This window comes from Xenopus laevis, chromosome 1S, assembly GCF_017654675.1.
Source record: "Xenopus laevis strain J_2021 chromosome 1S, Xenopus_laevis_v10.1, whole genome shotgun sequence".
Lineage (NCBI taxonomy): Eukaryota > Metazoa > Chordata > Amphibia > Anura > Pipidae > Xenopus > Xenopus laevis.
This window is the reverse complement of record NC_054372.1, coordinates 199,601,649-199,663,303: the sequence shown is the minus strand read 5'-3', so window position 1 is coordinate 199,663,303 and position 61,655 is coordinate 199,601,649. Positions and strand designations below refer to the sequence as shown.

The 61,655-nt window shown below is 43.4% G+C and overlaps 2 protein-coding genes across 2 annotated transcripts; one reads left to right on the top strand and one right to left on the bottom strand.

The window, feature by feature from the left end:
• Positions 1-4,453: 4,453 nt before the first annotated feature.
• Positions 4,454-13,925, bottom strand: LOC108705545. Its single transcript, XM_018242443.2, has 6 exons — positions 13,606-13,925; positions 8,353-8,817; positions 7,334-7,477; positions 6,892-6,963; positions 6,057-6,147; positions 4,454-5,797 (listed from the first exon to the last, which is right to left on the bottom strand). The coding sequence occupies exons 1-6, from the start codon at positions 13,658-13,660 to the stop codon at positions 5,587-5,589; spliced, it is 1,038 nt and encodes a 345-aa protein (XP_018097932.2). The 5' UTR covers positions 13,661-13,925; the 3' UTR covers positions 4,454-5,586.
• Positions 13,926-18,051: 4,126 nt separating this feature from the next.
• On the top strand, positions 18,052-30,033 carry fam166b.S (family with sequence similarity 166 member B S homeolog). The gene is given in 6 exon segments (NM_001112874.1): positions 18,052-18,162; positions 21,877-22,121; positions 26,043-26,215; positions 28,240-28,378; positions 28,839-29,060; positions 29,578-30,033. Coding segments are annotated over 6 exon segments (936 nt in total). The 5' UTR covers positions 18,052-18,094; the 3' UTR covers positions 29,667-30,033.
• The last annotated feature ends 31,622 nt before the right edge of the window (positions 30,034-61,655 follow it).

Sequence of the window (61,655 nt, the reverse complement as noted above, 5' to 3'; positions counted from 1 at the left end):
ATGTGAACTGCAGATATGGAGATACAACCTGCTCAATGGGAGGATTCACTGCTCTGGTTCTTCTCAAAGAGGGGAAGGGGCGGGGCAGGAAGTGATCAGGCAGGTTCTTCTCACAGAGGGAAGGGGTGGGACAGGAACTGATCAGGTAGGTTCTTCTCATAGAGGGAAGGGGCGGGGCAGGAAGTGATCAGGCAGGTTCTTCTCACAGAGGGAAGGGGCGGGGCAGGAAGTGATCAGGCAGGTGCTATTTCATTTCTGCAGGGGTGGTAATTGCAAGGCTTAACCAAATTAATTCCACACTTTTCTTTACAGTGATGTAGGGAATCAGACATGTATTTTGCATGTTTCTCTGTCTGTGACATCATCCAGCCCTGTTACAGGCTGTAGAGTAATCTGATTGGCTGCAGCCCCAGTGCATCTCTGGGAGAGGAGGAGGAGCCAGGGGAGGGCCTTGCTTTGTAGCCCAGGGTTGCCATGTCGGCAGTTTTCCAGACAAATGTGGCTACTAATTTAAAGCCCAAGCAGGTTTTGAAAGTACAAACTAGCCAAGGTACAGATTTGGGCTACTTTTGGGACCTTTGGCTGGTTTGTCTGGAAACCAGCCAAATTTATATCTTGCCCTAATGTGCCGAGCCTGCGTCTCCCAATGCATGTTGGGTAATGTCGTTTTTGTTTCACCATTCGTCAACTGGCAAGTTGAATGTAAGATTACAATACCCAGCATGCACTGGGACTGACTTGTGTAAAAGTCGAGAGTTACCATATTCTCACTTTTTCCGATGATTTTCCTCAATTTCAGACAATTTTGGAGTAAAAATCTGCTGGCCACCACAATGTCTAAAGGTTGAGCTGTTTTACCAATATTTATTGAAATTGTATATGAATCAGGCCTTATTGGACCCCTATACCCCCTGGCGACGGGCAAATATGTCCCATTTTACTTAAATTTGAGAAAAAAACATTTTCATTTAAATTTATTTATTTTTTTAAGAGTTTTTCACTGCACAAATTGTGCTATTTTTGGGCTACTTGTGAAGTGCCTCTTGGCTAGTTTGGGGCTGGTTGTGCAGCCGAATTTGGCTGGTTTTGAAAATTAGACCTGGCAACCCTGATGTAGCCAAATGCTGGTGTGAGGACAAGTCTTGCTCATGTACCTGCCACGTGGGAGCGGCTACCAAATCCAAAGGGAAAGGTTCCTTGGGGCAGGAAACGTTACCTGGGGACATAAGAGCTTTTGGGGAATTGAACTGATCTGTGTTAATGTGCATTTATCCATCTGGAGTTGAGTGTGGGACTGTGACAATGAGAGACTGTGCCAAGGGTTGATAGTCCACACAGGTTCCCCAGGGCAGAGTTAATTGTATTATCGCATTCACTTTTATATCAGGTTACATTAATTTTACTGCAACTGTGTGTTTTATTGTCCTAGTGGAATTCCCAGAAAATGTGATCCTCAGTCTCACTAGGTGGAGCCACTGTGCTGTAAATCCCAGTTCTCAGTATCTTTCATGCGCAAAGAGAACTCAGGGCCCTGGATTGCGAAGGGTTAATTGCCGTTTAAAATCTTGTGATCCGATTCTACAAGAAGTGGGGTAAGGAAAGGGTTACACTCATTTAAAAGAATGTGCAGATGTTTTTAAAGGCATGCACATATACACACAGAGCCACAGACTGTCAGAGCCACAGACTGTACAGGAAGCACCAGTATAATCCCCACAAATTAATCAGGGACAATCTTAGGAGGACAAATGCTATTAAGAAGAGAGGTAAGATACCTATTTTACTATGATTAAAGATAAATAAGTTAGGGACCACCGTATGGGGTTTATCTTGACGTGGTATGGTGGCTTATCAATTTTATGATCATAACTTTGTAACTAAAAAACCCTGTTTCAAAACTATATGCACTAGCATTTTTACTTGAATCATTGAGACAGGGAATTAGACTTTTTGAAATTGGCCTCAGGTGTGCACCCACAACCATTCTTTTTTTTACAATCTTAGGAGGACCCCAATCCAATCTCCAATTCTCCTTCCATCATAGATTCACCATATGTTACCCAATCACCTATTACCCAATCACATATTATCCAATCACCTATTGCCCAAGCCAGTGTTCCAATGAACATGATGACACAAGGGGCCCTGTACTTTATACCTGCAATTGACCCGGCTCTCAGTATCTCTTTGCATTGTGTAAACCTCAAAAACAGGTGAATTACACTCGGGACTACACTTTGTTGTGTGTATGATAACTGGCAAATTGTGCTGATTTTCTGAACTTTACAATGTGGGTTGTCATCTGCCCAGTAAAATACCAGCCAAGGCTGGGGCCAGTATTACAAATTTACCCTTGGCTGCCTCAGATCCACCCCAATCTCATCTTCCTACTCTTAGCATCAGACTGAGGTCTTATTGGCCCACCGGGGCTGCAATGGGAAGAGCCCCCATTGCTGCCTCAGTGCCCATCCTCCTGCTGTCCATCTCCCCTCCTCCCTGTAGTACAAAGCTACATACTTATACCTCATTCCTGCTCTTTAACTGCTGCTCATGATGTAAATAGGTCAAGGAGTGCCAGCAGCATAAATGGGTAAATTTGTATGTACATCCTGCCCGTTGCATCCCCTGTGTAACCGCTCCCCTCCAGCTCTCAGGTAGGAGAACTGTTGAGAAGGTGGGATTTCTATAGAGGAAGCAGACCCCAACCCTCCTGGGCTCCCCCATAGCTCCTGCTTCCTCTATAGTTATGCCACTGATACAGTGCAATAAGGTTCCTATTAATAAGTACATATGGCCCAACTGAGCAGGAGGCAGTTCTGTTATGTATATGGGTTCATACTCCCCCTAGTGGCACCACCTTGTACAGCAAGAGCAACACAATTTATTCACCGTGAGCTAGCACTTATGTGTATTTATGTAGCGTTATGTATTTACTTGGCCCTGTACAGCACCGGAATAAGCACTAACCCACATGCTGCAAAGGCTCTGAGTTTACCGCTGATGAAAGAATCAAGTACATGGTATCTGAACATAATATTCAACCCTTTATCTAGTGTGGCCCCCCCGAATAATATGTAAGAGGAGCGGTGAGAGAGTAGTTATGGTATGGAAAGATAATGGAAGGGACATGGTGATAGTAAAGGAGAAAGATGGCAGTAGGGCAAGATGGAGACAGTAGGAGAAGATGGAGACAGCAGGGCAAGATGGAGACAGTAGGACAAGATGGAGACAGTAGGGCAAGATGGGGACAGTAGGACAAGATTGTTGTAGTAGGGCAAGATAATGGCGGAAAGTAGTGGAGGAAGATGACAGTAGGGCCGTACAGAGACAGTAGAAGAAGATGGTCACAGCGGGCCAAATAGATTAAGAAGGTGAAGACAGTAGGGCAATATGAAGACAGTAGGAAAGATGGAGACAGTAGGAAATATGTAGACAGTAGGGCAAGATGCAGACAGTATGGCAAGATGCAAACAGTAGAGCAAGATGGAAATAGTAGTGCAAGATGGAGCTAGTAGGACTAAATAGAGACAGTAGGACTAGATGGAGACAGTAGGGAAAGATGGAGACAGCAGGAAGAGATGGAGACAGTTGGGCAAGATTGAGACAGTAAGGCAAAATGGAGACAGTTGGTCAAGATGGAGACAGTAGGGTAAGATGGAGACAGTAGGCCAAGGTGAAGATAGTAGGGCAAGATGGAAACAATGGAGCAAGATGGAGACAGTAGGCCAAGATGGAGACAGAACAAGATTGTAAGAGTAAGGCAAGATAATGACAGGAAGAGAAGATGGTGATAGTAACAGAGGAAGATAACAGAAGGGCCATACAGACAGAGTAGAGCAAGATGGGGACAGTAGGAAAAGATAAATAGAGTAAGGCAAGATGGAGACAGTAGGACAATCAGTAGGGTAAAATTGGACACCCTTTGGCATTTCTTACTGTCTCTTACTTGCACTGCCTTGTGACATATCTTCCATATCTGATACATCCTATTGCTCTTGTAGACTCTTCAGGGAGCAGCTGGCTTCCAAGCCAAAATTTCTCTCAGCCATGAGTTGATATCAGTGCACTTTCTCACCTCGAAACATGTCTCTCGGGAGATGGGCAAGTATGTGGTATTTGTTGGCAAAACCAGTTTTAATCATTTCAGCCACTTCCCTCTGAGACATTGTGTAAATCATAAAGCACACGTCCTTGGGCTGTGACTCTTTCATTAGCTGCTTCTCCTACAACCAACATCGAATCCATCAGCATCTGCCCCCATTGCCCCCCTCAGTTTCAGGGTTGGGGATTTGACCTGGGCCCCAAAAGTAGGTTCCATGAGAATGGGAGCAAATATCGGGGATATGCAGCCCCCTCATCTGTGCCCACCAGCCCCCAAACCAATCATCTAATGATCAGCACCCCCTGTCATACTGAGGCTGGAAATGATAAGAATACGAGACAGAACAATGGCCCAGGACCAGTAACACATTTATGGCAATTAAAGGAGCTCTGCAACAGGAATATCATTGTGCAATTTAATGTCTGACAACCACAAAGGAAAAAAATTTAAAAAATTGGTTTAGTTTCCCTTTTGTAGGAATCCTCAAAACAAATTAACATCCAATTTCTCTGATTGCTCTTGTGAGCATTTTGCTGTTTGTTTTCTATTTTCAAGCAGTTTTTTGAAACTTCTAATGTAATAGGGATCACTAGTTTTGACTAGTTCTAATTCTGTCCAGAGGGCAGGTGTGCCAAACTGGGGTGTCCAGGACCCATCTGCCTGTCACCTCAGGGGGCCCTCGCCCCAGTTGTGAACCCTGTCACCTACCCCTCCACTCATTTTCAACTTTTATTTCTTCTTTGCTGCTGCAATGAGGGGATTTGCCACAATTTACAGGTGTAGAGTGGGCACTGGGTATTTTCCCAGTGTCCCACCAGCCCAGTGCGACCCTGGTACCTGTAGCTGCGGGTTCCCACTGCCTCCATCACTATAACACGCAGCAAAATTGCCAAAACAGCCAGCAAGTGGCACTTTATCATTTAGAACTGCTAATATCTTGAAAAATAGAAAAAAACATACTGCAGAAGGGCAAATGAATTTGTTCTGAGGATTCTATTTCTTTTTATTTCTTGGATAACGTTCTCCATTCATTTTATTCTTGGTGCTGTGTCGTTGGCCTCAGTAGCTTTGGATCCCACTCATTAATTTTAGATGTTTGGGAAAAAGGACTCAGTAGACAAACAAGTGAAGAATTCTAGAGCAGAGTTTTCCATCTAATCCCAGTACATGTGTAGTGCCTCAGTTCCCCGGCTGCAGAATGGGGCATAACCGCTGATATTCTGTGGGAGCAGCCACATGGCTAGAGTAGTGTCAGTCTGCTATCAGATAAAACAGAAGCCTATTGGGCCAAATGCTTCCAATCATTCGTATAATAATGTGATTATTTCTAGGGTCTGCCAAGACCACCACAATCTCCTAGAAGATGCTATCAATTAAAACTCACTAAGGCTCCTAATATTCTGTGTTTGTTGGAAGCTGCGATTAATAATGCTGCACAAGCGAGGAATGGGCGAAGTTAGCTTTTGCTCCTGAGGAGCATCCAATCAGTTTGCTTGCTGGTCAAACAGTGGGGTGATGGTACCATCCTTCCATTCAATCAGGATCTCCCCGTGTTTCATGGTTGGAGAGTGGGGACCCTGTCCTGAGCACCCTGTTGTATCTCCTGACTCTGTGAGGGGGCGCTGCTCGTGAGCAGAACCCAATTTATGGATGGGTTTGGGTTGATGAGACATAGAAGACTGGAGTTTCCTCTTCCTGCAATGGGAAAGCCAAATCTTGTTATTCATTTGTATTTAAAGATCAACTACACCTAAAGTTAACTTTTTGCCGTAAGGAAAGACACTCAGAGAGGCACACATTACTCTGAAGGAGACAAATACATTTTGCGTTGCCCCCCTAAAAATCTCACAAGTTGCATTCCTACTTGCTGTGATATCACAAAAGGCCTTGAGATGGGCTTAAATCTCATTCGACTGAACTGTCCATGCACCCCTATATCCCAAGCCTGACTTACTTGTTCATACGGACATTCATTGCCAGAATAATCATCCCCAGGATGAAGGTCAGCGGGCTCAGGACCAGCATGGCCGCCTTCCAGCTGTTATCTGCAAGGGGAGGAGACTGACTGTTAGGGTTGGGCTTTCTCTGGGCAGCACGTTCACTATAACTGTCTCATTGTTACATTGTATCCTCATTTTTGGCAGAAGGAAATTGTTAATCTGGAGTTTGTACAATTATTAAAAAAGTTCCACCTGTCAGAACTACCAGGAAGGTGGCAACTAGGTGTTGCTGGAGCTATTGAACATTGATCCAGCGTTGGACTGGGATGGCAGGACATCCATGCAGACCTGCTCCCTACTCTGGGTGCTGCACCCTTACCTCATACGGCATATGAATCTCTGATGTGCTTGATGGAAGGGTATGCTCTGCTGTTCATAGTCCTGCTCTTTGTTTGTACTGATTACTCTAAGAATGTGGATTGTTTTAAATAAATAAATTCTGGCTAATATTCCGAGAACCACTTGTGCCCAAGTATTACAGATTGATAGTAATAGGTCTCATCTGGAGCAGATATATACTGTAGGTAAAGATGATAAGAAGCGGCTACATTTAGTAATAGTTTTACATGGGCATCAGGGCACAAAGCATGGAAGCATTTTGCACTGAACCTCTGCTCGGATCTCCCATAACCTTTTTTTCCTTTGGGACTATACAGAAATACTGACACCAATCTAGGTCAGGTACAGATTTTGGGTTGCTTTGCGTGTGGGCCCCAGTCAGCCTCAGTGGGCTTCATGTTTTCTTTTGAGAACATTGAGTGGATCTGAATGAGACTTTGAGGCACTTACTTCCCTGTCTGTACTGATACTGAGTTTCCACCAAGTTTTCTTTGGCACTGATAAACTGCTGCCCAACTTCATCTGAAAGATAAAAGAACAATCATGGAGGCATCTCGGCTGTTGAGGTAGGCTGGGTAATATAGTTTGAGCCAAGGTTCACATGTTAGAAATGCTGGTCTATCTGAAATAGAGCAAGTAGCATTTGTCAGGTGAATGCAGAAGCCTGGTGCACTTTTTTTGTGCCAATTACATCACAAGAGGCTCTTCAATATTATGAGGTGATAGACAATTTACAGACATTTGGTTTCTAAGCAAATCTATCATTGTTTAATGTAACATCTCAGCATTGGCTAGCCAAGCATACTGGAAGTTGCTCTCTAAAATAGATGATCCACAAGTCTGACATGGTGGAAGGATCTCTTGACATACGTTGCTTTGGGAGATGACCTACCATTGTGTCTTGGAGAGAACTTGCCAGTGTCTGTAGAATTCAATGTGATAGTATCCCCAAGAAACCGAGTGGTGTAACTGGTCTGGATTAGGTCAGGGCTGGAAGGGAACCTTCTTACTTCTGCTCCGGTGCTGTCATCATTAACTTGGAAGAACAAAAAATAATAATATGTATTACAAAAATGTTAATATATGTATTACAAAAATGTGAAAATACTGCAACTTCAGCCTTTTGCATTCAGTAGTATATCATTCACAGCTGGAGGGTAACACATATTCATACTCAACAGGAAGCTGGTTACAGCAGTTACAACTTCAAGTCCAACTTAAGGTGGAGATTGGAGGAAGCCAAGTATAAGCCAAGATTGAAACTAATAAAAATGTGGGCACAATGGCAAGTACACTTTAAGGCCATGACTGGAGATGGAAACATGTGAAGACTAATATTGATGATGGCATAATGGAAGTCAACTTAAAGTCCACTTTAAGACCATGACTGGAGGTGGTAATGTACCAAGTCAATATTGATGATGATGGCACAATGGCAAGTCAACTTCAAGTCCAAATAATGGCTGAGATGGGAGGAGGTCATGTATGAGTCATGGGATTGACTCCCTAAACACGTAAGGCAATGGACATCTGTAGGACACTGCAATAAACCTGTCTTTTTTTACCAGAGTGCCGTCCTTTCCTTTGGTTTCTGAAGTCACGTATGAGTCAAGACAGAAATTTATGTCAGAATGGCAAGTCAACTTCAAGACAACTGAAAAGTTTGACAAGCTGTCAAACTTGAAAATTTGACTTGTCTGGGGAACAAATCAGTGGGTCTGAGTCCACAACATAACCATCTGTAGCAGTACACAAGACTGAAACAAGACCAGGGTCATCGAAACTTTTGATTGCTTTTAAAGACCAAGACTAGTCAATGCTCTAGAACATTGATTGTGTCTATCCCACGTTACATGGAAATATGGGTGGAGAGAAGGCATAAGAAGAACAGACCATGCAGTTTTTCCTTACATTTGTGTGCAAGTTGTGTGATAGTGTCAATTTTTTGAGTCTTGCTTGGTTCAGTGGGCTCAGAAAGTTTGACAAAACCCTTGCAGACTGGAGCATCCAATGGCGTCTTCCATATGCTGAATTTATCCTTCCCCTTGGATACAAATACCTTCTTGGACTTTGCAGTTAGATAGAGTCCATGGGGTTGGAGAATCAAGTGGCCTATTTTATCACAGGTCCAGGCTTGTAGCTCTTTGCTTTCGCAAGGCCCCATCTTTAGGGAGGAGAACTCTTGCATCTCCACGACAGTTAGACACTGGTTACTTTTCACGTTTAATATGAAGTTTTTCTCAGGGTCCCAAAACCATTGTTGGTGTAGTGAGTGAAGCTTGCACTTTGCTACAGAAACTCCTCCGCTGTCCTGATTCACGTGAATGCATTTCTCCAGCTGGACATTCTTTATCATGAAGCCCTGGGCCTCTGTAACTATAGGAATGGAAAGAAGGTGATCAGAACTGGACATAAAACTATTAAGGAACTACTCATGGACCCGCTAATAGCACAGACTGAAGTCTATAATGGACAATGTGGCTAAGGGAGGTGGGCTGAGAGCAGCACAGGTGTAACAGTTCAGACAGGGGGTAACAGGCAACATTCATATAAAGCAGGGAAACTACCCCATTGCACCAAACACAATCCAGCAGGAATATTATAGTGACTGATACAATGGCCCAACAAAGAAATAAAGCGCAAGCTGATGGAGACAATGGAATTTCATGCACAAGGGTCTCTCTCTGTCCGACTCTTTCATCTCATTGGTGCCTACCCCTGTAGAGAGCAAGTAAGAGGTTAAACTCAAGTTTCAGAATTAGAATAAGCAACAGTGCAGACCCACAGGCAGTTACAGCCAATCACCAGACAGGAAAGGAAATGCATTGTCTGAACTTCTACAATAGGAAACTGACAGAGAAACGATTTTTGTGGAAAATAAACACAAGGAAACTACAAAGAGTTTGTACAGGGCCAGATACATCAGCAGCAGCTTCCCAAATACAATCATAGGGACGTTATGGGGGTTCTACTGCCTGAATAAATAGCTCCTAATAATGTCTGTCTATCCCCCCCATCACATAGCAGGGTGACTGGTACCCCAATGTTTCTATATATCTGAAACCTTGTTATGAGCTAAGGGGGCCCAGTCTGAAGGTCAGTTAGGGGGAGATTTGGGGTGAGTGTTTATTTGTACCCTGGGTACCCCTGGAACTATAGCAGGGTGACTGGTACCTCAATGTTTCTATATATCTGTAACCTTGTTATGAGATAAGGGGGCCCAGCCTGAAGGTCAGTTAGGGGGAGATTTGGGGTGAGTGCTTATTTGTGTCCTGGGTACCCCTGGAACTATAGCAGGGTGACACCCCAATGTTTCTATATATCTGTAACCTTGTTATGAGCTAAGGGGGCCCAGTCTGAAGGTCAGTTAGGGGGAGATTTGGGGTGAGTGTTTATTTGTGTCCTGGGTACCCCTGGAACTATAGCAGGGTGACACCCCAATGTTTCTATATATCTGTAACCTTGTTATGAGCTAAGGGGGCCCAGTCTGAAGGTCAGTTAGGGGGAGATTTGGGGTGAGTGCTTATTTGTGTCCTGGGTACCCCTGGAACTATAGCAGGGTGACACCCCAATGTTTCTATATATTTGTAACCATGTTATGAGCTAAGGGGGCCCAGCCTGAAGGCCAGTTAGGGGGAGATTTGGGGTGAGTGCTTATTTGTGCTCTGGGTACCCCTGGAACTATAGCAGGGTGACACCCCAATGTTTCTATATATCTGTAACCTTGTTATGAGCTAAGGGGGCCAAGTCTGAAGGTCAGTTAGGGGGAGATTTGGGGTGAGTGCTTATTTGTACCCTGGGTACCCCTGGAACTATAGCAGGGTGACTGTTACCCCAATGTTTCTATATATCTGTAACCTTGTTATGAGCTAAGGGGGCCAAGTCTGAAGGTCAGTTAGGGGGAGATTTGGGGTGAGTGATTATTTGTGCCCTGGGTACCCCTGGAACTATAGCAGGGTGACACCCCAATGTTTCTATATATCTGTAACCTTGTTATGAACTAAGGGGGCCCAGTCTGAAGGTCAGTTAGTGGGAGATTTGGGGTGAATGTTTATTTGTACCCTGGGTACCCCTGGAACTACAGCAGGGTGACTGTTACCCCAATGTTTCTATACATCTGTAACCTTGTTATGAGCTAAGGGGGCCCAGTCTGAAGGTCAGTTAGGGGGAGATTTGGGCTGAGTGTTTATTTGTACCCTGGGTACCCCTGGAACTATAGCAGGGTGACACCCCAATGTTTCTATATATCTGTAACCTTGTTATGAGCTAAGGGGGTCCAGTCTGAAGGTCAGTTAGGGGGAGATTTGGGGTGAGTGCTTATTTGTACCCTGGGTACCCCTGGAACTATAGCAGGGTGACTGTTACCCCAATGTTTCTATATATCTGTAACCTTGTTATGAGCTAAGGGGGCCCAGTCTGAAGGCCAGTTAGGGGGAGATTTGGGGTGAGTGCTTATTTGTACCCTGGGTACCCCTGGAACTATAGCAGGGTGACACCCCAATGTTTCTATATATCTGTAACCTTGTTATGAGCTAAGGGGGCCCAGTCTGAAGGTCAGTTAGGGGGAGATTTGGGGTGAGTGCTTATTTGTGCCCTGGGTACCCCTGGAACTATAGCAGGGTGACACCCCAATGTTTCTATATATCTGTAACCTTGTTATGAGCTAAGGGGGTCCAGTCTGAAGGTCAGTTAGGGGGAGATTTGGGGTGAGTGCTTATTTGTACCCTGGGTACCCCTGGAACTATAGCAGGGTGACTGTTACCCCAATGTTTCTATATATCTGTAACCTTGTTATGAGCTAAGGGGGCCCAGTCTGAAGGCCAGTTAGGGGGAGATTTGGGGTGAGTGCTTATTTGTACCCTGGGTACCCCTGGAACTATAGCAGGGTGACACCCCAATGTTTCTATATATCTGTAACCTTGTTATGAGCTAAGGGGGCCCAGTCTGAAGGTCAGTTAGGGGGAGATTTGGGGTGAGTGCTTATTTGTGCCCTGGGTACCCCTGGAACTATAGCAGGGTGACACCCCAATGTTTCTATATATCTGTAACCTTGTTATGAGCTAAGGGGGCCCAGTCTGAAGACCAGTTAGGGGGAGATTTGGGGTGAGTGTTTATTTGTGCCCTTGCTCTCTGGGCAGAGTTTCTATTCGGTTATAAAACCACAATAAAAGAAGATATTTATCCCTAAAGATTCTGGTTGAGCAGCAGCGTCCCAGACAAGTTAAAACAAGCAGAATCACAGAATGTCTCTAACAGCAGCTGCAGGATCACAGATCACCTTGCAGTCCTCCAGCATGTTGCAGAACTACACCATGGTTATAATATTGCTATCCCCCTAACCAATCTGAATTGAATGGGAAATGGCCAATATATAACTCGTTAACTGCTAGGGTTGCTAGGGATAACTGCAGCACATACAGCTTCACCCCAATAAACTGGGTGAAGCTGTATATAATTATATAATTATATAAAATATATATAATTATATCATTTCCACCCTTTAGATTTGGTGCAGCCATTCTATGCGCCCCGAGTGAAAGAGGCAGGGAGTGGTACTGCAGGTGACAATGATATAAAGCAGCTCCTCTTGGTCTCAGTGGCTGAATTAGAACAAGAAGTAGAAATAGACCGAAAAACAAATATTAGATTAAAAGAATGATTAGGAGGAAAGAGCTGGTCTGACTTGTGGTCGTCAGCTTATAAACGGTAAATCCTCATTAATTGCTGGGTTGATTGTTACAGTTAAACTAGTCACTGTTACATCAATTGTACGACCAGGTGGGGGCAGACGGCGTGTTGAACAATATTAGTATATATAATAATATAATAATATTTATTGTTGGTGTATAATAAATCTGTGCTCAGTCAGAGTCTCAATCCACAAGACCGAATTAGCTAGGCTTTCACCGCTGATTGAAAGTAACTCTTAATACACCGATTAAGTGATCGCTGGTAGGATATCACTAGCAGCACTAGTAGCAATCACAAATGTGCTGTTATTTACACCAACAATAAATATTCAAGTATACAAATATTGTGACGACCACAAGTCAGACCAGCTCTTTCCTCCTAATCATTCTTTTAATCCAATATTTGTTTTTCGGTCTATTTCTATTTCATTTTAAGTGCTAACAAGTAAAAGTTAAGTTTTATTTGATGTGGGAGTCTCAGATTTAGTCTGTGGGAAGGTGCAACCAATGGGTCATACTTTTTCTCTCCTATTTATCTATATTCTCTGTGACCCTGCACACCACTAACTTGTTTCTATATCTCAAACAGTGCAAGGTGCTACCCATTATCTTCTCTTAGAACAAGAAGTCACTAGTTGTCCCATAGAATATAATAGAATAATAATGCAAAATGTAATAGAATAATAATAGAAAATGTAATAGAAAAATAATAGAATATGTAATAGAAAAATAATAGAATATGCAATAGAATATTAATAGAATATAATAATAGAATAACAATAGAATATAATAATAGAATAAAAATAGAATATGTAATAGAATAATAATAGAATATGTAATAGAATAATAATAGAATAGAATAATAGAATAATAATAGAATAATAGATTAATAATAGAATATGTGATAGAATAATAATAGAATAATAGAATAATAATAGAATATGTAATAAAATAATAATAGAATAATAGAATAATAATAGAATATGTAATAGAATAAAAATAGAATATGTAATAGAATAATAATAGAATAGAATAAAAGAATAATAATAGAATAATAATAGAATAATAATAGAATAATAATAGAATATGTAATAAATAATAATAGAATAATAGAATAATAATAGAATATGTAATAGAATAAAATAGAATATGTAATAGAATAATAATAGAATAATAGAATAATAATAGAATATGCAATTGAATAATAAAAGAATATGTAATAGAATAATAATATAATATAATAATATAATAATAATAGAATATGCAATTGAATAATAAAAGAATATGTAATAGAATAATAATATAATATAATAATATAATAATAATAGAATATGTAATAGAATAATAATAGAATAATAATAGAATATGCAATTGAATAATAAAAGAATATGTAATAGAATAATAATAGAATATAATAATAGAATAATAATATATTTTATATATTTATAATGTTTATTTACAGAGAGAAACTCACCCTCCAGCAGAAAGTAGAAGCACAAGCCGCCAAGACAGAACTTGCCCAGGTCCATGTTGTCAGTATCTGGGACTCACATTCAGGGGGTGGGACGTAGAATCTGAAATTCTATAAAATTCCTCAAAATTCAAAAACAAGTAATAAGTAAGAATAGGGGAAATATAAAGTTTTTTTCTGCAAATCCTGAGGAAGGAGGGGGGGGGGTGTAACTGCTGCAGCCGGAGGGGAAAGTGGGACACAGGGGCTGGAAGGGAAAGTTTAGCAGGGGGGCCCCTATTGTAGTGAGAGGAGCTGCAGTGACTCCCTGACTCTGAGAGGAGAATAATAATGAGGGGCTTCCCACTAACTATACACGCCCCCCCCTGGAACCAACCTATGGGCTGTGTATCACTAATCCCCCCCCCCACTATGGAACGGGAGGGGGAGTCAGACCTGCTATGGGGGTACAACCTGCTCACTCTTAAAGGGACACTAACCTCATCAATAGAAAAACAAGATGAATATTTAGCGTCTTTGTAAAATAAATAAATAGCACGCAGGGGGGGGGAGTCCATTGTTCCTTGGGTGCCCCCATCTGTTCCTGTAGGAAAGTCCCTCCCTTTACTCCAAACAATCAGACTGTGTATTATTAGCAACACAATATATTTATAGCCCTCTTTACTTTCTCACTGCAGAGATACCAGCGATTCTCTCCCCTATATAATACTGCCTTTATTATTATTATTATTATTATTATATATGACTATAGAGGAAGCCGACCCTGTGACTGCAGGGGGGACCCAGGAGGTAAAGGGGTCCCATGAGGCCAAAATAATGAACAGTTTCAACATTTATTGGTTAAAACAATCTCCGGATATGTTGGGGGCCCTAAAACTAATTTGCTGTGGGGCCCAGTAACATATAATTACTCCACTGGTAGAACCCCAATATTATATCCTCTTCCCAGAATAAATAACATTTTTTTTCGTGGCTCTAAGCCGGCAAACGCCATTTTGCTTTTTCCTGCCTTGACCCTATCAGTTCTCTAAAACCCCCCCAGGCTGACTTTATTTTAGTCTGTGACTTCACGAGGGGGCGGGGCAGCTAAGTCAGGTGCTTTCAGATCAGTTCAGAGAACCAATAAGGCTTGTGATACAAGAGGGTCAGTGGTCCCTGCAGGTGTTTCCCATTGAAGTGAATAGTGAATGTGTTCCAGGCAGGGACCACTTAGTCGGGCTCACTTAGGCCCTTTTCACTGACCTGCCTGAAGTTGAAATGGATCTGTTGCCCTAAATCCCCTTTAGTCACCGGGCCCCATTCTTAGAAAACCCTGGAGTGTGTCAGGAAGGTTAACTTTTCCTTTAACACAATCAGAGGCAGTGCAGCCTGGGAAGTTGCTCTATTTCAGTAATTCTCCGTTTGTCTGGGGACGGTGCTGCTAAGTGAGGCCACAATATCCGGAGCGGCATAGCAGGGAGTTGTAGGCGGCGGCAGGAAAATTGCAGGAAACAGATGGACGTGGCCCCTGAGTGCAGAAATGCTCAGGTAACGGCCCTTAGATATTTCCTTTCTTACTGAATAACAGAAAAGCTTAGCTGGAGGAACATTCCGTTACTATGGGAACATACAGTAGATATACACCATTTTTACCCATTGTACCTCACTTATAGAGGTTATGGGATGCCAGGCAAAGGCTGCCACTCATTCCATGAGATAAAGGGGTTCCTGATCAAAGATTTAACCTTCAAAAGGGGCTTTGGCCAAAGACTGGACCTTTAAGTTGAGACTTAAATGGTCAACTTTGACCACCATAGCAACTGGGCAAGTAGCCCCCCATTAGCATTCTCCCCAGGGAGTCATAAATCATCTTGCGTCACAGCTTCTCTTATTGGTTCTCTGAACAGATCCAAACACTTGTCTTCCATAAAGTCGCTATTTTGTCCTACAACGACTGTCTTGCTGAACTATAAATGCTAATCCTCATGCTTCTTGCCTCCAAATGCTGTTTGTGGGGCCCTGTATTCTCTGTGTCCCCCTTATACACACGTGTAGAACTGCTGTACAGGAGTAACAGGGGCACAGAAAAGCCACATCACTTGCTATTGGTATTTTTAGGTAACAAAGAAAAATAATACGGATTTCATTCCTTTTAGGCACAGAACCCCACCCAAAAAAATTAAATAGATTCTTTTTTAGAGGGAAACCAGTGGGTGTGGGGGTCTCAGAATTAGAGGCGGATGTTCTTCTGCTTAGGAATAAAATTAGAAACCTTTCTCACATCTTTCCTAAGCAGAAGAACATCAGCCTCTTTCTTTCTCCTGACAACTTCCTTGACTACTTGCTGGTCAGACTGGTGGGAAAATGACCAGCAGGTGGCGCTGTTGTAACACAATTCATTCATATTAAAGGACAAGGAAAGGCAAAACAATAAAATCCCATTTTTACATTCTTTCATGAAAAATAAATCTTTCTCCAATATACTTTAATTAAAAAAATGTGTACAGTTTTTAAAAGAAACCTGACTGTATGCAGTGAAATTCTCCCTTCATTTACTGCTGTGGATAGGAATTGTCAGACGGTCCCTAACTGCTCTGCAGGGAAACAATCATACTTATGTACAGCAGGGGGAGCCCCCGCCTTACTTCCCAGCCATGCAGAACTCAAGCAGCTTTGTTTATGACGATCCCTAAGCAGCCCAGACCACACTGAGCATGTGCAGGGTCAGGGTCAGGCCAAGATGTATAACAAAGTTACAAGATGGTGACACCCAGTGGCCAACTTTGAAAGCATAAATCATTTGTTTGATTAGGCTTGTGGTGCAGTAAGTTCATGTTTATGTTTAGTATACAAAATACAGCATTTCTAGCCTTATTCTATTTTACACTTTCCTTGTCCTTTAACAGTACATGTATCCCTTAATATCTTGGAATAAAAACAAAATAAATAATGAATGCATACCTCCCAACTATCCCTTTTTCGGAGGGACAGTCCCTCTTTTGACAGCTCAACCCGCAGTCCCTCATTTGTACTGGAAAGTCCCTCTTTTCTCTGCACTAAACAGCCAGAAAAAGAAACAAAGTTTCTCACTTAATTGGCTTTTAGCATGTAAGAAGGTGATTGGTTTGTGTGCATGAAAAAGTGTAAAGTGAATGTGAGTGCTGTAAAAATGTTGAAGTGATTCAAAGTGTTAAATGTAAGTGATTGGAAGTGTTAAATGTTTTGGAGACTGTAATGTGTAAAATGCACCACAAGGTGGCAGTGTTGTCATGCAAAGGATATAATTTACAAGATATTCATGGCTTTTGTGTATTATAAAGGGGTGAAACACATTAATGGGTGGTTCAGTGGAGGCTTCTGAAGAAAAGTAGAAAGTGGTAGGGCTACAGTAAAGTACTAGGTATTATAGATAGTGAGTGGACTACTAGAATGGGTAGCCAAGACCCCAACGAGGAGTGAGTGGCTTAGGAGCCAAGGCTTTGCCAGTGAGGGCCGGAGTGTTAGGGGGGAACACGAATATCCTGAAGGAGGGGCAAGAGAAATCCTATGTGGAGTTGCCAGAGGGACATAGGACGTATGCCGGACTGGTAGGACCAGAAGGTGGAAGAAAAGTCCTCCCCTAAAAGGTCAGTGTTGCACTGCTGGGGTGTCAGCCCGACTGAAGTAGGGAGGTGGTAAGTCGCCTTGGAAAGGGGTGTTCCTGTGTCTCCAGTGACTTCATGTGAGGGGTTCGTTATACGAGAAGTTATTGCTCTGCAAGGAAGGGAGTAAGTGACACCCATGGGACTGTGTTTGGACTGTACAAAGTTAATGGATATCGGAAAGTTTTGCCAATAAAAGTTCTTCATTTTTGTGATTTTACATCGGTGTGGATATCCATCTGTCCTGTGAAAGTTGGTTGCCATGGTGATGGCGGGGCATTAACCCTTAACCCCCCTTACAAGCAGAGAGCCCAGAACAGCTAACAGGTGCAAATAAGATACTTTGTAACAATTTTGAGACACAAAAACACAGATAAGGAGAAATATTTTCAAACTTTCATAACCTGCCAAATTTTGTAAAACAAACATGGTAATTAGGGGTGTGGCCACAGAGAGGGGTGTGGTCAAAAAAATTGCTGGGCTACGTGCGGGAAACATTTTTTTGTCCCTCTTTTTACTTCCAAAATGTTGGGAGGTATGTGAATGTAAATGACAAAAGTGCTTAGAATAGCCCCCTCATCAGTTTTACATTCACTTATTTTTAAGGTTTACTTATCCTTTATTATATATTGTCCTTCCACTTCCCAGAGTGCAGAATGAATCACATGACATTACCTGCGCCTCACCTGAGACTTCCCAGAATACCTGGAGGCAGTTGCCCAGCTGTGTGTATTGTGTGTATGGGATCACGTTGGATACAATGTAACACTGCTCCTCCTCTGTGTTTCCTCCCTCCCCTGACAACAGACAAACACACAGGGACAGTCTGACAGACACGGAGCTGGGGAAGAGATAGAGGGGAGCTCGCTATCATGGCCGTCACATTCCCCCCCAAAATAAGCCCCACGCTAATGACACCAGACCCCCATTTCATCCCTGGGTAAGTTCAGTGTTATTGGGTTAAGTTATCGAGGTGAGTCGTCTCTGCTGGCTCTGAAAGGGTTAATATTAGCAGGGGCAGACTGGTACTGAATGGGTTAATGGAGCTGTGGGCCAAAGTAAAGATGATTATGTCGGGGGGCCCTTTTTATATAATCTGTGGCCCCCGGCTATCTCAGCAGCCGCCCAGTTGCTCTCAGGCTACATTTTTAAACATTTTTTAAAAATTTTTTATGCTTTTGGAATATTTACAATTTCAGTTTTCACAGCTCTATGGCTTGAGGTTTCAGGTGCTAGGTGGTTGCTAGGGCATAATTACCTTAAAAACCAGGCAGTAGCTGGGGTGTCAGAAAAGAAGATCAACAGGAAAAGGTCAGAAAAGAAAGAGAAGCAGCAAGAAATGAACACGACCCTCATAGTGAATTAGATCTTTTGGCTGCTAGGGTCAGTGACCCCCCACAACCAGAGACCATTACCATTTGCACTGTAATAGGTGACCGAATAGTTAAAACCCTTACAGAATAAATGATGAAGTTTCTTAGACTGGGTCCATCTATTAGATACAGGGCTGCCATCAGGGGGGAGTCCAGTCAGGGGTCAGAATGGGGCGGGGGCACTGTTTTTGGAACTGTTCCTATACTAATTGTTTGGCAAGGGGCTCAGTTGGGGAGGGTCTGAGACCCCAGGTAATAGTCCCCCGTGTGCCTTTCTGCTCGCATTTAAATACAATGTCACCTTCATATTTCTTAAAGGAGTTGTTCCCCTTTAAATTAACTGTTAGTATGATATAGAGAGATATATATTCTGAGACGATTTGCAATTGGTCTTCAATTTTTTATTATAGTGGTTTTTGACTTATTTGGCTTTTTATTCAGCAGCTCTCCAGTTTGCAATTTCAACCATCTGGTTGCTAGGGTCCAAATTCCCCTAGCAACCATGCACTGATTTTAATAAGAGACTGGAAAATGATTAGGAGAGGGACTGAATAGAAAGGAATACAAAGTAGCAAAAACAGAGCATTTGGTTTTTTTAGGTGGGGTCAGTGACCCCCATTTGAAAGCTGGAGAGAGTCATTAGAAAAAGGCAATTTGTCAAAAACTATAAAATATTAATAATGAAGGACAACTGAAAAGTTGCTTAGAATTGGCCATTCTATAACGTCCTAAAAGTTAACCCTTTAAACTTTTATCTTTCCACCCCCCAACTGCACTTTTCCTTTGAGGCCCGTGGATCAGACTATAGAGACCTATAACTATATTATCCAACATACCACGGCTGTTGAACTACATTTCCCAGCATCCTCCACATAACTCCCCCACATTCCTGCCCCACTGTTCCCCTTACACAGCACAGTAAGAGGGTGTCGTTTATCTGGAAGATTTGGACATTCTCAGGGGCCACAAACAGCCGCGGGCTCCCATTGGTTAATAATTTGCCCCAGGCAGGAGTCACTAGTGAAGGCTGTGTGTCCCTGTGTACTCGTCTCCATGGAAATCACGCACACACCCATAAGCAATACTGTAGGTGCTAAATACACTGCACAGACATATAAAAAGGAAAGACCAGTTCATATTCATATATAAAGTGGCATTTATCCTTAAAGGTATTGTTCCCCTTTAAATTATTATTTTTTGGTGTGATGTAGAAAGTGATATTCTGCGGCTATCTGCAGTTGGTCTTTATTTTTATGGTTTTTCACTTATTTAACTTTTTGTTCAGCAGCTCTTCAGTTTGCTATTCTGGCAGCTATCTGGTTGCTAGGGTCTTATTTTTTCCTTAGCAACAAGGCAGTGGTTTGAATAGGAGATTGGAATATGAATAGGTAGATAAGTAAGAATATGTAATAGTAATTGTAGCATCAGAGAGTAGTAGCTGGACAGAGGCAAAAGAGGACAACAAATAACTCGAAAACTATAAAAAAATAAATAAAGACCAATTGCAAAGTTGTTCTATAACACTCCTTTAAAGGGATATAAATGATTGATAATAGATAGGGAAACCCACCTACCACTTCACCTTCTTCCATTCCTGGCTGTATGTGAAGCCAAATTCCCAGATTAGCCTCATAGTCATTTACCTCAAACACTTATCAAATAGTTGGCCTATCGAGTGTAGCAATTTTATTTCAGCCCTCCAGCGAGGTTAGCCCTCCAGCAGCTGGTTGAGGATAGTACAAGCTGAAAACTAAGGTGAAGACTAGTCCTGCTTTGTTTCAATAATATGATTATGTGAGCACAGGCAGGAGAGGGTTAATTTATCTTGTACAGTAATTAGCGGGATCAGGCAGCAACTTTTTGTATGTTATAAAATTCTCAGCAACATTTCAATTGGCCTTCAATTTTTGCTTCTTCTTCTGACTCTTTCCAGCTTTCAAACGGGGGGTCACTGACCCCATTTAAACAAGAAATGCTCTGTAAGGCTACAAATGTATTGTTATTGTTACTTTTTATTCCTCCTCTTTCTATTCAGGCCTCTCTTATTCATATTCCAGCCTCTTATTCAAATCAATGCATGGTTGCTAGGGGAATTTGGACCCTAGCAACCAGATGGCTGAAATTGCAAAGCTGCTGATAAAAAGTGAAATAACTCAAAAGTCACAAATAATAAAAAATGAAAACGAAATGCAAATTGTTTTAGAATATCCATCTCTATATCTCTCTATTAAATCATACTGATATTATTCGTATTATTAATTTAAAGGTGTACAACCCCTTTAAAGGGATACTGTCATGGGAAAAAAATGTTTTTTTCAAAATGAATCAGTTATTAGTGCTGCTCCAGTAGAATTCTGAACTGAAATCCATTTCTCAAAAGAGCAAACAGATTTTTTTTATATTCAATTTTGAAATCTGACATGGGGCTAGACATTTTGTTAATTTCCCAGCTGCCCCAAGTCATGTGACTTGTGCTCTGATAAACTTCAATCACTCTTTACTGCTGTACTGCAAAATAGAGTGATATCACCCCCTCCCTTTCCCCCAGCAGCCAAACAAAAGAACAATGGGAAGATCTAAGAACAACACTCAATAGTAAAAACCCATGTCCCACTGAAACACATTCAGTTACATTGAGAAGGAAAAACAGCAGCCTGCCAGAAAGCATTTCTCTCCTAAAGTGCAGGCACAAGTCACATGACCAGGGGCAGCTGGGAAATTGACAATATGTCTAGCCCCATGTCAGATTTCAAAACTGAATATAAAAAAAATCTGAAAATGGATTTCAGTACAGAATTCTGCTGGAGTAGCACTATTAACTGATGTGTTTTGAAAAAAACATTTTCCGATCACAGGATCCCTTTAACTAAAGCTTTGCTCTTATGGTTTCTTGCAGATGCACCAGTTTAAACCAGGGATGCGCCAATTCCAGGATTCAGTTCGCAATCCGGCCAAGACTCAGCCTTTTTCTGCAGGATTCAGAAATTCAGAAATTCAGGCAAATCCACTATTTTCGGATTCGGCCGAATCCTTTGTGAAGTATTTGGATTGGGATTTGGTTCAGCCAGACATGTGCCTGGCTGAACCGAATGAAAATCCAATTCTTCACAAAGGATTCGGCCAAATCCTAAAATAGTGGATTTGGTGCATCCCTAGTTTAACCAATACAATTCAGATAAGGTCTGTGACTTCTGTGACCTGTTGCTACTGTTATAAAGACCTCAGCCATAAAGCAGGGCAGGAGTGCTGTAAGAAGTTCTGATTATCTCTTCCCTCCCCAGGTACAGTGGCTTCTGCCCTCAGTACAGGTACAGTTTGGGTAAGACATACGGACAACTCACGTCTCATCTCCTGACCAATCCAGACATCAGACGCTCAGGACACCTGGTGCTTCAGTCCAACCCGTTCCCCCCAGCACCCCGGGGCCACAGCTACAATGAAGCATCTCAGGAACTTGGGGGGCGGAGGAGGAGACAGCGTCTGGGAGACCCTAAGCTGACAATCAGTATGATCCCAGGATACACCGGTACTGCAGGGTCTCCATTACTTTCTGGTGCTGCTGCAAAGCAATCTGTCCTCTTGGTATTCCGGGTTGTCCAGCTCCCAATATACATGAGACAGGCCAATATACATGCTAGGCCAATAGGTCCCCTCTAGACACACTACATATAATTAAAGGGATACTGTCATGGGAAAATATGTTTTTTTCAAAACACATCAGTTAATAGTGCTGCTCCAACAGATTTTTTTATATTCAATTTTGAAATCTGACATGGGGCTAGACATATTGTCAGTTTCCCAGCTGCCCCCAATCATGTGACTTGTGCCTACACTTTAGGATGGAACTGCTTTCTGGCAGGCTGTTATTTCTCCTACTCAATGTAACTGAATCAGTTGCTATCTGGTTACCTTCCAATTGTTCTTTTGTTAGGCTGTTGGGGGGGGGGGGTAATATCACTCCAACTTGCAGTACAGCAGTAAAGAGTGACTGAAGTTTATCAGAGCACAAGTCACATGACTGGGGCAGCTGGGAAACTGACAATATGTCTAGCCCCATGTCAGATTTCAAAATTGAATATAAAAAAAATCTGTTTGCTCTTTTGAGAAATGGATTTCAGTGCAGAATTCTGCTGGAGCAGCGCTATTAACTGATGTGTTTTGAAAAAAAACATGTTTTCCCATGACAGTATCCCTTTTATGGCCTCAATTTAATGTGCATCTAAACAGCAAGTTCTTTACAACAATGCAGTAAATAATCACCCTCACATGGTGAGACTCACTTAGAAATGAGTCTGAAAATGAGTGATGTCTTGGTTTCACCATCTTTGCTGGAGTGTGAGGGGCACTAGGAGTAGGTGTGAATGTGAGGGGGCACTAGGAGTAGGTGTGAGTGTGAGGGGGCACTAGGAGTAGGTGTGAGGGGGCACTAGGAGTAGGTGTGAGTGTGAGGGGCACTAGGAGTAGGTGTGAGGGGCACTAGGAGTAGGTGTGAGTGTGAGGGGCACTAGGAGTAGGTGTGAGGGGGCACTAGGAGTAGGTGTGAGTGTGAGGGGACACTAGGAGTAGGTGTGAGGGGCACTAGGAGTAGGTGTGAGTGTGAGGGGCACTAGGAGTAGGTGTGAGGGGGCACTAGGAGTAGGTGTGAGTGTGAGGGGCACTAGGAGTAGGTGTGAGGGGCACTAGGAGTAGGTGTGAAGTGTGAGGGGGGCACTAGGAGTAGGTGTGCTAGGAGTAGGTGTGAGTGTGAGGGGCACTAGGAGTTGTGAGGGGCACTAGGATAGGTTGTGAGTGTGAGGGGCAACTAGGAGTAGGTGTGAGGGGGCACTAGGAGTAGGTGTGAGTGTGAGGGGACACTAGGAGTAGGTGTGAGGGGCACTAGGAGTAGGTGTGAGTGTGAGAGTTGCTAGGAGTAGGTGTGAGTGTGAGGGGACACTAGGAGTAGGTGTGAGTGTGAGGGGCACTAGGAGTAGGTGTGAGTGTGAGGGGGCACTAGGAGTAGGTGTGAGTGTGAGGGGCACTGAGGGGCACTAGGAGTAGGTGTGAGTGTGAGAGTTGCTAGGAGTAGGTTGAGTGTAGGGGAGGGGCACAGGTGTGAGTGTGAGGGGCACTAGGAGTAGTGTGAGTGTGAGGGGCACTAGGAGTAGGTGTGAGTGTGAGGGGCACTAGGAGTAGGTGTGAGTGTGAGGGGGCACCAGGTGTGAGTGTGAGGGGCACTAGGAGTAGGTGTGAGTGTGAGGGGGCACTAGGAGTAGGTGTGAGTGGTGGAGGGGGCACTAGGAGTAGGTGTGAGTGTGAGGGCACTAGGAGTAGGTGTGAGTGTGAGGGGCACTAGGAGTAGGTGTGAGTGTGAGGGGCACTAGAGTAGGTGTGAGTGTGAGGGGCACTAGGAGTAGGTGTGAGTGTGAGGGGCACTAGGAGTAGGTGTGAGTGTAGGGGCACTAGGAGTAGGTGTGAGTGTGAGGGCACTAGGAGTAGGTGTGAGTGTGAGGGGCACTAGGAGTAGGTGTGAGTGTGAGGGGCACTAGGAAGTTAGGTGTGAGGGCACTGGTAGGTAAGGTGTGAGGGCACTAAGGCAGTAGGTGTGAGTGTGAGGGGCACTAGGAGTAGGTGTGAGTGTGAGGGGCACTAGGAGTAGGTTGTGAGGGGCACTAGGAGTAGGTGTGAGGGGCACTAGGGTAGAGGGCACTAGGAGTAGGTGTGAGTGTGAGGGGGTAGGAGTGTTGAGGGGCACTAGGAGTAGGTGTGAGGGGCACTAGGAGTAGGTGTGAGTGTGAGGGGCACTAGGAGTAGGTGTGAGTGTGAGGGGCACTAGGAGTAGGTGTGAGGGGCACTAGGAGTAGGTGTGAGTGAGGGGCACTAGGAGTAGGTGTGAGGGGCACTAGGAGTAGGTGTGAGTGTGAGGGGCACTAGGAGTAGGTGTGAGTGTGAGGGGCACTAGGAGTAGGTGTGAGTGTGAGGGGGCACTAGGAGTAGGTGTGAGGGGGCACTAGGAGTAGGTTGAGTGTGAGGGGCACTAGGAGTAGGTGTGAGGGGCACTAGAGTAGGTGTGAGTGTGAGGGGCACTAGGAGTAGGTGTGGGGGGCACTAGGAGTAGGTGTGAGTGTGGGGACACTAGGAGTAGGTGTGAGGGGCACTAGGAGTAGGTGTGAGTGTGAGGGGCACTAGGAGTAGGTGTGGGGGGCACTAGAGTAGGTGTGAGTGTGAGGGGACTAGGAGTAGGTGTAGTGTGAGGGCACTAGGAGTAGGTGTGAGGGGCACTGAGTGAGTGTGAGGGGCACTAGGAGTGTGTGAGGGGCACTAGGAGTAGGTGTGAGTGTGAGGGGCACTAGAGTAGGTGTAGTGTAGGAGTGTGAGGGGCACACTGTCGTGAGGGGCACTAGGAGTAGGTGTGAGGAGTAGGTGTGAGTGTGAGGGGACTAGGAGTAGGTGTGTAGGAGTAGGTGTGAGTGTGAGGGGCACTAGGAGTAGGTGTGAGTGTGAGGGGCACTAGGAGTAGGTGTGAGTGTGAGAGTTGCTAGGAGTAGGTGTGAGTGTAAGGGGACACTAGGAGTAGGTGTGAGTGTGAGGGGCACTAGGAGTAGGTGTGAGTGTGAGGGGCACTAGGAGTAGGTGTGAGTGTGAGGGGCACGTGTGAGTGTGAGGGGCACTAGGAGTAGGTGTGAGTGTGAGTGTGAGGGCACTAGGAGTAGGTGTGAGTGTGAGGGGGCACTAGGAGTAGGTGTGAGTGTGAGGGGAGGTGTGAGGAGGTAGAGTAGTGTGAGTGTGAGGGGCACTAGGAGTAGGTGTGAGTGTGAGGGGCACAGGAGTAGGTGTGAGTGTGAGGGGCACTAGGAGTAGGTGTGAGTGTGAGGGGCACTAGGAGTAGGTGTGAGTGTGAGGGGCACTAGGAGTAGGTGTGAGTGTGAGGGGCACTAGGAGTAGGTGTGAGTGTGAGGGGCACTAGGAGTAGGTGTGAGTGTGAGGGGCACTAGGAGTAGGTGTGAGTGTGAGGGCACTATAAGTGTGAGGGGCACTGTAGTGTGAGGGGCACTAGAGTAGGTGTGAGGGGCACTAGGAGTAGGTGTGAGTGTGAGGGGCACTAGGAGTAGGTGTGAGTGTGAGGGGCACTAGGAGTAGGTGTGAGGGGCACTAGGAGTAGGTGAGGCACTGTGTGAGTGTGAGGGCACTAGGAGTAGGTGTGAGTGTGGAGGGGCACTAGGAGTAGGTGTGAGGGGCACTAGGAGTAGGTGTGAGTGTGAGGGGCACTAGGAGTAGGTGTGAGTGTGAGGGGCACTAGGAGTAGGTGTGAGTGCTCTTATTGGGTCAAGTCTCAAGGATAGACCCTTAGTAATGTCAGGGGTAGACAGAAAGTCTGAGCAGCTTGTGAGATAGTGAGACTGATATAATATACTGATTGCTCTGATGTAACTGAGGGAATATGTGGGTTTACTTCCCCTTGTGCTATCAGGGTTCATCCCCAGATCCCAGAAATTCTTTGCCAAAACCTACGCAGAGACCAGCCGGGACGCACTGAGCGACTTTCACAACGAGCAGCAGACGCAGGAGTCACAGAGGCAGGAGATGCTTCTCACGTCCAAACTGCAGGAGGGCCGACAGCCCCAGACTGAGCATGAGAAGCAGGTGGGTCACAGAGCCCCAATTATACTGAACCCCTGTACAGGTGCTGCTCCATTACAGGCGGGGGTTGGGTGTGTGATGTCAGACTGGAGGAAGGTTCGGATATACTTAATTGCAACTGTCATCTGGGCGGTGGTTACAAGGTGGGCGGTGATTACAGGGTTCCCTTTGTAGGGAGGTTACAAATCCTTCATTAATTCCAGCAACCAGGGCCGCCATTAGAAATCACGGGGCCCCGTACAGCGAAATTTTTGGGGCCCCCTGGGCCCCGCCCACACTGACGACCAAGCTCCGCCCCATATCCCGCCCACATTGCAGTTAAAAGACCACACAGACATCAGCGCTAAAAAAGTAACCCCCCCCCACACAAATTGTAAAAAGCTATTGATGGTCAGGGCCCCCTTATAAAAAAAATTGGGGCCCCAAAAAAAAAAATTTACATTTTTTTTTTTTTTTAAAAACATTGGTGGCAGGGGCCCCCTTATAAGTTAAAAAAAACTTGGGGCCCCAACAAAAATAAATGTAAAAAAAACTAAAAAATAAACAAACATTGGTGGCAGGGGCCCCCTTATAAGTTAAAAAAACTTGGGGCCCCAACAAAAAAAAATGTAAAAAAAAACTAAAAAATAAACAAACATTGGTGGCAGGGGCCCCCTTATAAGTTAAAAACAAATTGGGGCCCCAAAAAAAAATTGGAAAAAAAATTAATTTTTTTTTGAAAAAAAAAAAAAACATTGGCGGCAGGGGCCCCCTTATAAGTTAAAAAAAACTTGGGGCCCCAACAAAAATAAATGTAAAAAAAACTAAAAAATAAACAAACATTGGTGGCAGGGGCCCCCTTATAAGTTAAAAAAAACTTGGGGCCCCAACAAAAAAAAATGTAAAAAAAACTAAAAAATAAACAAACATTGGTGGCAGGGGCCCCCTTATAAGTTAAAAACAAATTGGGGCCCCAAAAAAAAAATTGGAAAAAAATTAATTTTTTTTTGAAAAAAAAAAAACATTGGCGGCAGGGGCCCCCTTATAAGTTAAAAACAAATTGGGGCCCCAAAAAAAAAATTTGGAAAAAAAAAAATTTTTTTGAAAAAAAAAATGGTGGCAGGGGCCCCCTTACAAGTTAAAAACAAATTGGGGCCCCAAAAACAAAAGTTTTAAAAAAAAGATTGGTGGCAGGGGCCTATAGAATATTAAAATAATACATTGGTGGCCAGGGGATTAAAAAAAAAAAAAAACACAAACTGGTGTTCAGTAGAATTGAACTCATGGCTTCAGTACTTCAACTTCGCCTCCTTTCGTGACTTCGGGTCTTTGCGCTGCTTCAGGACTTCGGCTTCGGCTGTTTTCGTGACTTCGGGTCTTTTCGGCGCTTCGTGACTTCGGGACTTCGGCTTTTTCCGTGACTTCGGGTCTTTTCGGCGCATCGGCTTCGGCTTTTCGGCACTTCCGCATTCGGCACTGAAGAGGCAAGACGTACGGCTCGGGCGCTCGTAAGGGGGGCCCGGATCTTCAAAAAAATGCAGCGCTGCCGGGCCCCCCTTCATGCCCGGGCCCGGTACGCTTGTCCCCCCTGTCCCCCCCTGATGGCGGCCCTGCCAGCAACTCTCCATATATAGTGAATCAAATACCCCCTGTTGTAAATTATAAGGATATTATAAGTCACCGAGGAGTTCCATGACCATATAAGCACAGGGTTACTTTACTAATTATATAATACACAAGTTTTAGAGTCATGTGACAAAAATGACATCACTACTCATCGTTTTTAACTGATGACATCACCGTTCATAAGGATATAATTTACAAGATATTCATGGCTTTTGTGTATTATGTAGTGAATAAAGTACCCCCTCTTGTTAAATATAAGGATATTATAAGTTACCGAGGAGTTTCATGACCATATATAAAAACACGAGGCCGAAATGAGATCAGAACTCACCGTTTATAACTGATGACATCAGAACTCACCGTTTATAAGGATATAATTTACAAGATATTCATTGCTTTTGTGTATTATATATATATATCAGCTGCTGACGGCCAGGCACCGCACTCCCCTGCCCGCCTTGTCTAAGGAGCCGGCCCCCTTTATGTCCCTCCGAGGATTCCAGCCGCAGGGATCCCCATATTACATGGAGGAGGAGAACCCCAATAAATACTTCATCTCAGGTAGGTCACATGGCTGGTGGGTATCTGGTAGGGATGCACCAAATCCACTATTTGGGATTCGGCTGAATTCTAGGTGAAAGATTCAGCCAAATACCGAACAGAGTCATAATTTGCATATGCAAATTAGGGGAGGAAAAGGAAAAAGTGGAAAACAATTTCTTACTTCCTTGTTCTGTGACGAAAAGTCACGGGATTTCCCTTCCTGCCCTTAATTTACATATGCAAATTAGGATCTGGATTCAGTTCGGCCAGGCGCAAGGATTCGCCCAAACCCGAAACCTGCTGAAAAAGCCCAAATCCTGGTTGAATCCTGAACCGTTATCCTGGATTTGGTGCATCCCTGGTATCTGGTGCCATCCAGTAGATGTGTATCTTGTGAGCTCACGGGTCCATAAAAGAATAGGTGCCACCATCTAAATCTCACCCCTTTCACATGAGGAACCCTAATGTTTTCTTTCAGGCTACACAGGGTATGTACCCCGGTCCCGTTTCCTTATTGGCAATGGGTACCCCATAACCACAAACAGAGCGATGGTGGAGTTTGCCCATATGAACCAGAAGAAAGGGGTGCGATTCAGTGATCAGCAGGGCCACAACGAAGGGGACAATCTGCACACGGAACAGGGGCAAATCTATCTGGAAGAGCTCGGCTTGTTGCCCCGTTACACTGGTTATGTCCCAGGTAATAACCTGCACCGGGTGCCTCACCTGAACCCTCCTGACCTTATCTAGGCCCCGTGCCCTTAAAGGATAAATAAACCTTTAAAATAAGTGAATGTAAAACTGATGAGGGGTCTATTCTAAGCACATTTATCATTTACATTCATTATTTATTTTGTTTTTATTCCAAGATATTAAGGGATACATGTACTGTTAATATGAATGAATTGTGTTACAACAGCGCCACCTGCTGGTCAGTTTCCCACCAGTCTGACCAGCAAGTAGTCAAGGAAGTTGTCAGGAGAAAGAAAGAGGCTGATGTTCTTCTGCTTAGGAATAAAATTAGAAATCTTTCTCACATCTTTCCTGTTACAAAAGTGCTTAGAATAGCCCCCTCATCAGTTTTACATTCACTTATTTTAAAGGTTTATTTATCCTTTAACAATACTTTCCCCTAGACTCTTGCACCCCTAGTTCCTCCTGATATTCTGCACTTCAAACTAAATACCCATTCTCCTTTGCTTTTATAATTTGTGCAGGTTACAAGTTCCAGTTCGGCAACACCTTTGGTCGTCTCACCCAGAATGCCTTGGGGCAGAGCACGCTGCAAAAGCAAACAGTAAACTGAAATTGCCCCAAGGGATGAGGAAAGAGCCCCCAGGAGTTGTTTTACCAGGAGCCAATGAAATGTTGTGAATCCTCAGCAACCCGAAATTATTTGCATCTCTTGGTCACAAAGCCGATCCGGTCTCTTCTGGGAAGTGTTAAGTGCAACATACAGTTACCCCAAGCTTTACTCCCTCCCTGCAAAGTTGGGTTTAACCCCCACCCCCATGTCTGCTTAGGGGATTCTGTTCTACTGATTACTGGGGACATATACTGGGCAGTTACTGGGAGCCACAGACTCAAGCAGCACTGGGGGAAGGAGCATCTGAATACTGAGTAACCAAATGCCAATCTCATGCAATAACGTGTGCAATAAATATTAATCAATATGGCGTCTATCGTTTATTTCAGTAACCTCAAGTGTTAGAATTCTCTATGGATGAAATAGTTCAACTGCATCACTTTCAATCACTGCATCAGGGACCACTATCATCCTTCTACCCAACCCTTCTTCAAAACAGCCACTTCCACCTGTCACCCATCCTGCTTCCTCTACCCATCCCAAATTCTACCATCCCTCTCCACTTCCATCTCCCATTTCTTCTACCATACTTCTGCCTTGCTTCAACCATCCCTACATCCTCTACCCATCCCTACTCCCCTCATTAATCCCTACTCACTCTACCTACCCCTATCCCCTCACCAATCCCATCCCTACTCCCCTCACCCACCCCTACTCACTCTACTCATCCCTACTCCCCTCACACATCCCTACTCACTCTACCCATCCCTACTCCCCTCATCAATCCCTAGTCACTCTACCTACCCCTATCCCCTCACCAATCCCATCCCTACTCCCCTCACCCATCCCTACTCACTCTACCCATCCCTACTCCCCTCACCCATCCCTACTCATTCTACTCATCATTACTCCCCTCACACATCCCTACTCATTTTACCCAACCTTAATCCTTTCACCCATCCCTACTCAGTCTCCCCATCCCTACTCATTCTACCCATCCTTACTCACTCTACCCATCCCTACTCCCTCACCCATCCCTACTCATTCTACCCATCCCTACTCCCCTCACCATCCCTACTCCCCTCACCCATCCCTACTCACTCTACCCATCCCTACTCCCCTCACCCATCCTTACTCCCCTCACTCATTCCTACTCACTTTACCCATCCTTACTCCCCTCACTCATTCCTACTCACTTTACCCATCCCTACTCCCCTTACCTAACCCTACTCACTCTACCCATCCTTACTCCCCTCACCCATTCCTAATTACTTTACCCATTCTTACTCCCCTTACCCATCCATACTTCCTCTACCCATCCCCTCATCCTTGGAGCAGCTAACAAGGAGCATGGTCAAGGAACAGGCAGAGAGCAGTACAAATTCAGGAGATGAGAGAGTTGTCAAGGTCACAGGTCGGGTCAATAACACCAATATTGCATTACAGAAACAGGATCAGAGAAGTCAATAAACGGGCAAAGGTCTGTACAGGCAGCAAACTAGACAAGGACAGGGACACTAAGTATCGCACCCAGGAACTATGAAAATAGACCTACGTTGGGCAATGAGTAGTAGGTCAAGTCCTCTTTAAATATCTGAATTTTGCGATGATGTCACATTCCGACGCTGAGAATAAAAGGTTGCATGCTCATGTTTAGACGTGCGCGTCAAGGTGGCAACGGCGGCTGTAGGTGTCCTTGCCGCACCACTGGACTACCAGGTACCCTTACATTCTTACTACCTTCCAACGTCCCTACTTTCTCTACCCATCCATACATCCTTTTCCCATCCCTACTTCCTCTACCCATCCCTACTTCCACTACCTATTCCTACTCCCTTCCCACATCCTTACTTCCTCTACTCATCCCTTCACCCATTCCTACTCCCATTCCACTTCCCTACTTCCTCTACCCATCTCTACATCTTCTTCCCATCCCTACTTCCTCTACCAATCCATGCATCCTCTTGCCATCCTTACATCCTCTACCCATCCCTACTCAAACTACCTAACCTTAATCCCGTCACTCATCCCTATTTCCTCTAGCCATTCTTAATGGTTTCCTTACTTCCTCTACTCATTCCTTCTCCCTTTACCAATTTCTACATTCTCTACTCATCCCTACTCCCTCTACCCTTCCCTACTTCCTCTACCCTTCCCTACTTCCTCTACCCACACCTACTTCCTCTACCCTTCCCTACTTCCTCTACCCACCCCTACTTCCTCTACCCATCCCTACTCGATCTACCTAACCTTAATCCCTTCACCCATCCCTATTTCCTCTAGCCACCCTTACTCCCTTTCGACTTCCTCAATTCCTCTACTAATTCCTTCTCTGTTTACCCATTTCTACATCCTATACCCACCCCTACTCAATCTACCTGTCCTTAGTCCCTTCACTGATCCCTATTTCCTCTAGCCTTACTCCATTCCCACTTCCTTACTTCCTCTCCTCATCCCTTCTCCCTTTACCAATTTCTACATCCACTACCCATCCCTACTCCTTTCAGCCATCTTTGCTTTCTCTACTCATCCCTTCTTTCTTCATCCATCTCTGCTCCCTTAACCCATATCTACTCCTTCTAGGAATGAGAAGCCTGGCTCTTAATGGCTTCTGATCTGGATTACACCAGACTTGGCAAATCCAGCATGAGACGTCATATGGCTGTCAAATCTTGGGGGTAGATGTAGTTTAACACAGTGGCTGCAACACAAACAGTAATTTATTTAAACATTTCATCTATTAGTTTGGAAGGAAATTCTTTGTATTGGCAGGATCTCCCCTTTGAGTAAGCCTTGCAGCCCAAACACGTGGTTATACAGAAAAACCAGCAGGTGGCAACAGAGTTCCAGTTACACGTTTAGCCACTAAAATGAGAAATTTATGAAAAAAAAAGACTTTGTCTTTTTTCAACCCAATTTAACCGTGTAACTATGTAACTATATAACTATGTAACTGTTTAACCTTCCCAGCTATCACTGTAACAAACCCCTTCCCAATATTTAGCTGAAACCTCTTTACTTCTAATCGGAATGGGTGACTTCTTGTAAGATGGAAAGACCTACTGGTAAATAAAGCAAAGAATATTGTACTGATTATAACAGGGACCTATAAAGAGACATAATTATGTTTCATCCCTTGAGTTAATGCCCTTTTTTATACAAGAACTTTATTTGCTTTAGTAGCCACAGAATGACACTGCCCAGAATTAGACAACGTGTTATCTACAAAGACCCCAAGATCCTTCTCATTTAAGGAAACTCCCAACACACTGCCATTTAGTGTATAACTTGCATTTATATTATTTTTGCCAAAGTGCATAACCTGCATTTATCAACATTGAACCTCATTTTCCAGTTTGCTGCCCAGTTTTCCAGTTTAGACAAATCACTGTGCAAAGTGTCAGCATCCTGCATGGAACCTATAGTTCTGCACAATTTAGTCTCATCTGCACAAATAGAAACAGTACTTTCAATGGCCACCTCCAGGTCATTAATAAACAAGTTGAAAAGCAAGGGACCTAGTACAGAGCCCTGCGGTACTCCACTAACAACACTGGTCCAATTAGAAAATGTTCCATTTACCACCACTCTTTGTAGTCTATCTTTTAGCCAGATCTCTATCCAGGTACAAATACTATGTTCCAGGCCAACATTCCTTCATTTAACCAGTAACCTTCTGTGTGGCACTGTATCAAATGCTTTAGCAAAGTCTAAGTAAATCACATCCACTGCCATCCCAGAGTCAAGGTCTCTACTTACCTTCTCATAAAAGGCAATAACTTAGTCTGGCAAGATCTATTATGCATAAACCCATGTTGGCACAAACTCATAGTATTATGATTTGCAAGTCAAGTGTCTTATCCCTTTATTACCCTTTAGAAAAGTTTTCCTTTAACTGATGTCAGACTAACTGGTCTATAATTTTGAGGTTGAGAATTGGATCCCTTTTTGAAAACTGCCACTACATTAGCAATTCGCCAGTCTCTCAACATTGTGCCAAAATTAAGTAAAGAGGTTTGGCAATCACAGAGCTAAGCTCAATAAGTACCTTGGGTTGAATACCATCCTGTCCTGGACCTTTGTTTATCTTGACATGTTCTAGACTTTTTTTGAATTTCCTCATGTGTGAACCAATCATTAGTTGTATTACTAGAATTGGGACTATTAAGAAGGAAACCGTCATGAATTGGTTCCTCATTTGTGTAGGGAGGCAAAAATAACAGTTCAGAATCTGCGCTTTTTTTCTGTTCTCACCAACCAGCAGACCCCCCTCTGATATTAGATCCCATCCCTGCCTGCTTCATTTTTTTTACTATTAAGATATTTTAAAAATAATTTTGGATTCTTTTAATGCTTTCTGCAATATCCTTTTTCCATATAAATTTTAGCTTGCCTGAAGCTTTTTTACAAGATTTATTGGCCTCCTTGTACCTTATAAATGTTTCAGCTGTACCAGATAACTTGAAAGCCTTAAAAGCAGCTCTTTTCTTACCCCCCTCAACACCAACGCTTCTATTGAACCAAAAAGGTTTTGCTTTGCAGCAATGTTCCTTGCTTACAAGGGGAATATACTGAAATGTAGATTTATCATAAAGACTTCCTATTTTTGTTCTGTATTTAACTCTGTGAAAAACATTTTTCACGTCGGAAATTAAGTGTTTTAGTTCGTCCCTTATAGAATTGCTTCTGCAACAGAATCTCAAAGGAGACCATGTTATGATCACTATTCCCTAAATGCCCCTCACCCACACAAATGTTAGAGATGAGTTCAGTATTATTAGTTATTACAGGTACAAAAGAGAGTTATTCCCAGTATGTTCTTGAACGAGCTGGAATAAAAAGTTGTCATTCAGCATATTTACAAACCTACTAGCTTTTTCTGTCTTAGCAACCCCATTACCCCAGTAACTGTCTGGATAAACCTCTCTGTTTCTTTGGGACCTCTGTTGTCCATGGGTTGTACTACTTTCCCCTTGGCAACCAATTGCCCCTGTTTCATTACCAGTGAATGGGAGGCAGCATGGATGGTTTTGCCTGTTTCCCTACTTCCCCGAAGCAGAGCAGGGGCAGCAACATAGAAAAATGGAAGCACTATCAGTTCTGCCCAATGTTCTGCTGATGGGTTGCTGGGGTGGAAGGGGTTATATCACTTCAATTTGCAGTAAAATGTGACTGAATTTATCAGAGCACATGTCACATGACTGAGGGTACTTAGGAAATTAAGATCTGGGGCAATAACTGCCTTTAAATGCCCTGTTATGCAGTTGCCAGTATGGGAATGGCATGGGTGGTATCAGTTATTATCTGGAATGTAATGGTGGAGGAATTCTGTCATCAATTAACCCTTTCTTGTAATTGTTTACACATGGTATTTTCTGAAGCTTATATTTCATGTATCCCAAGCAAGAACTGGCTGCTGATGCTAATATGAAATGGATCCTACCATACATCTAAATATGTGCCAATAACCTGACAGCACCGGGAGGCTTCAGCTTCTGATTGGAGGAACCCAGCACATAAATAATAAACTCCCCACCCCCACTGGTTTGCAGGAACCGATTGAGAAAGCATCTTTAAAGCCTCCGTTTTCTTACTTCCCCTCTTAGTGATTGATGCCGAAAATGACAAGTGGGGGTAGAATTGATTTTGTAATAAAACAAAAACAATGAAGAAACATACAGGTCATTTGTCTAGAGCAAAGGAAGAACAAGTCTATGGGATAAAGCTAATAAGGAATAAGTAGTTCTTGTATTCTCCCAGCAGGAGGCGCTGCAGGATAAGACTTGCCAATTCTCTTTATTATGGTTATTAAATAACAGAGACAATGAAAGGCTCCAACAATGAATCCCCAAATGAGCCCAGGACAAGTGTCACATGTTTTTCATGTCGAGTCCTTGGAGGCTGTTTGTAGCCATTCCCCACCCCCTCTCAGCTCCCTGGATAATTGGCCCGGACCGGAGACCTTGGCTTCTTATTGCTGTAGAGGGAAACAAGGAAAGAGCTGGGTCAGGATGAAATTCAATTAGTTGAGTTAAGTGAGGTCACGGTGAGTAAGAACAAGGACTAAATGTATGTCAGGACCCCAAAGGGTTGCAGGGAGTGAGGGGCTGCACTGGTGTGTAACTGTAGAACTGGAGGTGGCCTATAGAGTACAGCATAAAGGAATCAAGTGGTATTTTATAACTGAACAATGGCAATATTTGCTCATATATTTCGTTGCACTGCTGTGCAGATATTGGCACTGAATTTGCTTAGCAGTGGGTATGGGGGTTGTGATCTGGTCATACGGGAACTTTGGGGCCCCACATTCTGTAAATGCCTTGGCTGTTACATGGGAATGAAGCTCAGTCCTTATAGCCAATGCCAAAGGGCAGATGAGAGGGAAGGAAGGACAGATGGACATAAAGAAAAGAGACTGGGGGAATAGAGAATAAAGACGGGGGAGAAAGAGTTTGGAGAGTGGCTCAGATCTTCCCCTCAGATCTCTTGCCTGGATTTACTATCGGGCCTGAAATTTAATTTGAACCTGGGATGCCCCCCCCTCACTGTGCGGCCCAGATCTCTCCCTTCTCTCTATTGTCTTTTGTGACCCTCACACTCTCAAATTTGCTTTGGAGGGGGAACAATTACTTCCTGATGTTCTTCTGCTTAGGAATAAAATTAGAAACCTTTCTCACATCTTTCCTAAGCAGAAGAACATCAGCCTCTTTCTTTCTCCTGACAACTTCCTTGACTACTTGCTGGTCAGACTGGTGGGAAACTGACCAGCAGGTGGCGCTGTTGTAACAAAATTCATTCATATTAACAGTACATGTATCCCTTAATATCTTGGAATGAAAACAAAATAAATAACGAATGTAAATGACAAAAGTGCTTAGAATAGACCCCTCATCAGTTTTACACTCACTTATTTCAAAGGTTTGGTATAATGAATAAATAAATGCTGGAAAGTTGCCCTCAGTTACATTTTCGAAAAATGATCTTTAAGGTTATTACTTAGACAATCTACTGAAATTGAACCTTCGATTAAAACTGAGACATATCCCAAATTTCATACATTTTTCCATATAGCCCATTACTATACTTTTACTATCTGTACTAAAGTAATACAACTGTTCAAACAGCCACACCCTATATTCTCCCCTCCTTATCAATTCCATCTATAATCTGCATTGAGACTCATGTGTCTGCAGGTATAATTAGTTCAGCTTCATTTAAAGGGCTTCAATCTGCATCTGCATTCTGGTTTGTGTTGTGTTGTACTTACATGTAAAGGGTTTCTAATTATGAAATTACAGGTAAATGCAGATGCCTGTGTGACTGTGGGATAACAGGTATAGTAGGGAGAGATGGTGTCTATAGTAACAGTGGGATAATAGTCTCTGGGAAGGGAGTGTGACTGTGGGATAGCAGGTAAGTAGGAGAGATGTGTCTATAGTACAGTGGATTAATAGTCTCTGGAACGGGAGTGTGACTGTGGGATAGCCGGTATATGTAGGGAGAGATGGTGTCCTATAGTACAGTGCAGGTATAGTAGGGAGAGATGGTGCTATAGTAACAGTGGGATAATAGTCTCTGGGAAGGGAGTGTGACTGTGGATAGCAGGTATAGTAGGCGAGAGATGGTGTCTATAGTAACAGTGGGATATAGTCTCTGGGAAGGGAGTGTGACTGTGGGATAGCAGGTATAGTAGGGAGAGATGGTGCCTATAGTAATAGTGGATAATAGTCTCTGGGAAGGGAGTGTGACTGTGGGATAGCAGGTATAGTAGGGAGAGATGGTGGCCTATAGTAACAGTGGGATAATAGTCTCTGGGAAGGGAGTGTGGACTGTGGGATAGCAGGTATAGTAGGGAGAGATGGTGTCTATAGTAACAGTGGGATAATAGTCTCTGGGAAGGGAGTGTAACTGTGGGATAGCAGGTATAGTAGGGAGAGATGGTGTCTATAGTAACAGTGGGATAATAGTCTCTGGGAAGGGAGTGTGACTGTGGGATAGCAGGTATAGTAGGGAGAGATGGTGTCTATAGTAACAGTGGATAATAGTCTCTGGGAAGGGAGTGTGACTGTGGGATAGCAGGTATAGTAGGGAGAGATGGTGCCTATAGTAACGAGTGGGATAATAGTCTCTGGGAAGGGAGTGTGACTGTGGGATAGCAGGTATAGTAGGGAGAGATGGTGTCTATAGTAACAGTGGGATAATAGTCTCTGGGAAGGGAGTGTGACTGTGGGATAGCAGGTAAGTAAGGGAGAGATGGTGCCTATAGTAATAGTGGATAATAGTCTCTGGAAGGGAGTGTGACTGTGGATAGCAGGTATAGTAGGGAGAGATGGTGCCTATAGTAACAGTGGGATAATAGTCTCTGGGAAGGGAGTGGTGACTGTGGGATAGCAGGTATAGTAGGGAGAGATGGTTGTCTATAGTAACAGTGGGATAATAGTCTCTGGGAAGGGAGTGTAACTGTGGGATAGCAGGTATAGTAGGAGAGATGGTGTCTATAGTAACAGTGGATAATAGTCTCTGGGAAGGAGTGTGACTGTGGGATAGCAGTATAGTAGGGAGAGATGGTGTCTATAGTAACAGTGGATAATAGTCTCTGGAAGTGAGTGTGACTGTAGGATAGCAAGTATAGTAGGGAGAGATTGGTGGCCTATAGTATAACAGTGGATAATAGTCCTCTGGGAAGGGGTGTTGACTGTGGATAGCAGAGTATAGAGGGAGAGATGGTCCGTTCTATAGTAACATGGGATAATAGTCTCTGGGAAGGCGAGTGTGACTGTGGGATAGCAGGTATAGTAGGGAGAAATGGTGTCCTATAGTAACCAGTGGAGAATAGTTCTCGGGAAGGGAGTCGGTGACTGTGGGATAGCAGGTATAGTAGGAGAGGATGGTGCCTATAGTAAACAGTGGATAATAGTCTCTGGGAAGGGAGTGTGGACTGTGGGATAGCTAGGTATAGTAGGGAGAGCCATGGTGTCTATAGTAACAGTGGGATAAATAGTCTCTGCGGAAGGGAGTGGTGGACTGTGGGATAGCAGGTATAGTAGGGGAAGAAAATGGTGTTCTATAGTAACAGTGGAGAATAGTCTCTGGGAAGGGAGTTGTGACTTGTGGATAGCAGGTATAGTAGGGAGAGATGGTGCCTATAAACACTGATAATAGTCTCGGAAGGGAGTGTGACGTGGATAGCAGGTTATAGTTAGGGAGAGATGGTGTCTATATAACAGGGATAATAGTCTCTGGAAGGGAGTGTGACTGTGGCATAGCAGATAGTAGGGAGAGATGGTGGCTATAGTAAACAGTGGATAATAGTCTCTGGGAAGGAGTGTGATGGGATAGCAGGTATAGTAGGGAGAGATGTGTGTGGCCATATTAGAACAGTGGATAATAGTCTCTGGGAGGGAGGTGTGACTGTGATAGCAGGTATAGTAGGGAGAGATGGTGCCTATAGTAACAGGGATAATAGTCTCTGGGAAAGGAGTGTGACTGTGGATAGCAGGTATAGTAGAGAGATGTGTTATCAAGTAACAAGGAAATAGTCTCTGGAAGGGAGTGTGACTGTGGGATAGCAGTATAGTAGGAGAATGGTGTCTATAGTAAACAGTGGATAATAGTTCTCTGGGAAGGAGTGTGACTGTGATTAGCAGTATAGTAGGAGAGAGTGTCTATAGTTAACAGTGGATAATATGTCTCTGGAAGGATGGACTGTGGATAGCAGAGTTAGTAGAGAGATGGTGCCTCTATAGTAACAGTGGATAATAGTCTCTGAAGGAGTGGACTGTGGGATAGCAGGTATAGTAGGGAGAGATGGTGTCTATAGTAAACAGTGGATAATAGTCTCTGAAGGGATGACTGTGGATAGCAGGTTATAGTAGGAGAGATGTGGCTATAGTAACAGTGGCATGAATAGTCTCTGGGAAAGGGAAGTGTGACTGTGGGAAGCAGGTAAGTAGGGAGAGATGTGGCTATAGAACAGTGGGATAATAGTTCTCTGAAGGGAGTGTGACTGTGGATAGCAGTATAGTAGGAGGATGGGCTATGTAACAGGGGATAATAGCTCTGGGAAGGGAGTGTGACTGTGGGATAGCAGTATAGTAGGAAGATGTGCTATAGTAATAGTGGATAATAGTCTCTGGAAGGAGTGTGACGTGGGAAGCAGGGGTATAATAGGGAAGATTGGTTGTCTATAAAAACAGTGGATAATAGCTCTGGGAAGGAGTGGAACTGTAGATAGCAGGTATATAGGAGAGATGTGTCTATAGTAACAATGGATTAATAGTCTCTGGAAGGGAGTGTGACTGTGGGATAGCAGGTATAGTAGAGAGATGTGTCTATAGTAAACAGTGGATAATAGTCTCTGGGAAGGAGTTGACTGTGGGATAGCAGATAGTAGGGAGGAGATGTCTAGTATAACAGTGGATAATAGTCTCTGGGAAAGTGGACGTGGGATAAGAGTTATAGTGAGAGAGAGATGCGTGCCTATAGTAACAGTGATAATAGCTCTGGAAGGGAGTGTGGACTGTGGGAACAGGATATAGTAGGAGAATGGTGTCTATAGCTAACATGATAATAGTCTCTGGAGAAGGAGTGTGACTGTGGATAAGCAGGTATAGTAGGAGAGATGTGTCTATAGTAACAGGGATAATAGTCTCTGGGAAGGGAGTGTGACTGTGGGATAGCAGGTATAGTAGGGAGAGATGGTGCTATAGTAACAGTGATAATAGTCTCTGGGAAGGGAGTGTGACTGTGGGATAGCAGGTATAGTAGGGAGAGATGGTGGTCTATAGTAACAGTGGATAATAGTCTCTGGGGAAGGGAGTGTGACTGTGGGAATAGCAGTATAGTAGGGAGAGATGGTGTCTATAGTAACAGTGGATAATAGTCTCTGGGAAGGGAGTGTGACTGTGGGATAGCAGGTATAGTAGGGGAGAGATGGTGCTTATAGTAACAGTGGATAATAGTCTCTGGGAAGGGAAGTGTGACTGTGGGATAAGGCAGGTATAGTAGGGAGAGATGGTGCCTATAGTAACATGGATAATAGTCTCTGGGAAGGGAGTGTGACTGTGGGATAGCAGGTATAGTAGGGAGAGATTTGCTGCCTATAGTAACAGTGGATAATAGTCTCTGGGAAGGGAGTGTGACTGGGGATAGCAGTATAGTAGGGAGAGATGTTGTCTATAGTAACAGTGGATAATAGTCTCGGGAAGGGAGCATGTGGACTGTGGGATAGCAGCGTATAGTAGAGAGATGTGCCTATAAGTAACAGTGGATAATAGCTCTGGGAAGGAGTGTGACTGTGAATAGCAGGTATAGTAGGGAGAGATGGTGGCTATAGAACAGTGGATAATACTCTGGAAGGAGTGTGACTGTGATACAGTATAGAGGAGAGATGGTCTATAGTAACAGTGGAAATAGTCTTGGGAAGGGAGAATGTGACTGTGGATAAGCAGGAAGAGAGAGAGATGGTGGCTATAGTAACAGTGGCATAATAGTCCTGGGAAGGGAGTGTGACACTGTGGGAATAGCAGTATAAGTAGGGAGAGATGTGCCTATAGTAATAGTGGATAATAGTCTCTGGGAAGGGAGTTTGACTGTGGATAGCAGTATATAGGAGAGATGGTGTCTAAAGTAACAGTGATAATAGTCTCTGGAAGGAGTGTGACTGTGGGATAGCAGGTATAGTAAGGGAGAGATGGTGTCATAAGGAACAGGATATATCTCTGGAAGGAGGTGACTTGTCGATAGCAGGTATAGTAGGGAGAGATGTGTCTATAGTAACAGTGGATAATAGTACTCTGGGAAGGGAGTGTTGACTGTGGATAGCAGGTATAGTAGGAGAGATGGTGCCTATAAGTAACAGTGGATAATAGTCTCTGGAAGGGAGTTGAACTGTGGATAGCAGTGTTATAGTAGGGAGAGATGGTGGCTATAGTAACAGTGGATAATATCTCTGAAGGGAGTGTGACTGGCGGATAGCATGTATAGTAGGGTAGGATGTGGCTATAGAACAGTGGATAATTAGTCTCTGGGAAGGAGTTGGACTGTGGGATAGCAGGTATAGTAGGAGAGATGGTGGCTATATTAACAGTGGATAATAGTCTCTGGGAAGGAGTGTGACTGTGGATAGCAGGTATAGTAGGGAGAGATGGTGCTATAGTAAAAAAAGTGGATAATAGTCTCTGGAAGGGAGGTGACTGGGGATAAGAGATAGTAGGGAGATGGTGCCGTTAGTAATAAGTGGATAAAGTCTGGGAAGGGAGTTGACTGTGGGATAGCAGCGATAGTAGGGAGAGATGTGGTCTATAGTAACAGTGGATAATAGTCCTGGGAAGGAGTTGACTGTGGATAGCAGTATAGTAGGGAGAGATGTGTCTATAGTAACAGTGGATAATATCTCTGGAAGGGAGGTGACTGTGGTGATAGCAGGTATGTAGGCGAAGATGGTGGCTATAGAACAGTGGATAAATAGTCTCTGGGAAGGAGTGTGACTGTGATAGCAGGTTATAGTAGGGAGAGATGGTGCCATAGTAACAGTGGATAATAGTCTTCTGGGAAGGGAGTGTGACTGTGGAAGCAGGTATAGTAGGAGAGATGGTCCGTATAGTAACAGTGGATAATAGTCTCTGGAAGGAGTGAACTGTGGGATAGCAGTTATAGTAGAGAAGAGATGGCCTATCAGTTAACATGTGATAATAGCTCTGGGAAGGAGTGGACTTGGATAGCAGTATAGTAGGGAGAGATGGTGTCTAAGTAACAGTGGATAAATTAGTCTCTGAGAAGGGAGTGTGGAACTGTTGATAGCAGGGTTATAGTAGGGAGAGATGGTTGTTCTATAGTAACATGAGAAATATCTCTGGAAGGAGTGTGACTGTGGGGATAGCAAGGTATATAAAGGAGGAGAATGCGTGCCTATTAGTAAACAGTGGATAATAGTCCTGGGAAGGAGTGTGACTGTGGGAAGCAGGTATAGTTGAGGAGAGATGGTGCCTATGATAAACAGTGATAATAGCTCTGCGAAGGGAGTGGACTGTGGGATATCAGATATAGTAGGGAGAAGGGTCTATAGTAACAGTGATAATAGTCTCGAAAGGGAAGTGGACTGTGGGATAGGCAGGTATCAGTAGGAGAGTGGTGCCCTATAAACAGTGATAATAGCTTCTGGGAAGATGGCTGTGGATTAGCAGTATAGTAGGAAGATGGTGAGGCCTATAGTAAACAGTGGGATAAGGTAGTCTCTGGGAAGGGAGTGTGACTGTGATGCAGTATGTAGGGAGAGATTGTGTCTATAGAACAGGATAATAGTCTCTGGGAAGGGAGTGTGACTGTGGATAGCAGGTATAGTAGGAGAGATGTGGCTATAGTAACAGTGATAATAGTCTCGGAAAGGGAGTGTGACTGTGGGATAGCAGTATATAGAGAGATGGTGCTATAGTAACAGTGGATAATTCAGTCTCTGGTGAAGGGAGTGTGACTGGTGGGATAGCCAGGTATAGTAGGGAGAGATGGTGGCTATAGTAACAGTGGATAATAGTCTCTGGAAGGGAGTGACTGTGGGATAGCAGTATAGTACGGGAGGATGTTGGCTATAGTAACAGTGGATAATAGTCTCTGGAAGGAGGTGACTGTGGATAGCAGGATAGAGGGAGAGATGGTGCCTATAGTAATAGTGGAATAATAGTCTCGGAAGGGAGTGTGACTTGGGATAGCAGATAGTAGGGAGAAGTGGTGTCGTATTAGTAACATGGAAATAGTCTCTGGGAAGAGTTGACTGGAGATAGCATATATTAGGGAGAGATGTGTCTATAGTAACAGGCGATAATAGTCTCTGGGAAAGGAGCTGTGATGTGATAGCAGGTATAGGGAGAGATGGCTATAGTTAACAGGGATAATAGTCTCTGGGAAGGAGTGTGACTGTGGGATAGCAGGTATAGTAGGGAGAGATTTGCCTATAGTAACAGTGGATAATAGTCCTGGAAGGAGTATGACTGTGGATAGCAGTATATTAGGGGAGATGATGGCTATATAAACAGTGAAATAGTCTCTGGGAGGGAGTGTGACTGTGGATAGCAGGTATAGTAGGGAAGGGGTGTGACTGTGGGGATAGCAGTATAGTAGGGAGAGATGGTGGCTATATAAACAGTGGATAAAGTCTCTGGGAAGGGAGTGTGACTGTGGGATAGCAGGTGTATAGTAGGGAGAGATGGGTGCTATTAGTAACAGGTTGGATATATAGTCTCTGGGAAGGGAGTGTGACTGTGGGATAGCAGGCTATAGTAGTGGGGAGAGATGGTGGCTATAGTAACAGTGGATAATAGTCTCTGGAAGGAGTGTGACTGTGGAATAGCAGGGATAGTAGGGGAGATGGTGTGGCCTATAGTAACCAGTGGATAATAGTCTCTGGGAAGGGAGTGTGACTGTGGGATAGCAGGTATAGTAGGGAGAGATGGTGCTATAGTAATAGTGGGATAATAGTCTCTGGGAAGGGAGTGTGACTGTGGGATAGCAGGTATAGTAGGGAGAGATGGTGTCTATAGTAACAAGTGGATAATAGTCTCTGGGAAGGGAGTGTGACTGTGGGATAGCAGTATAGTAGGGAGAGATGTGTCTATAGTAACAGTGGATAATAGTCTCTGGGGAAGGGAGTGTGACTGTGGGATAGCAGGTTAGTAGGGGGAGAGATGGTGCCTATAGTAACAGATGGATAATAGTCTGGGAAGCGCGAGTGTGACTGTGGCGATAGCAGTTATAGTAGGGAGAGATGGGTGCCTATAGTAAACAGTGAGATAAGTCTCTGGGAAGGGAGTCGGTGAACTGATGGGGGATAGCAGGTATAGTAGGGAGAGATGCGTGGCTATAGGAACAGTGCGATAATAGTCTCATGGGAAGGGGGAGTGTGACTGCTGCGGATAGCAGGTATAGTAGATGCGAGAGATGGTGTCTATAGTAACAGAGGATAAGTAGGTCTCTGGGAGGGAGTGTGACTGTGGGATAGCCAGGTTATAGTAGGGGAGAGATGGTGCCTGATAGTAACAAGTGGAATATAGTCTCTGGGAAGGTTGGAGTGTGACTGTGGGATAGCAGGTATAGTAGGGAGAGATGGTGTCTATAGTAACAGTGGATAATAGTCTCTGGGAAGGGAGTGTGACTGTGGGATAGCAGGTATAGTAGGGAGAGATGGTGTCTATAGTAACAGTGGATAATAGTCTCTGGGAAGGGAGTGTGACTGTGGGATAGCAGGTATAGTAGGGAGAGATGGTGCCTATAGTAAACAGTGGGATAATAGTCTCTGGGAAGGGAGTGTGACTGTGGGATAGCAGGTATAGTAGGGAGAGATGGTGCCTATAGTAACAGTGGATAATAGTCTCTGGGAAGGGAGTGTGACTGTGGGATAGCAGGTATAGTAGGGAGAGATGGTGGCTATAGTAACAGTGGATAATAGTCTCTGGGAAGGGAGTGTGACTGTGGGATAGCAGGTATAGTAGGGAGAGATGGTGGCTATAGTAACAGTGGATAATAGTCTCTGGGAAGGGAGTGTGACTGTGGGATAGCAGGTATAGTAGGGAGAGATGGTGGCTATAGTAACAGTGGATAATAGTCTCTGGGAAGGGAGTGTGACTGTGGGATAGCAGGTATAGTAGGGAGAGATGGTGGCTATAGTAACAGTGGATAATAGTCTCTGGGAAGGGAGTGTGACTGTGGGATAGCAGGTATAGTAGGGAGAGATGGTGGCCTATAGTAATAGTGGATAATAGTCTCTGGGAAGGGAGTGTGACTGTGGGATAGGCAGGTATAGTAGGGAGAGATGGTGTCTATAGTAACAGTGGATAATAGTCTCTGGGAAGGGAGTGTGACTGTGGGATAGCAGGTATAGTAGGGAGAGATGGTGTCTATAGTAACAGTGGATAATAGTCTCTGGGAAGGGAGTGTGACTGTGGGATAGCAGTATAGTAGGGAGAGATGGTGTCTATAGTAACAGTGGATAATAGTCTCTGGGAAGGGAGTGTGACTGTGGGATAGCAGGTATAGTAGGGAGAGATGGTGGCTATAGTAACAGTGGATAATAGTCTCTGGGAAGGGAGTGTGACTGTGGGATAGCAGGTATAGTAGGGAGAGATGGTGGCTATAGTAACAGTGGATAATAGTCTCTGGGAAGGGAGTGTGACTGTGGGATAGCAGGTATAGTAGGGAGAGATGGTGGCTATAGTAACAGTGGATAATAGTCTCTGGGAAGGGAGTGTGACTGTGGGATAGCAGGTATAGTAGGGAGAGATGGTGGCTATAGTAACAGTGGATAATAGTCTCTGGGAAGGGAGTGTGACTGTGGGATAGCAGGTATAGTAGGGAGAGATGGTGCCTATAGTAACAGTGGATAATAGTCTCTGGGGAAGGGAGTGTGACTGTGGGATAGCAGGTATAGTAGGGAGAGATGGTGTCTATAGTAACAGTGGATAATAGTCTCTGGGAAGGGAGTGTGACTGTGGGATAGCAGGTATAGTAGGGAGAGATGGTGTCTATAGTAACAGTGGATAATAGTCTCTGGAAGGGAGTGTGACTGTGGGATAGCAGGTATAGTAGGGAGAGATGGTGTCTATAGTAACAGTGGATAATAGTCTCTGGGAAGGGAGTGTGACTGTGGGATAGCAGTATAGTAGGGAGAGATGGTGCCTATAGTAACAGTGGATAATAGTCTCTGGGAAGGAGTGTGACTGTGGGATAGCAGGTATAGTAGGGAGAGATGGTGCCTATAGTAACAGTGGATAATAGTCTCTGGAAGGGAGTGTACTGTGGGATAGCAGGTATAGTAGAGAGAGATGGTGCCTATAGTAACAGTGGATAATAGTCTCTGGGAAGGGAGTTGACTGTGGGATAGCAGGTATAGTAGGGAGAGATGGTGCCTATAGTAACAGTGGATAATAGTCTCTGGGAAGGGAGTGTGACTGTGGGATAGCAGGTATAGTAGGGAGAGATGTGTCTATAGTAACAGTGGATAATAGTCTCTGGGAAGGGAGTGTGACTGTGGATAGCAGGTATAGTAGGGAGAGATGGTGCCTTATAGTAACAGTGGATAATAGTCTCTGGGAAGGGAGTGTGACTGTGGGATAGCAGGTATAGTAGGGAGAGATGGTGTCTATAGTAACAGTGGATAATAGTCTCTGGGAAGGGAGTGTGACTGTGGGATAGCAGGTATAGTAGGGAGAGATGGTGTCTATAGTAACAGTGGATAATAGTCTCTGGGAAGGGAGTGTGACTGTGGGATAGCAGGTATAGTAGGGAGAGATGGTGCCTATAGTAACAGTGGATAATAGTCTCTGGGAAGGGAGTGTGACTGTTGGGATAGCAGGTATAGTAGGGAGAGATGGTGCATATAGTAACAGTGGATAATAGTCTCTGGGAAGGGAGTGTGACTGTGGGATAGCAGGTATAGTAGGGAGAGATGGTGTCTATAGTAACAGTGGATAATAGTCTCTGGGAAGGGAGTGTGACTGTGGGATAGCAGGTATAGTAGGGAGAGATGGTGCATATAGTAACAGTGGATAATAGTCTCTGGGAAGGGAGTGTGACTGTGGGATAGCAGGTATAGTAGGGAGAGATGGTGTCTATAGTAACAGTGGATAATAGTCTCTGGGAAGGGAGTGTGACTGTGGGATAGCAGGTATAGTAGGGAGAGATGGTGCCTATAGTAACAGTGGATAATAGTCTCTGGGAAGGGAGTGTGACTGTGGGATAGCAGGTATAGTAGGGAGAGATGGTGCCTATAGTAACAGTGGATAATAGTCTCTGGGAAGGGAGTGTGACTGTGGGATAGCAGGTATAGTAGGGAGAGATAGTGCCTATAGTAACAGTGGATAATAGTCTCTGGGAAGGGAGTGTGACTGTGGGATAGCAGGTATAGTAGGGAGAGATGGTGTCTATAGTAACAGTGGATAATAGTCTCTGGGAAGGGAATGTGACTGTGGGATAGCAGGTATAGTAGGGAGAGATGGTGCCTATAGTAACAGTGGATAATAGTCTCAGGGAAGGGAGTGTGACTGTGGGATAGCAGGTATAGTAGGCAAAGATGGAGGTATGTTGAGTTACTAGGCTTTTTGCCCAGCCCTATTCAATCAGCTTTAATAACTTTTTAATGTTCTGAGCAGAATGAAATCCATATTTGGCCACATAAATGTAATAAAACCTATTTTATACAACAAAAAGCATTCACCCCAGCAGAGGGACACGGATTCCATTAGAAATAAAATCATTGGATGGTTAGTGTTGAGCAGACAGTGTCCAACATGCTCTGCACAGTCGTTTTTGGCACGGGGAGTTTATTACATTGGATTTGGCACAGGGAAGAGCACCAGACACTTTGCCGGAATCCCGAGTGATTAAAGATTTGGCCCTCGGCCCCTGGATCTTTCCCTCAAACATCTTTGAGTCATTGAGAAATCGTTATGATCAGGGCAGAGATTAAACAAATGTCTCCTTAATAGGAACCTGACGGTGCAGGAGGGAGAAGAGTGCAAGCACCCGGGCAAGGACACAGCACCCGCTAATGATGAGCTGTTAAGCCCCTAATGAGGCAGTTTTAAGCACTAATTAGGAACAGGATCATTCACTCTCCTTCCTGAGCCCCCCACCCTAACATACAGAGATACAATTGGCAGCAGATAACACAGACAAGTAAACTCAATAACTCACCAAAAATAGGCTCATGTTTTGGCAGCAGTTTTAGCAATATGGCAGCGCACGCCTGCGAGTAAAAAGGGGAGGATCCCTCAGGGACGGGAAGGGGAGGTAAAGCCCCAACATAGCATTTTGCACAATGAATGAAATTGTAATTGTCTGCAGCTTTCCAATATTCATTCATACAGTTCCACTATGTGTAATTAAAGTTGCTAATCTTTGTCTGTCCCTTTTTATTCTCTGCACTGCTGCTCATGACTCCTGAAATAGTGTAGCAGAAGCTAGCCAAGACTCTACTTGCTTCATCACAGGTCAGTTAATCAGCTGGCTCCTGCGAAATCATTTCAACAGTTAGAACCAGCAGTGCAGAAAACAGAAAGGGATAGACAGACAATGATGAATATTTAAGATTGTAATTTGTAAAGAGAACCTTTCTCAGCCCCCTGGCACCAGTGTCCATCAATGCTGCTACACACGGGAGACATTGGCAGGGCCCCTAAAATAACAGGATCCATTCTCTGTGCACCCCCAAGAGGGATCTGTCAATCACAGTGTTCTGTCCTTGCTATTCTAGGGAAGGCGGCAGGGTGCAGGGAGTCTTTCCCTAGGAATCTTACCTCTAATTGGATATAAACACAGATAATTCTCACTTATTCTAGTGGTCTTGTTAAATCGGCCTGCGGGGCTATTGAAGCGTGAGCTTCTGGCTCACAGACGTTGCTAACAGGGATTTAATTGGCCGCACGTTGAAGGGAAGGGAATATAAAGGAAGCCCTGCGGTTTGAAGCACATTGTGTCTATTTACACTAACAGAGCTCAGTGTTACTTGGTTACATCAATATAATCATATTTAACAAGACTTTTCCCCGGCACATGTTTCACAGCACTGACTTGTCTCACACAGTCATGGAAGCAAATACGCTCAACACTGTAACTCTAATGTGTGTATATAAATGTTATATAAATGTTCTTCATATTGCACTAAAGGAAACACAAAGCAACATGAAAGGGAACGATGCTGGAGATCTAAACTTTGCTTGAGTTAAAGGTTTTCCAGCAGCTTGGGTCCAAGAACTGAGCATGAGCTTTCTTAGGAGACATAATGAGAGGACATGGTTTCTGATGATGATGAGGGTTCTAAAGTAGATCTGCAGGGAGAGAAGCTTTGTTAAAGGACAGAGGCTATGGAATTTGGGAAGAAAGGTAGAGTTGTGGAAAATGGAAGGTAGGGCTGGGGAGTAGGGTTGGGAAGAAGGAAGGTAGGGTTGGGGAGCAGAGTTGGGGAACAAGGAAGATAATATTGGGGAAGAAGGAAGATAGGATTGGGGAAGAAGGGAGGTAGGGTTGTGGAAGAAGGAAGGCAGGGGTGTGACAGAGGAAAGGTAGGGTTGGGGAGAAAGGAAGGTAGGGTTGTGGAAGAAGAAAGATAGGGCCCCTTCCCAGAGACTGTGAACCCTGACAACGGATTCTAAAAACACATAACAAGTATACGTATACTTAGGTTCCTGCAGTCGTGGTCCGTGGTCTGGAGCTTGTGATTTTCAAGACCACTCAAGACTTGTTAACACCTTGCAACTAAAATCTTTTGGGAGCAACAACGGGCTCACCTGCCGGCTTGGAAGATCCGTTGTCAGGGTTCACAGTCGTTAGTGGTGGTCTCTTGGATCATGGTCCAGTCCCAAATCTGGGGGTGCCAAAACTGTCGAGGTCAACGCCAGGTATAAAAATGGACGAATCGACTGCAGGATGATATGAGCAATATTATTGCTGAGACCAGAATGATGACACGAGTGTATCAATTTGTTCTGTTCTACCATATTGGTGGACAGACCGTTTATTTATAGGTTGAGTACATACAGAATACGTTCACCTAGTTCTGTCTCAATGTAAGAAGTACAATTAAAATCATGAACAGGAAAACACCAATTTGTTTAAAAAAACTTCCGATTGAACTAAAAATGTTACCAAGTTGTAAACCTTTAAAGGGATTCCAACCCTCGTGTCCAATTTCTCTTGCCTCATACTGTAATTGCTTAACCTTTCTTATATGAGCTTGTACAATATCAGCATTATCAGTTATTCGACATTATGGACCAGTATCTGCAATATATATATATATATTTTACAGCATCCAGAAGAATAATAGATGCCATTGTGTCTGAGCTGGAGAGAAATGTGATCAAATTTTCATTTAAAAATTGTGTTAAGAAGGAGTCAAAGTTCTTTATATGAAAGAAGAACATGAGAATGAATAGAAATGTCAAACAATGTGTTGAATGCAACATTTCCATTTCAAAATAGGATTTTTAGAAATTGAACTTGAAGTAGTGAAAATTGGAAAATTCGACTTTATTTGATCAATGTTCCTGAGCTGCTGGTGAATAAATCTGGTCCTTAACCCCTTCCAGTGCTTGTTACACTCTTGGTTCAGTATATACATTGGTCACTAGATGGCAGTAGAAGCCAACTGTAGTTTATTCCAGTCACTGGGGTCCTGGCATTTCCTATATGGTATTTGCTCAGTAGTAGCAATATGGACTGTGTCCTTATAATAAAGTTATACACATACAGTATCTACACTGATATTAGTTAATGGCTGATAGCACTTTTCCCTCCAGGAGAAAATCATTCCAAGGCCCTATAACTCCCTGCCCTAGTCTATTATATATATATATATATTTAGCAGCTGTCCCATCGCTGCCATGTTAAGAAAGATGAAGAGACAAATAATTATATATTTTTTTAAATTAAAAAAATATTAATAAAAACACATTTTTTGGTCCACATCCCCCAAATAATATGCTTATTTTACAGCTGCTTTGGCCTGGGCCCTTCAGGACCATCCTCCTAATGCTGCAATGACCTTATTTAACCCCTGAGACCTAAACGCTAGATAATCCGGTTCTGTATATCGGCATCTCCCAGACCAGTTTATGTTCTCTTATCCGCCGTGGAAAGTGTGTGCTCTCTTATCAACCATGCTTTCAGAAAAATGATATTTGTATAAATTAGGGATGCACCGAATCCAGGATTTGGTTCCAGATTCTGCCTTTTTCAGCAGGATTCAGATTCAGATGTAGAAAACCAGTTATTTAAGTATAGCATAAAGTGTAGTATATAGAGTGAGAGGGAATGGCAAATGATCCGATGGCTAACTACAGCTGAGCATATTCTGGCTTCTACTCCAGGTCCAACTTGGATTTCTTTTGTTTTATTGGGGAACTGCAGATGTAGCCAGAGTTGCCCCCCAGAGGTGATGTCTATCCCAGATGGTTATCTCTGCAGCCATTGGATAAGATGCAGGTTGACTCAACACAAGCCGATGAATGAATGACTTGCCTTTTAGACTGTTATCATGAATAAGGGCAGTTCCATGGAGGGTTGACATGTTTTACTTCAATTAAGAGAACAATTAGACTGCCGTAATTGATATAACCTTCCATTTATCTGCACGGAGTCTCGCTTGCATCCTAGAAGCCCATCTCTACTTCCATGTGAGGTTCCTCCTGCCAAAACATCCCAACATTTTTCATTGCTTTCTTCTTCCCACAATACTCAGTGCTGAGCAGATGGATGTGCTTTAGCAACAGAATTATTGCCCCTCTATATTCTTCCCATTGTGTTTTCTTTCAAGCTCAGGAACCAGGCTGAACGTTCTGATCTTATCTCCATGAGGTTCCCCTTCATACAGACGCCCTATATACATGGCGCCTTGAGCTCTTTGTAGATCACATATCCCGCCCTGTTGAAATCATGTCTCCTGTCATTGAAACATCATGTTCAGGCTCTGACTTGAGGCTATTTCTGTCCCAATTAGTCATGCTGTGATTTCCAGCATTACCCAGATAGAGGCAACTTGAAAGTCCATTCTAGGGGGATTATGTGCAAAGCCTTACATGTATTCCACCCATCGACCGCAGGAAAAAATAACGGAAGGGAAAATAATTTAATCCAGAAATATTGTCAAATTGACTTCTAACGGCAGCTGGAGGGAATTAGCGGCACGGAGAGAAAGGGTTTATACCACTTCATTCAGTTCCACATCCCTTATTTTCCAATAAGCCGGGCAGAACCACCAACTTAAAGCAGAGAAGTAAAGGAAAGTGCAACTAGTTGTCCAATGGTGATAGAAGACTACAAGGCCAGTTCAACCCAATTCCAAGGATATATTCATGCTCTGATTGCAGTTTCTTGGACAATTCAGATATTCCCAGAGCTAGGCCAACTTGCAGCCAATGAGATCAGCAGAATTGTCACAAGGCTCACACAGTGTATAGCCAGACAGAGCACTTGCATTAAAACATGGATAAAGCACTGCGTATCTTGACAGCGCTATATAAATAAATGATGATGATGATGATGGATAGACCATAATGTTGACCTACCAACATCCTAACAAAACATGAGAATGTTGACATAGCTAGATTAACTTGCAGCCAATAAGAGCGTTAGGGTCTATATAGGGCTATACCAATTTATAGCAAACGAGAGTATTAGAGTGAATACAGGACTATACCAACTTGCAGCCAATCATAGTATTAGAGTGTATACAGGGCTGCACCAATCAGAGTATTAATATTATTTATAGCACCATCATCCCTCACAGAGCTTTACAAAGTAGCCATACATACAGAGATATGCTCATTTGGTGAAGCCACATATCGATCCGGAAAGCCTATCAGAGGACCTCATACACTGGCAAATAAACTGCCGACTTAATCTGTCAGCAACTTATATCGGCCCAAACCTTTAAAATAAGTGAATGTAAATTGATGAGGGGGCTATTCTAAGCACTTTTATATTTTACATTCATTATTTATTTTGTTTTTATTCCAAGATATTAAGGGATACATGTACTGTTAATATGAATGAATTTTGTTACAACAGCGCCACCTGCTGGTCATTTTCCCACCAGTCTGACCAGCAAGTAGTCAAGGAAGTTGTCAGGAGAAAGAAAGAGGCTGATGTTTAGGAAAGATGTGAGAAAGGTTTCTAATTTTATTCCTGGGTCTGTGGGATTTGCTTTTGTTTTACTGGTTGTGCAGAAAGCAGTGAGAAAATGTGAATCTTACCTTCGGCTATGTTTGGGCTACACCAGAACCCCTCACCCATAGGTCAGTCACCCATAGGTCAGTCACCCATAGATCAGTCACCCATACATCAATCAGTCACCCATAGATCAGTCACTCATAGGTCAGTCACCCATAGATCAGTCACCCATAGATCAGTCACCCATAGATCAGTCACCCATAGGTCAGTCACCCATAGATCAGTCACCCATAGATCAGTCACCCATAGATCAGTCACCCATAGGTCAGTCACCCATAGATCAGTCACCCATAGATCAGTCACCCATAGATCAGTCACCCATAGATCAGTCACCAATACTTCAATCAGTCACCCATAGATCAGTCACCCATACATCAATCAGTCACCCATAGATCAGTCACCCATAGATCAGTCACCCATACATCAGTCACCCATACATCAGTCACCCATACATCAATCAGTCACCCATAGATCAGTCCCTGCTAGCCACTGTGACAGGTTTATGGGTCCGTTCCACTGAGGCCCAATATAATGTACCAGCAAGAGTGACAATTATGGGTCAGTTCCTCTCAACCCCTGAAAGAACTAATGCCGGTAACTTGATTCTAGGCTCATGTCTCATGTCTCTAGGCTCACAGCCTTACACTTTAGGGTGTCGGTAATGTGGCTCAGTCCCCCCCAGGTCCAAATTGTAATAATGTCAGTGACATGTTTATGGGTCAGTCCTTCCTAGACCAAACGTCTACTAATGTCAGCTACATGTTTATGGACTGGTCCCATCTAGGACCAACAATGGCTACTGCAAAGACCTTAAATGGGCCCATTTTTGCTGCTCAGTCCTTACTATTCACATTATTCCACATCTATAGGCCCCCGTGTTTGTAACATACTCACACTGCTTTACTATTCAAATGAGGGTCGGACTGGCCCACCGTGAAAACCGGGAAATATCCCAGTGGGCCCCAGTCCTAGTGGGCCACTAGTCCACCCACTGCCACTAGTCCACCCACTGCCTAGCTTTACTGTCAGCTCTTCTGCCCTGCTCCTTTTATGCACACGGGGATACTTATATCCCACAGATGTAGGGGCCCTCTCCCTGCCACTAGCCCACCTGGCACAGTCACAACTGTCACTTCCTGTCGCCTTTGTCCCATCGCTCCAATTATGCGCGAGTTTTCAGCAGCCGTAAAGGAGTCTGACGTGATCTCGTGATGATCTCATTGGCTGACGTGTCATACGTTAATCAAAGAGAAGTGATTTAGGGAGCGGGTGCTGCTCCAATCCTAGTGTTTAAGTGATCCCTGTCTGTGTCTGAATTGCTGAATTGATATATGTGGATGATGATGTTGATCTGCCCTGTCTGGCTCCTCTACTGATCTGGTGAACAAACAGTAACAATCTAGTCTTTGGGTTGACTAGGAACAAACTTGCCTGGAGTAGTTGGCTGGGAGGTACTTTGAGGATCCAGCAGGGGACTAGAATGATATCTGTCAGGGGGAGTTAATGCCAGTGACATTCTATCTTATTACCCCATAATCCACACAGTCTGTATATTACTGACGGCCCATGTCCTCTCAGTTCCTGGCTAATTCTAAGTATCTTTTCAAACAGGCCTCATTTTTCATTTTTTATTTGTCTTCTTCTTCTGACTAATTCCAGCTTTCACACGGGGGTCACTGACTAAAGAATGAAACATAAATTTCCTAAATTAAATTATTGTTATTGCTTCTTTTTATTGCCCATCTTTCTATTTGAATCTCCAGTCTCTATTCAAACTATTCAAAGCAATGAATGGTTGCTAGGGTAATTTGGACCTGAAAAGTTTGCTGTTTTAAACAATTCAAATTTAATTTCAAGGTGAACAACCCCTTTAACAAAAAATTATTTATTGAATTCATTTATTTATTGAATTATTAACTAATATTTATTTGTAGTGATGGGCGAATTTGTGGCGTTTTGCTTTGCCGGAAAATTTGCGAATTTCGCTAAACGGCGAAAAATTCTGCGCCTCATTTTTGAAGGCGGCGCCCGTTTTTTGTCGCTGGCGCCCGTTTTTGACGCCGACGATTTTTTTCAGGCGAATTTTCGTGGGCGTTTCGCAAATTTATTCGCTGACAGCGAAGCACGCAAATTCGTCGTGAATTCGCGCCTAGCGAATAAATTCACCAATCACTATTTATTTAAGACAGAAAGAATTACAGCTAATTCAATAAATTAAATGAAATTTAATTCATAATTTAGAAAATTGATTATATAGGTGGGCCCCATGTGCCCCAGTCCGACACTGAAACTATAGGCAGAATCGTGTTTTTTTCTTCCCCTGTGTGTACTTTGATTGTAAACTCTGTGATGCTTTCCTACATTCTCTAGGCAGGGTTGCACTTCATCATCATAAACAGTAGGTATATACAGATTACATACAGTAGGTATATACAGATTACATACAGTAGGTATATACAGATTACATACAGTAGGTATATACAGATTACATACAGTAGATATATACAGATTATATACAGTAGGTATATACAGATTACATACAGTAGGTATATACAGATTACATACAATAGGTATATACAGATTACATACAGTAGGTATATACAGATTACATACAGTAGGTATATACAGATTACATACAGTAGATATATACAGATTATATACAGTAGGTATATACAGATTACATACAGTAGGTATATACAGATTACATACAGTAGATATATACAGATTATATACAGTAGGTATATACAGATTACATACAGTAGGTATATACAGATTACATACAGTAGGTATATACAGATTATATACAGTAGATATATACAGATTACATACAGTAGGTATATACAGATTACATACAGTAGATATATACAGATTACATACAGTAGGTATATACAGATTACATACAGTAGATATATACAGATTATATACAGTAGGTATATATACAGATTACATACAGTAGATATATACAGATATCTGTATAAACGGTGAGTTCTGATGTCATTTTTGTCACATGACTCACTAAAACTTGTGTATTATAATAAATAAAGTACCCCTTGTTGGAAAACATAAAGATATTAGAAGTAACCTTCGGCCTCATACTTTTATATGGTCATGGAATTCCTCTGTGGCTTATAATATCCTTATATTATAACTGGCAGATGGGTAGTTAATTAAAAAAAAAAAAAAAAAAGGTTGAACTCGATGGACATGTGTCTTTTTTCAACCTTACCTACTATGTTACTATGTTACTATGTTACTATGTATATGTTACAATAGGGGGTACTTTATTCACTATATGTAACAGAACTGTGGTAACCTCATAAAACGAGGTACGTTTGCCCTCAGTCCCTACATGACTTACACAAGTTTGGTGATTGGAATGACAACACTTTGCTCCTGTCTCATCTATTATCCCCAAGGCTAGACCCCCGGACCCTCCATATTTGCAGTACAATATCCCTGTACTCTGCAGGCAACACTTTTTTGTAGAAACATTCAGTGATAATTATATTCCAGCAGTACAAAGCCTTGTTTCATTACACATTATCTTATTCCCTCATCAACAACTCAATATACAGTGGTAACAGCAATGTCCCCAGACTTGTCTATACTGGATTGTGTTGTGTCTTTACATGGACCTCAGCAGCCAGGGTGGCCCCCCAGTATTTTACTGTTCATTCAGACTTCTCAACATCCAACTGACAAACACATCCTTTATACACAGCAGGAATGTGCGCTGCAATGTTGCTTTGCAGCTTCTATAGTAATACTAAAGGTATTGAGTCTCCCAGAAGGCAACAGTAGCCAAACATGGTGGCAACATGATGACATTAGGGTAAAATGTAGGATAAGACAATTGGTGACAATAGACCAAAATGGTGACAAAAGAACAAGATGGTGACAGTTGGCTAAAATGGTGACAATAAGCCAAGAGTGTGACAAAAGGCCAATATGGTGACAGTTGGGCAAGATAGTAACAGTTTGCCAAGATGGTAACATTAGGCTTACATGTGGACAATAGACCAAGATAGTGACTAAAGGCCAACATGATAACAATACGCTAAAATGGTGACAATAGACCAGGATGGTGGCAAAGTGCCAAGATGGTGACAATAGGCCAAGATGGTAACAATAGGTTTACACGGGGACAAGAGGCCAAGATGGCGACTAAAGGCCAACATGGTAACAATATGCTAAGATGGTGACAATAGGCCAAGATGGTAACAATAGGTTTACACGGGGACAAGAGGCCAAGATGTCAACTAAAAGCCAACATGGTAACAATATGCTAAGATGGTGGCGAGGGCCAAGTTGGTGACAATAGACCAACATGGTAACAGCAGGCTAAGATGGTGGCAAAGGGCTAAGATGGTGGCAAAGGGCCAAGATGGTGACAGTTGGCTAAAATGGTGACAATAAGGCAAGATGGTGGCAATAGGCAAAGATGGGGACAGTGGCATAGTTGATGATATTGATAAAGATGGACACCAGAAGATAACGCCAGATACACTGTGTATCACTGTTGCCCAACATGCCGCCTTTAATTTGTAATACAACTCCCAGCTGCCAAGTGCCAGAGGAAGTTGACTTGAAATAAATATAATGGGGTCCCATTCATAAGCCTTTACTCAGAACTGAATTAAAGAAGCTAGAATGGGGTCCAGAAATTAAGTGGACAAAAACTACTACTCCCAGCACCCCCCAAACTGCCAAAGCAAAAGTACTTTCTTTGCTCTAAGTCTGGCCCCGGCTTTACATCACACCGATGAGCCGTAACATTAGAAATCCCATATTTCAGGCTAAACGAGCGGTGCATTGTCCAATAATAAAGTTCTGCTACAAGTTCTTGAGACTAATGGGCTTAGAGGAAATTGGATTTAGTTCAGCGTTTGGCTTCCTTTATTGCATCTTGTCTTTGCAGAGATATCGTATCATTTTCCCCTTATAATTACATTGCGGTTGTTCCGTAATACAATACGGCTAATGGAGCCCGGCGCCGTTTCCAAGTAATTCTTGACTGGGAAAAACTCATTCTCCTTGAATTTAGTGTTTTTTTTTTCAATCCAATAGTTCTTACCTCTTAGCATTTTAATTAAATGAATGAAGAGAAGTGTTGCTCCATGTGAAAACTATAAAATAAGGTTCTGATTTAATAATTCCACTTTAAATTTCCTTCAGAATTCTTTCCTTTTCCCCTGAATGGGCAGAATCCTGCGTTAGTTCTAGTTGAATGTGTGGAACTGAGCGGCCAGTCTGTGTGGGAAGATACGAGAGAACTGCTTATAATCTCAGCTGCCATAAAGCAGGGCAGGACTGCTGCTCCTAATGTTATAAAGATGATGTTGAAGAAGAAGCTTTGATAGTCACCCAGAGTTTGTGTGGGACACTAGTCACTAGGGGAAGGTGTGAGAGACATGGAAGGTACATTGGAAAGTGAGAGTTAATTCTCATGGGGGAAGAGGAATAAGAGGAGCAATTCAGGAGTCAGTAGCAGCAGTGAATACACTGAGAAGGAGCCGTCATGGATATGAGCCTCGTGCATTGATACAAATATTAGAAGTCTAAGTCCCACCGCTCATGGACACCAAACCCCACACAGCTTGTCAGTGATCCGTATAAAATCCTCCTTTCAATTTGTGTCCGATTTAGTCGTTCGGTCCCTCAAGCACTGCCTTGTGACTGCGGCCCAGTGGAGCTTCTTATTCCAGGGATCAGAACAACGAGATGTGCTGGAGGGTCTCTTGTAGGACATGTCAGGGAAAAGGGGCATAAAGGGGGCGTTCACTCATTATATTATAATCCCATGTTTCTCACACTGACCTAAATGACTAATGAGTAAATATAATCAGCAGTGCAGTCATTTGTAACTGGAGTAGTATTTTATCTATTGTATTATAAGGGATAATGTACCCCCTACTGTAAATAATAAGGATATTAGAAGTCACTGAGGGGTTGTTCTGTGACCATATAAAGGCACAAGGCTGCAGGCTGAGTTATACAGGGAACTCTGAGTATCACTCATGTATTATAAGGGATAATGTACCCCCTACTGTAAATGATAAGGATAATAGAAGTCATTGAGGGGTTGTTCTGTGACCATATAAAGGCACAAGGCTGCAGGCTGAGTTATACAGGGAACTCTGAGTATCACTCATGTATTATAAGGAATAATGTACCCCCTACTGTAAATGATAAGGATATTAGAAGTCACTGAGGGGTTGTTCTGTGACCATATAAAGACACAAGGCTGCAGGCTGAGTTATACAGGGAACTCTGAGTATCACTCATGTATTATAAGGGATAATGTACCCCCTACTGTAAATGATAAGGATATTAGAAGTCACTGAGGGGTTGTTCTGTGACCATATAAAAGCACAAGGCTGCGGGATGAGTTATACAGGGAACTCTGAGTATCACTCATGTATTATAAGGAATAATGTACCCCCTACTGTAAATGATAAGGATATTAGAAGTCACTGAGGGGTTGTTCTGTGACCATATAAAGACACAAGGCTGCAGGCTGAGTTATACAGGGAACTCTGAGTATCACTCATGTATTATAAGGGATAATGTACCCCCTACTGTAAATGATAAGGATATTAGAAGTCACTGAGGGGTTGTTCTGTGACCATATAAAGGAACAAGGCTGCGGGCTGAGTTATACAGGGAACTCTGAGTATCACTCATGTATTATAAGGGATAACGTACCCCCTACTGTAAATGATAAGGATATTAGAAGTCACTGAGGGGTTGTTCTGTGACCATATAAAGGCACAAGGCTGCAGGCTGAGTTATACAGGGAACTCTGAGTATCACTCATGTATTATAAGGGATAATGTACCCCCTACTGTAAATGATAAGGATATTAGAAGTCACTGAGGGGTTGTTCTGTGACCATATAAAGGCACAAGGCTGCAGGCTGAGTTATACAGGGAATTCTGAGTATCACTCATGTATTATAAGGGATAATGTACCCCCTACTGTAAATGATAAGGATATTAGAAGTCACTGAGGGGTTGTTCTGTGACCATATAAAGGCACAAGGCTGCAGGCTGAGTTATACAGGGAACTCTGAGTATCACTCATGTATTATAAGGGATAATGTACCCCCTACTGTAAATGATAAGGATATTAGAAGTCACTGAGGGGTTGTTCTGTGACCATATAAAGGCACAAGGCTGCAGGCTGAGTTATACAGGGAATTCTGAGTATCACTCATGTATTATAAGGGATAATGTACCCCCTACTGTAAATGATAAGGATATTAGAAGTCACTGAGGGGTTGTTCTGTGACCATATAAAGGCACAAGGCTGCAGGCTGAGTTATACAGGGAACTCTGAGTATCACTCGTGTATTATAAGGGATAATGTACCCCCTACTGTAAATGATAAGGATATTAGAAGTCACTGAGGGGTTGTTCTGTGACCATATAAAGGCACAAGGCTGCAGGCTGAGTTATACAGGGAATTCTGAGTATCACTCATGTATTATAAGGGATAATGTACCCCCTACTGTAAATGATAAGGATATTAGAAGTCACTGAGGGGTTGTTCTGTGACCATATAAAGGCACAAGGCTGCAGGCTGAGTTATACAGGGAACTCTGAGTATCACTCGTGTATTATAAGGGATAATGTACCCCCTACTGTAAATGATAAGGATATTAGAAGTCACTGAGGGGTTGTTCTGTGACCATATAAAGGCACAAGGCTGCAGGCTGAGTTATACAGGGAATTCTGAGTATCACTCATGTATTATAAGGGATAATGTACCCCCTACTGTAAATGATAAGGATATTAGAAGTCACTGAGGGGTTGTTCTGTGACCATATAAAGACACAAGGCTGCAGGCTGAGTTATACAGGGAATTCTGAGTATCACTCATTTATTATAAGGGATAATGTACCCCCTACTGTAAATGATAATGATATTAGAAGTCACTGAGGGGTTGTTCTGTGACCATATAAAGGCACAAGGCTGCAGGCTGAGTTATACAGGGAACTCTGAGTATCTCTCATGTATTATAAGGGATAATGTACCCCCTACTGTAAATGATAAGGATATTAGAAGTCACTGAGGGGTTGTTCTGTGACCATATAAAGACACAAGGCTGCAGGCTGAGTTATACAGGGAATTCTGAGTATCACTCATTTATTATAAGGGATAATGTACCCCCTACTGTAAATGATAATGATATTAGAAGTCACTGAGGGGTTGTTCTGTGACCATATAAAGGCACAAGGCTGCAGGCTGAGTTATACAGGGAACTCTGAGTATC

Bases quoted from the DNA above. Each gene is read 5' to 3' on its own strand.
- LOC108705545 (XM_018242443.2), bottom strand. From the start codon at position 13,660: ATGGACCTGGGCAAGTTCTGTCTTGGCGGCTTGTGCTTCTACTTTCTG. The intron at 6,148-6,891 runs GTAAGTGCCTCA...CTCCCCTTGCAG, and splicing joins GTATCAGTACAGACAGGGAA to ATAACAGCTGGAAGGCGGCC. The intron at 5,798-6,056 runs GTAAGTCAGGCT...TTCCCATTGCAG, and splicing joins ATGAATGTCCGTATGAACAA to GAAGAGGAAACTCCAGTCTT.